Raw genomic sequence first — 72,089 nt, forward strand, 5'->3', positions numbered from 1 at the left:
ACTATGAAATTTGGCAAATGGATGTCAAAAATGCTTTCCTTAATGGGTAGTTGGCTGAGGATATTTACATAAATCAGCTAGAGGGTTTTGTGGATGCTAAGTATCCCAACAGAGTGTGTAAGCTTGAGAAATCGATCTATGGATTGAAACAAGCTTCTCGCAGATGGAATCTTTGCTTTGACGAGAAAGTTAAAGAGTTTGGATTTTCTAGAAGTGAAGATAAATATTGTGTATACGTCAAATCTAGTGGGAGTATAGTAACCTTCCTAGTGTTGTATGTTGATGACATAATCCTTATAGGAAACGACATTCCAACTTTGCAAGAAGTTAAGTCTTGGCTTGGAAAGTGTTTTTCTATGAAGGATCTGGGAGAGGCTGCATATATCCTAGGGATAAGGATTTTGAGAGATAGCAGTAAAATACTAATTGGACTTAGTCAGAGTATATATTTGGATAAAGTGTTAATTAGCATGGAGAATTCCAAGTAAAGAAAGTAGCCTATCCAAAGCAATACCAAACTGAGTAAGACTCAGAGTCCGAGTACTAATGCTGAGATAGAAGAAATGAGTTGAGTTCCATATGCTTCCACCGTTGGATCGATCATGTATGCTATGACATGTACTCGCCCTGATGTGGCTTTTGCTTTGAGCATGGTTAGTCGATATCAGGGAAATCCGGGTAAAGCTCATTGGATAGCAGTTAAGAATACTCTTAAGTATCTGCAAAGAAATAAGGGCTGGGTCCTTGTTCTTGGTGGCAGTGATGACTTGAGAGTAACTGGGTATAGTGACGCCAGTTTTCAAACAGACAGAGACAACTTTCATTCTCAGTTTGGCTGGGTATTTACACTTAATGGAGGAGCAGTAACTTTGAAAAGTTCCAAACAGCAAACCATGGTTGATTCTACTTGTGAATCAGAGTATATAGCCACAAGTGAAGCATCAAAGGAGGCTATATGATTGAAGAACTTCATTGGAGATCTTGGAGTTGTTCCAGCTATAAAGGAAACAATGGAGATTTTCTGTGATAATGAAGGAGCGGTTGCCTTAACCAAGGAACCAAGAGATCATGGCAGATCTATACATATCGACAGAAAATACCACTTTATCAGACATAGAGTAGAAGAAGGACATCTCGTCGTGAGGAGGGTATCATCATAAGAGAATCATGTATATCCACTCACAATGGGTCTGAGTAGGGTTAAGCACGTTCAGCATGCAAGGAGCATTTGTATGAAGGGTGATATTAGTTTTAATAGTTAGATAGATATTTAGAAAATTGTAACAAATAAATGTAATTGAAATTTGATGAATAATTTATGGAGATTTATTTATGAGTATTGTTTACTATCTTTTGTCAATTGTTTATTATTGTGTTTCATTTTGCATGTTTTACTTCCCGAATGATTAGATTATTCAAATAATCCACAGTTGTTCATACTTTTAGAAGTTAGTAGTGAATCAAGACTGTCATGAATTGGGTTGTAGATTGTCTAAGGGTCTAGATATTGCAAAGGTTTGATGCAGTATTCATGAGTACTTTTGAAATGGAGAATTTAAGTATTGGATTAACCCACTCTCAAAGAATTGCTTCATAGAGTTTATCATGAGTAATTCTAAGACGAATAAACGAAGATATATGAGTTGTTGTTTACAAGTTGGTTGTGCATTAATGATACGTAAACGCATTGGTAACTTGATGTTATAAAACACACTGCTGTGAATGATTAGATGAGTAAATAGTGCAAGCATATAAGTCACAGTTTATCTGTTCCTTTTACACTAACGGGAAAAGTGGTATTTTGGGCTCCTCGATGCTTTGATGTTGACTTATAGCGTCGGGCCCGGCCAAGACTAAATTGATGTGTTCGATTAGTAGTTATTTGTCATTTCAAATCAGAAATCGGGAAGCAAATTATTGGACAATGAGATTGAATTAGTTCCATGTCGTTTTTCCAAATGATATCTTGCAAAACGGAGGATTATATGATCACTTATCTTAGGACACATTACTAACTAAGTCATAATTCGACATCGGCTTTGAGAGCTACAATTTGCTAATCATTTTTTGAAGTTATACTAGCAACTATAGTTATTAGACATATCCAAGTGAGAGACTGTTGGATTAGGTATCTAAGCTCATAATTATAATTGATATATACTTGAATTGATAGTAGCACAGTCCTTTTGGGTTGCCTTCATACTAGCAACTAGAAAGGATGATTAATTGAGAAAGATGAAGAATTTATTAATTTGATTAATAAATTGAAATGAATGATTTATTAATGTATTATGTAAATAATATGTTAATTAGAAATCGTGTTATTTAATTAATAGTTAATCAGAAATTAATTGCAATTAATTTTGAGATTAATTGAATTGATTAAAAGCACAGGGACTGTTTGGCAATTTATTGATATTTGAGGAAAGAAGCTCTGGAACCCTCCTAAAGAGGCTTGGAAGGAAATCTTCTAGAGAAGCCCTAGAATTTTCGTCCAAGGGCTTGTAGATGCAAGGTTTGAGGCTTGCTTGGTCCTTAAGCAAAGCAATTAGGGTTTCCTACTCTTAACCCTAGCTTTGGCTCTAAGTCACCTCAATATATAAAGACCCATACCCTTGATGATTTCGGCTACTAGAAACCCTAGAGAGTTGTAGCTGAAATTTGAAGCATCTTCCTCCCTCTCACATCTTATCCTCCTGCTAAGTGTGTTTGTGATTCATTAGAGGTATTACACTTGTGATACTTGCTCTCAAGCTTCAAGATCTACAAGGTTTTGGATTGTTATTACTACATAACAATCAAATGTATGTATCTTAATCCTTATTATGTGATTTTCGATTATTATCTATAGATCTAGGGTTTGCATGTTGTTGTTCATATGGTATGTTCAGTTAGAAAAGACATAGATCTTATTAGGGTTGCGTGCATACATAGGATTGTATGTGTATGCCATAACCCATCAAACATATGCTTAAATTATGAGTTGATTAAGTGACAATATAGATTTAAGATAAGACTATAAGAAAATAAAGTAAGGACCACGATAAATAGATTGACACTTAACAAACACTAAAAAATAATTGTTCACGTCCATCAATATGATATCGTAATTAAACGCTACCATAAATTCACAAATCAATTGGTTTTCATAACGTCTTGTACGATCTTGACATGAAGGCATTGATAAGACAAAACAAACTTTGATGAAGTAGTTATCAAAGTACATTATAAATATGTAAGAACAATACTTAATGTAATTAAAAAATAAGTTATCTGTCTAAAAAGAAAATGACCTTGGCTTTTCGCAAATTGGTTTTCTCATGTAGAGGAAACGAATCAAATTGAAAAGCCTTCCAGGTCGCGTATCGAAATGCCCTTAGGGGTCATATAGAAGTTTTTACCAAACGAGAGAAGTTAGGGACAAAGTCTTCTTCAAAAGATCGACCTTGGTAAACAAAAATGGAAAATTCAAGTGTGAATTGTCTTCACTTCAAATATCACTACATTTGCAAAATATGGAGAATCCTTCTTAGGACTCTTTTATTCGATTAGGAAGTGTATCTCCATCAACGCATATATTCTCGACTCAAATATATTCAAAACCTTTGTTTTAACAAAAATCTTTTCCAGCAACAAGATCTTATTTCTTAGGTAAACATGGTCCCTTCTCCCCACTTCCTTCATGATCTTTATGAAGGATTCTGAGCACCCCACTTTCAAGGGAATGCATTAATTCAATCTCTAGCCAATGTAATAAGGCTATTAAACATTAAAGTCCTTCATTGACATAATTGACACTCCATTAGCATATATGGCGTTTGTCTTAGCCTCGGAGGTAAGGAAACCCAGTAACATCCATGTATTTTATCGTAACATATGTAAACTCCAAATTCCATTAAATCACGATGACATTAGACAGAGAATGGAAGGAATTAAAGGACTCGATGAGCGACGGATTAATAATTTGGTTTTACAATTTTGTAGTATATTCAATCTAAGTTGCTGTATGTGGAAGAACATAAGTTGAAAGACAAATTATTTGCCTTTATTTATTAGAAAACACAAAATAAACCAATAAATTATTTTTTATTAAATATGTAAAAATACTATACAATTAAACTGATAATCTTTTATTATTAAATGAAACGTCTAGTGATTTCATAAGTATTCAAATATATTTTAGATGAATTTTACCGGTTTAATTCATACGACTCATTCTTAAATTTTAAATTTGATCTTAAGACATTTTTTTATTAAAAAAAATTAAATTAAATTAGCCGGTCGTTACATTAATAATCGATTTTTTTAATATATATATATATATATATATATATATATATATATATATATATATATATATATATATATATATATATATATATATATATTTTCATATAAATTACAGAATGAAAGAAAGCAACAAAAGAAGGTGGTGGTGTTTCGCAAATTGTGGGATAATAATTAGAGATGGGTCCGATGGCACGTGGTTACTTTCGAGGAGTTTGATGTCAATTTTAAAAGACTCCAAATGCTTTGCTATTAATAAACTAAATGATAGAGACAATGCCAATATCTCCATCCAAATAATTACATTTATCTCATACATTTAAATATAATTTGTTTAATAATCTAATATTTCAGTTTGAACAATATTATTTAATTTTAATATATAATAATATTAAATATAAACCTATAGTATATTCATAATAATGGAAGTAGAGTTGGTAAACAGGGTAAACAATATTAAGAAAGAAAGACAAAACAATTTAATTTGAAAATAAGATTCTTCTTAGTCCAAGAATGTATATAGAGTTTAATACTATTGTTTATTGATGTCAATTTGTTTTTTTTTTAAAGCAAATAGTAAAACCAGCCACCAGGAAATGGATCTAGATTGTGGAATGGACTCAATTACATAGTGGGCCATTCTTTAAACCTAACTAGGCTTTAATTGGTACTCAATGACATAGCATATACATTACTCGTATATATAAGGGATTAATTTTGTTTGTTGAAGTAAACAGATACAAACTCTGTCGAAACTCGAAAGTAATTAAGGATGAGCATAGGCAGGTATCCGTCTCATTTGGCGAGAATCGGAACCGACGGTTCCTAGAAAGTTAGAACCAGAACCGGAACCGCTCTAGGCAATTCTTAAATTCATGGAACCAGTCCCGGAACCGGCGGTTCCGGTTCTGGGAGCAGATAACCCGATTACATTAATTTTGTTAACTTTTGTCGATAAAACCGCAACTTAGTTCGATCCAAATCAAATCAATTCGTACCAAAAAGGGACAAAATTGGACTTATATATTCTTAACGAAAAAAAAAAAAAAAAAACCGTAGAGGTGCACATAAGTTGGATTTATCCAAATTTATGTCTCAATTTTTGGTCCGGCTTTTACGACCATATATTGATAATATATGAAACACATAGGGTATGGAAAAAAAACAAATAGGTTTTATACGTAGAGCAAGTCAGTTGATGACATTAGTATTATTTGAAACAAGTGGGTCGATGACATTAGTATTATTTGAAACCATATCATAAAATTGTTTCTTTTTTCCTTTCTAATTTTAAAAAGACAATAATACTTTATATAGATTCAGGCTGGTATGCGATAACACAACAATTTTAATGAAATGGTTTGTTTCATCATTGTCATGTTTGTGGGTGGAACCAATGTGTCATACCATGAATTGACATTTCTGTAGGGAGCAGTTTAAAATGTCAAATGTCAAATAAACAACATAATTATAATTTTCAAATCCTTAAATTATTTAATTTTTTTTGATACGTTTCAATACTTTATTGCATCATGTTTAAGCATAGCACGATTTACCGAATCGCAATGGGGTTGAATTTTTGTTTAAATTGTTTTCATAAGTTTTTTGTTTGTCGAAGTGGTTGAATGGAAAATTTTCTTGGATGGCAAACTTTAAGAAAGCTATCCTCACCTCGTCATTGTCCTAAATAAACAAACTAACAAACACCATCTGATCCGATATTAGTTAGCATCAGATTGAAATCGCCTTGTTCACCAATTTGCAAGCATTCTTCGTATAGTGTTTCAAGGCGGAGTTTTCGGTATGTTATAAACCTTTCCATATTTTCTGCAACCAATTGTTTTCGATTCATCGCAATAATCTTAATTACAACAAATAGTTGGGTTTCAGGAAGTTGTTCAACTTCAACCACATTGACAATCGTATAGATCTTTGAGGATACATCACTATTATTAACAGAAGCACGGACAGATGCAGAATTTCATAGTAGGGGTTGCACAATAGTAGAAAAATAAAAATTTTAAAAAATTTCGAAAATTTTTCCACTACGGCCGGAAAAGTTAGGGGTTACCGGTGCCACCCCGGAACCCCCCTAAATCCGCCCCTGGGACAAAAGCTTGTGAAGTAGCAATTTCCAGCTGAGGAAAGTGGAGAAAGAGATTGAGATTGCAAAAAAACATTGAAAATATGAAAGTTTTTTATGGTGTATTGAAACTAAATAAGCCAATACGTATTTATGGGAGTTGATTTATACACAACTGTATATGTTTTAAAATATTGTGCGATACAAGCAGTGTTCTAAAAGGCGCGCCATGGCGCGCACCAAGGCGCGCCATGGCGTGAGGCGTGGCTTCGCCGTTACGAAAAGCTTCATAACGTTGCTGTTAGGCGTAACGCGTGACAAGGCGTGATATGGCGCGCCATGGCGCGTTATGGCGTGTTATGGCGCGTGTTTTTTCGTTTGAGACACAGTTTTTTTCTCTTCGTTATGTCTTTTCGAATCGGAGATACAAGTATTGTGGTTTTTGTTAACTTTTTGTTATTAGTTATTGATCTAACACTTCTAATAAGTAGTTATATTTAATATAAATTTATATTTATGTGGTAATATAATTTTAAATTAATACAAAATCGCCGCCTTACATCACGCCTTGAAAAACGCCGTGGCTCGCCATGGCGCGTTAAGCTTGAGGCTTGGCCTTGCCGCCACGCCACGCCTCACGCCATTTAGAACCTTGGATACAAGTCTATAAAACATAATTTGTTTCCCTTATTTATGCTATACAATAATTTTTTACCAAGTCCAACGGATATATCCTAAAATCTAGGTTAAATATATGATTTAATTTTTTTTTTTTTTTTTGTGGATCAGATTCGTATCCGCGGAATGTGATATATCCGATTCACATAGCCGAGAGCCCGAAACTGGTTTTTGAATTTTGAAATATCCGGTTCGAATATTTTTTTGGATATAGAATACATATCCGGTTTGTGCACCTCTGGTTTACCGTATAGATTTATGTATTAAAATGAACCTGTAAGTAAATAACCTTATATATGTTTTCGGAATTAAACCTTCAGAATGATAAATTCCCAACGAGAAAACAGATATATTTACTAGACAAAATAAACCATGCTAGAATTTAGATGGGCATACTCTAATACTCTATTATTCTAGATTTAGACTAGTCCACGTTATAACGAATTCGACAGCAATTCAAAGGCCCATTTAGTATGCCTTGTTTCCTAAATATCTCCCCATCAAATACCACTCTTTTACTATATTACACTTTATAATTATAATATTATTTTATAAGGAACCATGGCTACAAAATAAATTGAATTTTCACTAAAAATTTATAAATTATTTATCAATTACTTTAAATAAATCATTAATTATAAGATATATCAAAATTTTAAAGTTATTATAACTTTAAATTTAACATATAATTAGAAAAAGTAATTTGAATTTTAAAGTGTTGCCTAATATTATATCTCTTTGACATGTGGCATGATATTAATGAAGAGTTGTATTAGAGTTATACATGACAAATGAAGATTAAAACTATTCATTTATTAGAATAGAGAGATTATTAGTTTATAACTCGTGGAACCACGGTTATAAAACTAATTAAATTTTTATAGTAAAAAGGTCAAAATTATTAATTAATTATTTTAATTAAATTGTTAATTAAAAGATATGTTTTTAGTTATATAAAATTATAATCGTTGATTTAAATAAATACGTTTATTTATTTATTTATTTTAAACGACAAACTATCTAAACATACTCTTAAATATCACCTATGTCTCTTAAGAGACTTGAACCCATGACCTCTCATTTGAAGGGATCATTCCTTACCGCTAAGCTAAACGCCTTTTTATATTTAAATAAATATGTAACCTTATAATTTGTATCAATGTTATTTTAATGTTTATTCTAATGTTATTAATTTAATGTAATTAGAATGAAAAATTTGAAATTAGAAATTTGAAATGGATAATCAATAATAAGTGGCATGACATTAGTTAGGAGACCTAAAAGGATGACACATGACAAAAGGAAAATAAACTTATTCTTTTATTAGAATAGGGATTATACGCATTGTGTTATAGTTTGTGGAAACTATGGTTACAAAAAGAAAAAAAAACATCATAAATGGTCCTTGTGGTTACCCAAAATCTGAAGTTTAGTCCTCGTGCTTTAAAAACCTCATAGATGGTCCCTGTGTTTTCAAAAATTTTGACGATTGGTCATTATTGCTACCTCTGTTAAGTTTTGTCTATTAACTGAAGGGTATTTTCGTCATTTCACTACCAGAGGGACCATTTATGATGTTTTCTTTTATTTAAAAAAAATGAAATATTGTGCACAAAGTCCCTCTCTCTCTCTCTCTCTTCCTTTTTTTTCTTGATTGCTGATATGTGTATTTTTATATTTATTTTTATGCATTATATCTTAATATTTTGGCCTTTATTATTCTCTTTTAGAACTAAAAAGTACTTATAATGCTTTGAATTATGATTTGCAGCTATTCGTTGTCGATAAAGCACAAAAGAAAAGACTGAAGCGGAAATCGGGCTTAGAGGCTAAAAGAAAGAAAAAATGTTGGAGGAGCCGTTTACGCCCCACGTAATGGACTTGTACGCCAAGCGTAATAGCCAAATACGAGTTACGCCCAGTGTAAGCTATATGTACGCCCCGCGTAATGGCTGACATCCAGATAACTCCATCGCGCATTAATCTTCAGTACACCCAACGTAATCTGACTTACGCCCACAGTACGTAAGTCGGTTACAAGGGTTATAAAAAGCGATTATCAGCTAACCAGAAGGGGGGATTCGACTTCTAACCTAATTTAGTCGATAAATAACTTTTGTTAAGCCGTTTTGAGGGTCTAGAATGCGGCCGGAAGGCCGTTAAGCTAACGAGAGCGGAAATCGGAAGGATTGGAGAGCGGATACATGTCGGTAATCATATGGGTTGTTAACGTGACCATGTTTAGCATTCCATTGTGTTACTATTATGTATTTAGTTTCTGATTTGGGTGTAAAAACCTTTACTTTGTGTTTATGTTTGAATGAAACCTTGATTATTAGACTAATTGCTATATTGAATTGTTTGTTTATGTTTAATTTATCTTGCCAAGCTTGTTAAAAGATCCTTACGTGTTAATGATAATTATTTGTTGTTAATTATTAAGTAAACTGAGTTGTATGAACATCTGCTTGATTACTTGTCTCTTATGATTTTGATGACCATCAAGATTATAAGTCTAGGAATAACGAATGTGAAACTAGAATTAACTTGGGAATAAGTAAGTTAATATGTGAGCCTTGTCTGATGACCATCAACAAGAGGTTAATTGACCGACCAATTTGATTAACTATATTTACAAGTCTTGCTTGATACGAACTGAATACTAGGAAGCATGTTAGTTTAATCAACTGATCACTGTTTGAATTGACTTGTTTGCTAAAGGATTAGTTATAGTGAATGCGAATCTAATCATTTTAGGATTCGGTGAACATGAATAAATGAATTTGTGTATGCAATTGTTTATGTTTTTAAGGTGTAATTTATCTAAACCAAAGTACCTGAAGAGATTTGCTTTCCTGTTAGTTTATCGAGAGTTGTCAATTAATTGTTCGGTTGAGATTTATTAAACTACTTCTTTATTCTTTTCGTGTGACCTGTAACCTATAATCAAATATTTTATATTAATTCACCACCGTTCCCTGTGATCGACACCTGACTTGCCTAAGCTATACTGTAATCTGACTAGGTACACTGCCTATAAGTGCATAGTTAGTCTAAGTTTGTTAGGTTATAAATATTAAAATTAGTGGGTACTTGTGTGCACATCAATTGCTGTCAAAGAAACCACCGGAGTGGTTGCTGATTCTGGAAATATCAAAAGGGGCAACAACCCTTGTTCTCATCTTCTTCCTCTTGTTAACCAGAGTTGCTAACACACACATTTGATTGTCGAGAAACACCACCCAATCACCTTTGAACCATTTTCTGCTCACGTTCATTTCTTCTTCTCCGATCGACAGAGAATCGAAAAAACCCACTCCTTTCTTTCCCTTCGTGTTGTGTTGTCGAACCATAAAAAGGGAACTACCAAGGAAGCTGTTGGAACAACCCCCTAATTACAATAGTCGATGGTTGCTCCTTTGTTTCAGTTCTTCTTCCTTCTTCAATAGTTAGGGATTTCAAATGCAATAGCTTGTAGCATTAACACATCAACATCAGTTAAAGAGCTTCAATTCTAAATGCCAAACCCTAAATTCTACCCAATTAGAAATTAAAGTTTTGATTCTGAAATATTATATCTTCCTTGGAGTTCACTCCATGCGTTTATAGATGTAACAAATTGAGGGTTTTTACCCAACCCAAAAACAGAAAAAAAGGAAGGAAGAACAGATTCATTTTCTACACTATAGATACTCATATAATTAGAATTGGAAGTGTCTTAAGGTTGAATTATCCTATGGTTTTCAGCTTTGATTTTTGCGAACTGGAGTCGATGAAAACATGGAGAAAGGTGGTGAACAGGGGGTGGATCGATGGTCGGAAGCAGGGAGAGCGATGAAGGGTAGATTGATTTACCATAGATCAGAACCTAGGTCTTGGGTAGGACAATTTGTGACATCCCCATTTTCACGGCCAGAAAAGACCGATTTTGTTTATGCTTTATAAAAATCAGAGTACCTCTTTTAATAAAAATGTTTCGGAATTTGTTCCCATTAAAACATGATAAATACATTATCAAAGAACTTCCGAAGAAAAGTATTTTTATTCATTTTTAAACATTTGGGATGTCATCGTCAATACAGATCGTGGCGAACACCACAACCCCCAACTCTAGATCGTGGGTGGGATACCTTGCCTCATAGGACTTCAGCTGCCTCAATGCGTGCGCGATCACATGCCCCCTCTGCATCAACACCGCGCCCAAACCAGATATCGATGCGTCACAATACACCACGAAGTCCTCCATTTCCTCTGGAAGAGCCAACACCGGGGCTTCACACAATCTCTGGCGAAGAGTCTCAAATGAGGCCTGCTGCTCTGGGCCCCAGCTGAACACCACACCCTTCCGGGTCAACTTGGTGAGAGGAACAACAATCTTGGAGAAATCCCTAATGAACCTCCGATAATAGCCGGCCAACCCTAGAAAACTCCTGATCTCGGAAGGAGATTTTGGCACCTCCCAACTCATCACCGCCTCGATCTTGGCCGGATCGACCAAAATACCATTTTGGTTAACGAGGTGACCAAGGAACTGCACCTCTCGTAACCAAAAATCGAACTTGGAGAATTTGGCATAAAGCCTCTCCGATCTCAGCACACTGAGGATTTCTCGCAAATGCTCCTCATGCTGCTCCCTGGATCTCGAATATACCAAAATGTCATCAATGAACACAATCACTGATCGATCCAGCATCGGTCTGCATACCCTGTTCATGAGATCCATGAACGCTGCAGGTGCATTGGTGAGCCCGAATGGCATCGCCACGAACTCGTAATGCCCATAACGAGTCCTGAACGCGGTCTTCTGGATATCCTCCTCGCGCACCCTCATCTGATGATATCCAGATCTCAGATCAATCTTGGAAAACCAAGATGCTCCCTGCAGCTGATCGAACAAATCATCGATCCTCGGCAAAGGATAACGGTTCTTGATCGTTAACTTGTTCAGCTCTCGATAATCTATGCACATTCGGTGCGAACCATCCTTTTTCTTCACAAAAAGGATCGGTGCTCCCCACGGCGAGCTGCTCGGCCGTATAAACCCCTTCCCCCAGCAGCTCCTGAAGCTGCGAGGATAACTCCTACATCTCTGGAGGTGCAAGGCGATAGGGCGCCTTGGTAATAGGTGCTGCCCCTAGAATTAAATCAATGCGAAACTCAACCTGCCTCTCGGGAGGCACACCTGGTAACTCCTCGGGAAAGACATCCGAGAATTCACGCACTATCGGAACCTCCTCAAACATACTCGGTCTCTCTGCACCAACTCTCGCATCCATCACATACGCTACAAAACCACTACAGCCCTGCTGTAGACTCTGTCTCGCTCTAGCAGCCAAACAAAACGTTGAATCGGGACGGGTACCCTCGCCGTACACCGTAAGAACTCCCCCACTTGGGTCTCGTATAGTCACCAGCTGCCGCTCGCAATCGATAACGGCTCCAAATCTGCTCAACCAATCCATGCCTACGATGACAAAGACGTCCCCTATCGAAATCGGGACCAAATCAATAGGAAACTCAACACCAAAGATCTCGAGTACACATCCTCGAATCACCTCCGTGGCATACATTGCTCTCTCGTCGGCGATGGAGACTCTTAGAGGTCAACTCAACGCCTCTCGACTAATACTGATGTGCTGACTAAAAGCCAACGATATAAAAGATCGACTCGCACCCGAGTCAAATAACACCAAAGCAGGTACAAAACTCACAAGAAAAGTACCTACGCATATCATAATATAAGCACACAATCTCAAACATTAAAATAAATACATGAAAGAGTACATACCAGCCACGACATCGGGCGCTGCACGGACCTCTTCCGCGGTCAACTGGAAGGCTCTCCCCCGAGCCTTCGGCGTCTCGGTCTTCACCGGCCGACTATCAGAAGCCCTAATAGCAGCATGGGCAGACCCCTGAGAAACTCCTTGTGCTGACCCTCGCAGCAGCGGACACTCGGCCTTCCGGTGTCCGGTCTGGTTGCAGTGGAAACACACTGCAAACCCCTTGGGGCAGTCCTTGGCCATACACCCCTCCTTGCCACACTTGTAGCAAGATCCAGCTCTACAAACTCCATCATGACCCTTTCCGCACTTTCCACAAGTGCGGCCCTTCTGGCTCCCTGCTCTGGGATCAGCGGGCTTGGCCCGCTTGGCTGCCGGCTGAGACTGTGCCGGTCGCCGATCCCTCCCCTAAGACTCCGCCTCCTCCCTAGCCTGAGTCTCTAGCTCGATCTCCCTCTTCCGGGCATTTGCCTGAAGCTCGACAAATGTCTGGTACGAGGAGTTCGCCACGAACTCCCGAATATCTCTCCTCAAAATACTCAAATAACGGCTCATACGTGCCTGCTCAGTAGACACGTGCTCAGGACAGAACATCGCCCTCTCTTGAAACATCCTGGTAATAACCGTAACAGACTCCGTACCCTGCTTGAGGGTCAAAAACTCCTGTGCCAACCGATCCCGTTCCACCGGGGGAACGTACTTATCACGAAACATGGCGGTGAACCTCTCCCAGGTCACCGCAGCAAGCTCTACTGGAGAATAGTGTGCTGTCATGAACTTCCACCAGTCCTTCGCCCCCAGGCGAAGCTGGTTCAGCGCAAACCGAACCCTCAAGTGCTTCGGGCACGAGCATGTATAGAAACACCCCTCAATGTCAGATACCCATCTCATCGCTGCAATCGGATCCTGCGTCCCATCAAACTCTGGTGGCTTTGTGTTGCTGAACTCCCTGAACAACAACGAGTCACCCCCTTACGGCCTAGCGGCAGTGACGGCTGCGGTGGCCGCTGCAACAACAGCCTCAGAAAGAGCGGCATAACGCTTGTCAAAAGTCTCAATCAGCATGGTCTTGATAGACCCAAACATCTCTAGTATCTCTGCCCTGATGGCCATAGCCACTTCCTCATGGATGATCCAGCGGATCTCCTCATCACTAGTCTCGCTGCTCTCTGGCGCATGACGTGTCCTCACCATGATCTACCTCTGAAATACAACATACGATATATTAGAAACTCACTCGAGCATACTCGCACTCGATAACTCATCCCTCCTTGATCCTTGGCATCCCGAAGATTCTTACTTGATCTGTACACCGTCCCGGTGTTTTCAGTAGTACGGGCCCAATACTACCGTCCATACCGCGTCAGTATACACCCCAAGTCCTCCTCCTAGGATCCCAAGTCCCAAGTACTCTATTATGCATAATCCACTCTCTAAAAAATCTCTAATAAGCTCCTCACTGCTACATACTCACTCTCAAGCATCTCATAGCAGCTCACCTCCCCCCTAGGCTAAGGCATCACAAATCAGGCCACTCTAGTCCTAATAGGAATACCTATCCCACTCTAGCACGAGAATACATCATATCAATCTCATAAGCATATAACATAAGGGTATTTTGGGAAATCACCGTTCGGGCGCTAACTGATCGTACACACGACTTTGCTCTGCGTTATCCAAAATTCTTTTACTCTTTTTATAAAACTTGGTTCTCTTTTGAAAATATTTCTCAAATCCTCAGTTTGAGTTCAAATACGCTCGAAGGTGTACTCGAATCCCTCAAACCAAGGCACTGATACCAACTTGTAACACCGTAAATTTCAAAACAATTTTTCACATTTTATAAAAACATAATTCATTTATTACTCATAAAAACATCATTGTTTAAAACTCAATTCATAACATATATAAATCCCAAGATCTAATAGCATAAAAATCCCATGTGTGTACTGATCAGGCCGGCGCCTTCCCGCGATCCTCACTAGTACCTGAAACACATAACACATAACACTGTAAGCACGAAGCTTAGTGAGTTCCCCAAAATACCATATATAACATATATTAGCCACTCGAGGCTATAACTCTGTGGGTCCGTGCACCCAAACTCTATGAACCCTCAAGTTCTATCTCTGTGAAACTTCCGGTTCTAACTCTGTAACATGCACAGCATAAATCACATAGAATAATGCAGTGCAACACATAACACATATATAGCATACAACACTGTATCACATAACTCTAATTACCTACTCAAGGTAAAGTATAGTGAGAAGACTCACCTCGGATATCTCAATAAATCTCTGACTCGGTAAACTCTGGTCTAGCCCCTTCCTAATCACATGAAATAAATACTCTAATTAATACAACCCTCAGGGCTAGGCTAATCTCTCTCTCTCTCTCTCTCTCTCTATATATATATATATATATATATATATATATATATATATATATATACATCCTCTAGGAAGGGTAAAAGACTATCCTACCCTTCCGATGACTCTAAGGTCCAAACATTGACTAACCCTAAAAGTCAACGAAGTGAACGGTCAACCTTGACCAAACTCGCCGAGTGCACAACTGTGACTCGGCGAGTCCACACGTGTTCTTCACTCTCCTAGTCCTCATTCGACTCACTGAGTCAACCTCAACTCTACAAATCATCACCGATCACAATCTGTGAAATGACCGACCCAACTCGCCGAGTCCGGCTCCTGACTCGGCGAGTACCATCGTGCACTCTGACCTCTAGATTCCCTCTGACTCACCGAGTCACTTCCCCAACTCAGTGAGTCACCAACTGTGTGATTATTGGGAAAATCCTCGTCCTACTCGCCGAGTCGGCTATTGGACTCGGCGAGTTCAGGCCATGCTCAAGCTGAACTGACCTCCTGACGTCAGATCCGCTCCTCTAAACTATAGATCTAGCTTCCCAAAGCATTATAATAATGTAAAGCTAACATCTTGGTGCTAATGCAAAGGCTCAAAGGCCTTATTTGAAGATATGACCTCTAAAATGACATCCAAAGCTCATAACCCCCATTAACACTCATAAAGCTCAAGGGAAAAGGGTCTCTGGACCTCTTTGGGTCCAGATCTACAGCACCAACACGAGAGGGGACCAATTACTCCATATAACCATCCTCTAAAGAGGCTAAAAAGCCCTAACTCTAGGAATTACACCATAAACTGAAGAAGGGTCGAATGAATACCTCAAAATGAAGTCTCTGGGCCCTGGAATCACTGGATTAGCACCCTCTTTAGCCTCCTCTTGTCTTGGTCCTCTTCTATTTGCAAAAACACTAACAAATGATCAAGAAATGGCTCCTTTCCTCTCACAATCGCTCTAGCTCACTTAGGGTTTCTCTATGGGGTCTGGTAGCCGCAAATGACGGCCATAAGGCCCCTTAAATAGGCCCCAAACCCGAGGAATTAGGGTTTCATTAAACAGCGTGGACTCGCCGAGTCCTTGGGGCGACTCGCCGAGTCCAGCCATCCACCCGGATAATGATTCGCATCTCTACTCGGCGAGTCTACGCACCAACTCGCCGAGTTCTTCCACAAAACTTGGAATACAATGAATAAATATAATACCTGAAATTCCGTATGTTACAGTAATGCTTTTTACTAATTGTACTTTTTACAAATCTCATAATATCTTATAATTTTTATCTTAATTTATAATTTTTCATAACTATGTTGTTTTCAAGATTGACTATCTTAATAGTTTTTTTTCTTCAGTCTATTCAATTTTATATTTCATTGTACAACATCATCATTTGTATGTATTCTGAAATTTCACTTTAAAAATGTTTAATGTTTACACCTTGATGTTAATTTCTTTTAATAAACTCGTGTAGTAATTATGGAATATATCTCGTTTTAATTAACATTTACTTCCTTCATTAAATTAAATTCCTTATTAAACAAATATATTTTTGGAAAGTAATAATTATAATGAGACAACATTATCTAAAACGTAAATGCTTGATATACTTTTGGAGGAGAAAAATCAAGATCATTAAAAAAATTTATAAAAAGAAAATACAAATTTAAATTTGGTGAAATTATGGATGAAACTACTGGCGAAAATTATTTTGTAGAGAGTTGTATTTTGTAAGGTATAATAATATTACAAAATTTAAAATATGTATATTTGTTGTGTAAATTTATAAATTTTATTTTTACTATATAAGTATAAAAAAGTAGGTTGGTATGATATACAAAATCATAATAATTTCAGTGATATTTTAAAATCATGCCAAAATTAACCGGATTCTTATGACATAAAAATTAAAAAAAAAATCATAATCATCTCTAATATATAAAAGTAACATTTTCGTAATTAATGTCAGTTCCCAAGATAGTTAATTTATGTTTTGTAAAGGTACGTAATATCTTTTCCTGTTTATTTGAATAGTTTCGGAAAAGTAGTTAACTGATTTCATGTAATTTGTGACAAAGAAAATCGAAATATATGAATACATATATTTGATATAGGAACAAAAAAATAATCGAAAAAAATATAAAAAGCGAAAGAAGGTACTGACCTTCTGGTGCACAAGAGCGAATGTTTGAAACAGAGAATGATGATGAAATTTATAAGCAATAAGAATGATGTTGTAGGAGAAGGTTTGAACAAAAAAAACGATTGAAAATAAGTGTGAGCCGTGGATTCAAGGATGAATCGTATATGTATGTGATAATTTGAATATGATTTTTTGGTATTAATGATTTCCTAATAAAAATAGATTTTTTTATTAATGGTTTACTAATATAAACAGAGTTTATATTAATGGTTGATATTAATGTCTTGATTGAAATGGTTTTGTTAGGAATATGCTTTTAAAATTGACCATATTAAAATCTGCATAACCGAAAATTCAAGATTTAAAAAATATGAAAAGCTTTTATTGGAATCAAATACATTCAATTTCAACGAATGTAAGTTATTGTTTAATGATTGGAAATCATTTATTGAAATTAAATACATTCCATATGGGGAAGATGATGTCAGCAATTTGATCTAATGGTGAAAAAAATAAGACTAAATTGCAATCAATGGTCAAGATTATTTAAGATGATGTCATAAGGTTTTTCTTTTAATAATATTTAGAAATTAAACAATGTTCATTAGTAATATGTATTTGTATTTGATACTTTTTAAAGTTTATTAGTTTTATTATAATATTATTTGTTTTGTGGTTGAATTTGAATATTATTATAAGTTTAATGTATTGGTTATTTTTTTATTATTTTTTTTTGATAGAAAAGACTGGATTTTTCTTTTATAATTTTTTGTTGTTTTTTTTTTTTAAATAAAAAGTAATTACCTACTTCCGTAGGTAATGTGAGCCGTAGGAAATCCGTAGGTAATAAAGTCAATGTTAGTCAAAGTGGGCTTGCTATGTATTTCCGTAACTACTCTGCAGGAAACTAGTTAACTATAGTCAAACTTGCTTCCCGTCAGTAATCCGTAGGCATTCCATAGCAATCCGTGTCTGTAGCTAATCTGTAGATATTATACCTACGGAATAAGCCGTAGCAAATCTATAGGTATAAATTTCCCACAGACATTTATGCTGCATGTCATTTTCCGTAGCAAATCCGTAGGTATTGCCTTATACCTACTGAATACCTACGGTTTGTACCGTAGCTATTGCCCTATATATATATATATATATATATATATATATATATATAATATGCCTTGCATGTTATCTTGTAATTATACACATATTTTTGTGGTACAGTTTATTTTAGGTTTTATGACTTGATTTTCAAGTTATAGCCTTGTAGGATATAAGAAAGCGGATTTGGAAGCCAAGATTGGGATAGACAATTTGTTGACTTGATTTTTGTGGTACACCCAATCTTTTCACCACTTCTTCATAATTCTTACCTTCACCGACATCCATTTTACATTCAATATCAGAAATATGTTTATCTACGTTTATAAAACAAAATATTTGATTAAGAGAGGGATAGACAATTTGTTGGTGTTTTTGTACTATCGACGACAATAGTGCTAGGGCGCAAACGTAACTCGTATACGGTTATAGATAAAAAAAAAAAAAAAAAAAAAAAAAGTCGTGAGTAAGTTGTTTACCTTTATTAATGTTATACATTTAATCGTGAATAATTTGTTTAGCTTGTTATTACTGTGAAAATATACTTATATAGTTATATATAATTATGAAAAAGAATATATTTGCTATATGATATCATGGTGTTTGATATGTAGTAACCATATTTAAACATCTACACGACAAAATTTAACTAAGATATTTACCTAATTATAAAATTTATAAAATATGTATTTCGAAAAAAAAAAAGAAAAAAAAATGTTGATATATATTAGATTGTCACTCTACCATACTAAAATATTATGGTGTGACCTTTGAAACGTTAAATTACAAGTCAAGATTGTCACCGCATCCTGTTAACCAGATAACGGTTAAATAAACATGTTCTTTCAATTACATTAAAATTAAAATATATCAATATATTTCTCCTACTTAAAAATTTCCAATTTAAAATTGATAAATGATAAGTTTCTTGAATACCTTATAATATTCCAAGAAACAACACAACAGAAACGTTGCTATAAGAACTAATTAAACAACAAGGCGGCAACATAGACTTCCTTATTTTTCAGTCAACGTTATTTGGGTTTATGCACCTTCTCGTCTTCTTCCTCGATCCTACTCCTTTCACTTATAACCATCAACCATCCATGGCTGATTTTCTAAATTTCTTCACAAACACAACAACATGGACATTGCAGCAGCAATGGATTTCGGTTTCAATTCTTCATCAGACGGATGCGGTTACTACACTAGTGCTCCCTCGAGCCCCACTAATCGACTGACGGATGTGTATTGTGAGTTTGACGAGCTGTTGATTGCTGCCGGTGCTAACCGCAGTAGTTGTCTTGCCGCCGTTCCATTTGCATGGGAGGAGAAACCGGGGGTTCCCAAGACATCCAGCAACTTGTTTGAAGATGATTTTTCATTTGATGTAAGTTGCCATTTCGGTAGGGATTCAGTTCCGGCTGAAGATTTGTTCCACGGCGGCGTAATCAAGACAGTCGATCCTCAGACTCGCATGCAAGAGAAGAAAGAAGAGAGAGAAAGAGGAAGAGAGAGGGGCTCTTCTTATTCTCGTTTACCTTCTTCAAGAAGTAGAAGAACGAGATCATTGTCACCACTTGGGAGCTCAGATCAACGGCGGGAACAACAACTTAGGGCTACGTACATGATGCCTCCCATCAGCTCGAGTTCTTCCACTCCTTTAGGCCTTTCATCGGAAAATGGTTCAAGAAAATGGAGCTTCATGGACCTGTTCTTATTCAGAAGTGCTTCAGAAGGGAGAGCAATGGACAGAGACCCATTGAAGAAATACTCAGCTATCTTCAGGAAACATGATCAAGATATCAGGAACACTGGATCAGTGTCGAAGAGAAAAGGACGAGTATCGGCTCATGAACTCCATTACACGGTGAACCGGGCAGTTTCTAATGACATGAAGAAAAAAACATATTTGCCATACAAGCAAGGAATTCTGGGAAGATTCTCGTTCAATCCATAAGAAGATTCTCAAAACAAACGACTTCGTTGAAATAGACATGGTGGATAATGTGGATCAAAGATGCTATCATACCTTTAAACTATGTCAACGAATTTAGTCAACTTACATGTAATTATAGTTATTCAAGATTCGAACCCATGATATCTAAGGTATTATGTGGTGGTATGGTTAGCTTTTCTATTAGCATGAGTCATTCTTTTTGTAATATGAATTCAATCGATCTATATATTTTTTATCATTCGTATTATGTGGTCGTATGGTTAGCTTTTCTATTAGCATGACTAATTCTTTTTGTAATATGAATTCAATCGATCTATATAGTTCTTGTGCGCTAAGATCATATTTCAATTTCCAAAAATAGAATTAAAGGGAATAATTATAGATCATCCACAATCATTGAACTCATAAGAGTTTAATAGATTTACTTATTATCATTTTGTTTTTTATACAACTTTACCAAATTTTTTTAGATATATATATAAGTTTCAACGAAACATATTTGTAAAATCTAATTTATGACATATTTAATTATTGAAAAGTTTCATTTTCCATTAACTGGAGAGGTCGGTGACCACTAAATTTCATATCCATTGAACGTCAACATAATATCTTACAATAATATAGTTTAATTCATTATGGTGGGTACTTTTAAGCTCATTGATAAGTATAGATACACAACATGATCGAATATCCGATTAGAATGGATTCGATCGGATCCGATCAAAATTCGGATTTTAACCAAACTAGAATGGATGAAACCTATCCACCAAATTATAACTACATCCAAATCCTATGAATGAAATCGAATTTGATGCCGGATTTTCCATAATACGTATCCAAATGCAACCTAAATTTTGTTAAAAACTCATTCATATCGAATGAGACTTGTTAACACGCTGTCGTGGGCGTATTAAACAAATAAAATTTCACTGCTGGTGGCACTAATAATATAGCACAGGGAAGCAGGACGAATCCTCAGGGATACAATCTAACGGTCAATGCATTTTTGCATTAGGCACATTCTAGTCAAAACAAAAATTATTAAAAGGGGGGAGGGGGTTGATTAAACTAAAAACTAAAACTGCAGTGAATATAAATTAAACGAAAATCAATAATAAAGACGATTTCAGTTCTGTTGTGACTTTCCTAATCATGCAATCAGTTCAGATATGGTTATTCGAGATGCGTTCTATTTAAGTTGGTACTGAGAAAAACTAACAAACTATAGTATAATCTCTTTGACTGTGCCATGGTCTGGCTGGCAGATCGAAACCCTTATTAAGCTTTTTATCCGGTAAGATGAATCTTAATACTTTCAAGAAAGCTTCATGGCATGCTAATGGTCTATAAAAATCGTAACTTTATGGACATGCACGTCCAATGCATGTCATACACCAAATTAGATCAAAATGAAGAGAAAATAAGGTCAAAATCCCATGGATAACACCAAATGAAGTTGTAAGTCCATATCTAAAACACAAAACACTCTTGGGGCCTCAAAGAGTAATAAAGTTGAAAACTTTATTCCCAGCTCTCATCATAAAGTGACCTAACATGCTTAGAACTCCAAGCACTAAATGAAATGAATGAGGGCGATCTGGCTTAGTATACTTATAAGAGTCTAGAGAATTCACAAAAGTTTTTTATAAACTTCTTTTGATGCTTCCTTGCTTCCTTAAGCTCTCTTCTTCCTTCAAGATGTTAAAAAACTCCACAATAACCCAAAATGTAAGGATGATGGATTAGGTTTTAGCTGGAGGCTTTCTGGGGTGATGGAGGCTGAGGGCCGACGAAACCCTAGCCCTCACATTCTTTAAATATTGCCCAAAGCCCGAAATCTATGGTCTTGTGCACATTGTGACGTTGTGTCGCAACCGTTAAACGACCACCACGACGTGGTGACGTGGAAACAAGACGTCATGGTGCCACAACCACCGTGCCGCGGAAGGGAAAATTTCTAAATTCCCAAATTAACATAAACCATGCGCAAAGTTAATGCTTACCTTACATGAGTGTTACAATTCTCCCCCACTTGAACCATATTTCGTCTTTGAAATCCGCTACAACAAAAAGCTCTCGATAGTGCTTGCACATTGCCTCCTTGGACTCCCAAGATGTAGCCATTACACCTTCACTAGATTCACCACCTTATTGTGCAATTTTCTACCTTATCCAAAATCGCAATCAGACTCTCTACATAATTCAGGTTCTATTCTACCTGAATGTCGTCCAACGGTACCACAACTAAATCATCTACTAAACACTTCCAAAACTAGGAAACATGGAAATTGTTGTGGATCTGACTAAGCTCCTCGAGTAGATCCAAACGGTAAGCAACTTTGCATACCCAAACAATCACTCGGATTGGTCCAATAAAACGGGGGCCTAACTTTCCCCTCTTCTTAAAACGAATAAAGCCTTTCCTAGGCGACACCTCCAACAAAACCATGTCCTCAACCTGGAACTCCAATTCAGATCGACGTATGTCAACATAAATCTTATGTCGGCTCTATGTTGTTTGCAGTCTCTATTTAACTTTTTGAATGAGCTATGTCATCTTTCATACTACCTCAATTCTCCCTATGACTCTCTGTCCTACCTCGCCCCAATAGATTGGAGTCCTACAATTTCTCCCATAGAGCAACTCAAAAGGAGGCATACTGATACTAGCATGGAAACTATGGTTGTAGGAGAACTCTGCCAGTGGTAAATATGTATCCCAACTCCCACCGAAATCCAAAACACAAGCCCTCAACGTGTCTTCCAAGGTATGAATCATCCTCTTACTGTGTCTGTTAGTCTGGGGAGGATATATTGATATGCATTACTAAAATGTAATTGTATGCCCAAATCCTTGTGAAATCTCTTCCAAAACCTAGAAGTAAAATGAACATCCCGATCGAAAACCACTAATACCGGTATACCATGTCGAGAAACTACATCTCTGAAAAAAATGTATGCAAGCTTCTATGCAGATGAACTCTCCTAAATAGGCACAAATGGCTGCTCTTGGTCAACTTGTCAACTAAAACCCATATAATGACAATGCCATGGGAAGTCTTTGGAAGCTTGGTGATAAAATCTATCGAATATGTTCCCACTTCCACATGGGATCTCTAAGGATTTCAGCTTTCCATGAGGCCTCTGATGCTCGACCTTGATCATCTGACAAGTCATACATCGCTCCACAATCCAAGCTATATCCCTCTTCATGAAGGGCCACTAATACTTAAGTATCAAATCCTTGTACATATTCGTTGTAACATCCCAAAATTCAAGGCCAAAAATTTCGTTTTTAATTAGGTTATTACATAAAACCCAAGTGACAATAATCAAAGCATTTTATCATAAAAGCATATCAGAGTGTAATCCCAAAGATCTCATGTGCGGAAAACATAGTGTGATGCGCTGTGATCGAGCCGGCTCCTTTCCTTTGAAAACAAAGTACCTGAAACCAAAAGTGTAAACCGTAAGCATGAAGTTTAGTGAGTTCCCCCATCATACCACATACCACATAATACCATCGGTATCTTTCAACCGGTATCTGCATCGGTATCTTTCTACCGGTAACTGGGTACTATTTCACCCCTACAACCATCACATAATAATATATCATAAACATACTGATCACATACTAACAACATAACATATCGATCACATACCAACATATCATAAACAAACAGATAAGCATTGTCTGGGTTCTGTATACCCCTTCGGTATCTTTCAACCAGTAACTGCCATCGGTATCTTTCAACCGGTAACCAACATTGGTATCTTTCAACTGGTAACTGTCATCGGTATCTTTCAACCGATATCCACCATCGGTATCTTTCAACCGGTAATCGGGGACTATTTCACCCCATATCAACAAGTCATAAGCATATTGGTTCCATGATAACATAACATAAACATAGAGAATCACATAATGGCATATCATAACCATACTAGTCACTTAATAACATATCATACATGGGTTCTGTCTACCTCTTCGGTATCTTTCAACCGGTAACTGCCTTCGGTATCTTTCAACCGGTAATCGGGGACTATTTCACCCCTACCACTATCACATAATAACATATCGTGATCATACTGCTAGGCATGCATGGGTACTATCTACCCTTTCAGTATCTTTCAACCGGTAACTATGGGCTATATCACCCCTACCACTACTAACACATATGTCATAGCATCCTAGCACATAAAGCATATCAGATAACAACACACCAGATAATTATCACAAAGACAATTATCTAACAATTAACTCCTACTAGTGGGTCGGCATTATGGCCGTAGAACCACTCCTACTGGAAGGCAACTCACCTCATACTGCTGAAATCCCGAAGACACAATCCACACTGCTGAAGTCCCGCAGACTCAACCCCAGCTGCTGGCTGATAGATTCCCGAATTGTCAACACTAAAATAACACCCAATTAATAATTGGGTTCCACTACATAACCATGAGTACATACTTTGGATAATTACTACATTACCCCAAGCTTGGCTTTATGCAAGCCCAAAGCCCAATCCAAGGCCCAAAAGTTCAACTATGGCTCAAAGCCCAACATATGGCCCAATTTTCCAAATTGGGCCCAAGCCTTTACATGTCTTATTCAAAGGCCCAACCAAAAGTCCAGTCCAACATTTAGTATTCTAATGGCCCAATATCTCATAATCATTAAGGCCCAAACTATGGCCCATCTATGGCCCAATTTTCCAAATTGGGCCCAAACCCCTTACATGGGCCTGACCCTAGGCCCATTAAATACTCTAGTCTATTTGCTTGGCTTTGGATGACCCATTAATAACACAATCATCAAGGCCTAACAGAAGGCCCAACAATACACCCATGTGAATTTAGGGTTTCACATAAAATGACGATTAGGGTTAAGTATTTCTTACTTAACCCATTAAGGACTTAATCCATTAAGTCCATCATTCTTCTAAATAAGTCATATGGTGTGATTGGGCTTAATCACACAATTCCATCATTCCAATGGCCCACAAGTGGGTCTCAATAAGTCCAAGCTCATAAATCCAATATTAGGGTTTTCTAAACCCTAATTAGGGTTTCCAACCCATCTTAGCTCAATAGTCCCATTAGGGTTCACTAAGCCCATTATACACATGCTTGGGCTTTAATGTCAATTAGGGCTTTATTGGGCCCATTAGGGCTTACAAGGCCCATTAGGCCTCCTTGGGTCCATTAGGGTTTCTTAGTCCCTTTTTCCAAACATTCCAAACGAGTCACGATCCAACAAGGCACACCGCCACCCGACACGGCGGCCGGTGGCGGCAGCCACCACCCTATGGTGGTGGTTTTGAGATTTTTATTATTATTCCGACATGATTACAGTTTACATTGCATAAATTCAGAAATAACGCACACACTAATTAACATAAACGCACATAGGCGGCACATGGCGGCAGCCACCACCTCACGGTGGTGGCAGTGGCGGTCCTCGGCTTTCCGGCTTGAAGAACACATACACATAAACTTTAGACTGCATACAACACTCCAGCCACCCACCTGACGGCTCAAGGCGGCGACAGCAACACAAAAACGGCAGTAGCAGCAACAGTTACAACGATAGCCACCACCTCACGGTGGTGACAGTGGTTTTTTTTGTTCCCAGCCGAGCAAACATACACACGCACTCGTAAACACGAGCTGGACCCTGAATTTCTCCCAATCCATCCACTACGGTGGCAGGTGCTAATCGGAAACACCAAAACCGGTGATCTAAAACCACCGGCAGCCCCTGTCGACATAAACCACTCCAAATCACAGAAAGAATGAAGAGAAAGGAGTAGATGGGTGGTTACAATCATTACCGAGATCTTCGCATCCACACATGCGACCTGCACAGTGTCGAACATAGCTCGTTTCACCGGGGGAGGGTAGCGACAGCCCGCTGCTGGCATCCTTTTGCTGCTCTTCGTTGCTGGCAGCAGCTTCGCCGATGATCTTGGGTGCGGTGGACTCCATCTTCAACGTCAAGGAGGCAGCGGTCGGACCCGACACCGACGATGGCGGCTAAGGGTAGTTTCTTGTAGTGGCGGCTGAAGGGAGGTATAAGGGGGGTGAGACGGGGGCTGCAACATGGGGTGATGCTTTTAGGGTTAGGGTTCTCTTACCTTTATATACCGGCTCTTACACGATTTTCCCATAATGGCGAAAACAACCCCTCACTTCCCTTTTTGTTTCAAAAACAATCCAATATTTACCCTTTCCACCCCAGCATTATAAATCCATTACAACTCAGGTCCAATAAAAAAATCGACCAAACAGCCCCTTAGCCCCAAAATCTCTTTCAAAAGAAGTCCCAACAATTACCCAATAGCCCCTGCCTTCATAATTATTTACAAATGGGGTCCAGAACTTACACTTTTAACCCCCAACTTTTAACATTATGACAATTAGCCCTTCGAAACCATCCTTTGATATATAATTATTTATTTTAGGGCTACTATACGTTCATTAATTAATTAATTTATTTAATAAATAAACAAAGTGTTACAACTCTCCCCCACTTAAATTAGATTTCGTCCTCGAAATCATTCCTTACCATTCCTTACTCGCCCAACCACTCTAGAGACATGGTCACCATCCTGGGCACACCCTAACGTTCCTAGTGTAGCCATGACCAATCCTCGCAAAGCCCTAAAATCTGCAGGTGAACGAATTCCTTGCAACAAGATCTCATCTACTTTGTCCAAAATCTGCTGTCTCGAGATGGTCTGAATCCTTGACAGACCACTCATACTGAATCATTTTCGTTGGACCCAGTCCAGTTATCCCTCAACGGACCACTCAACTTCTAATAAATCATGGTTCCCACTATAAAACAGGATCACAGACCCAATTATCCCAACAAATCACTTATACTTATCCAAGGCTCAGCTAATCTCGCTACGAGTGACTTGGCATAACCCAAAAAAAAATCTATTATTCCGTCCGAACTTGCAATCCCCAAACACAAATACTAATACTGCCCAGACGCTGAAACTGTCTGAACACTGAACTGCCTGAAGCAGTTTGCTACTACATAGATGCTTCCTAACATCCACCGAGACCTCTCTGGTCTCAATTCATCTGTTAGTCGTCTAAGACATCAGGTTTCAACCCGACTACGGAGCCGAAAGACTCTTACACAATCGCTCTACACGACTTCTGAACGAAATCCATCTCTGAAACTAGTTGCCACTAGTTATCATGCCACTGTGGCTCTAACAACCTGCTGATCTAACCGATCGGGTCCATGCGTCGCATCTTGTCATCATCCAATTCGGTACTAAAAGTGATTGCTACCTAACCAATAATAGCCTTGCATCACAAACGCCCTTAAGCAGTCCATTAATTCCCTGATCTCATAACTGTAGTGATGTTCCTACAGTCTTATCACTGGCTCAACCATAGCTAATCCATCTGGGTAAATCCAAAATCCAATCAGTGGATTTCCATGTCCTCACTGTTGCACTTGAACTGGTGGTTACTACTGTTCCTCCCGCGTTCTAACAACACTCTCATGCCAACTACCAACCTAGTTAATGTTGCGACTACACCCACAGTCTCACGATATTCTATCACTATCTGACCACTAGTGAATGCTACAGCTACCCCCGTAGTCTTACAACACTTCCCATGCTAACTAACCACTGGTGAATGCTACGGCTACCCCTGCAGTCTTACAACACCTCCCATACTAACTGATCGCTAGTGAATGCTACGGCTACCCCCGTACTCTTACAATACCTTCCATACCACCTAATCGCTAGTGAATGCTACGGCTACCCCTGTAGTCTTACAACACTTTCCAAACTATATGACTGCTAGTGAATGCTATGGCTACCTCCATAGTCTTACAACACTTTCCAAATTATCTGACTGCTAGCGAATGCTACGGCTACCCCCGTAGTCTTACAACACTTTCCAAACTGGGTCGAACACGCACTCGAACTAACACACCACTGAACCTGAGTCCTAACCAAAACTCTACCCTGGTTCCCGAAACCTGCTATCACGTGACCCCACTGAATCAATACCATACCCATGCCCGTGATCAAAGTGTCACGGTAAACCACGAAATCATCTACACCCTCTGGCAGGGTGAGAATCGATGCATCGCACAACCGCTGTCTGAGAGCCTCGAAGGCTGCCTGCTGCTCGGGCCCCCAGTGGAGGACCATCGACTTCTTGGTCAATCGGGTCAAAGAACCGCAATCTTGGAGAAGTCCCGTATAAATCTCCGATAATAACTCGTTAGACCCAGGAAACTCTGAATCTCGGTTGGAGACCTCGGAATCTCCCACTGCATCACTGCCTCTATCTTGGCCGGATCAACGAGAATGCCCTTCTGGTTGACAAGGTGCCCAAGAGATTGCACCTCGCGCAACCAGAACTCACAGTTGGAGAACTTTATAAAAAGTCTCTCCCCCACTTAGATTCGACTAAGTCTTCACATTACATGAGAATTGAAGGACTCCCAATCCTCCTCGCTTTCTAATATCCCACTAATGACAACCAGTGCCTGCCCATGCTAGCGTTTAATCACTGATTAAACCTTGAGATCTCCCATCCTCAGAAATCTCAATGAGTACTCTTGAAATCTGATCCCCTTCTGCTGACATGACCAACCCCGCTACCCTGTAGCAGCCTAAACCCTTGGAGTGACAAACTCCCTCGTGTACCTTCTCATACGCGCTGCACTGACTCAGGCCCTGCTAGCCTTTCACGCGATGATCAGAAGTCACGGGTCTCTTCCCGGGACCCTCTACTATACGCACCTGTCACACAAATCTCTTTCCAGATTGCTCCCAAATCGATCCCGCATCTGCAACTCTTGGAAATCATATCCTTCAGGGTATGACACCTTGTCATGCTCATTAGCTCGCTTGCCAATGGCTAAGCTGCAATAACTAGAACATCCTCTGTCCCCACACTGGGTCACAAACTCTTCCCTGAAGCTTCTTAGATTCTCCAAGACTCTCACTGATTCGAGTATGGATCAAGCGCTTTCAGTAGTACGGGCCCAATACTACCTTCCATACCTATCCATACTTTCCTCAGCAATCCTCCTGAATCCTCCAAGTCACTTCCTCAACTGGTACACCCAAGTGTCATTGAGCCTCAGTACTAACTCACTGAAACATATCCTAGGCTTTCCTAGGTTCCCTTACTCACCCAGTCCTCAACTACTAAAGAACTTCTCACTAATGTGAACCAGCTACCTCATGAATATAGCCATTCGCGACTTAGCATATTCACTTAGTAGCTAGCTCACGTTACTAAGGGTCCCTCAAAGCACCAAGCAAGAAGCATTCAGACAATGGAAAATCTAACCAACATATTCCAATCAGATCAGTCTATCCTCTTGTTAAGGATCTATACTAGCATGCGATTCTGAGGCTCACACAATCAGGCATAACCTAAACATGCTATCCTATCACTAACAGATCAGTACTATCATGTAATTCAGCAAGCACATACAGCAGGCACATAAGGCATCTTCCTAGATCCTTAGCCCTAATCTAGCATGCAGTTCTCATAATCATATCATATCATAACACAACATGTATGGGTATCTTGGGGAAAACTTACTTAAGCTCAGCTGATTGCACGCATCACACACCTTGTTCTTTTCAAAGTTCTTTTCTTCGTCCAAATTCTTTTTATAAAATGATTTTCTTTTGACAATTTTCATACCAAGCCCTCAGTTTAAGTCCAGACACACCCGAGAGTGTGCTCGAATCTCTCAAACCAAGGCTCTGATACCAACTTGTAACATCCCAAAATTCAAGGCCAAAAATTTCGTTTTTAATTACGTTATTACATAAAACCCAAGTGACAATAATCAAAGCATTTTATCATAAAAGCATATCAGAGTGTAATCCCAAAGATCCCATGTGCGGAAAACATAGTGTGATGCGCTGCGATCGAGCCGGTTCGTTTCCTTTGAAAACAAAGCACCTGAAACCAAAAGCGTAAACCGTAAGCACGAAGCTTAGTGAGTTCCCCCATCATACCACATACCACATAATACCATCGGTATCTTTCAACCGGTATCTGCATCGGTATATTTCAACCGGTAACCGAATACTATTTCACCCCTACAACCATCCCATAATAATATATCATAAACATACTGATCACATACTAACAACATAACATATCGATCACATACCAACATATCATAAACAAACAGATAAGCATTGTCTGGGTTCTGTATACCCCTTCGGTATCTTTCAACCAGTAACTGCCATCGGTATCTTTCAACCGGTAACCAACATTGGTATCTTTCAATTGGTAACTGTCATCGGTATCTTTCAACCGATATCCACCATCGGTATCTTTCAACCGGTAATCGGGGACTATTTCACCCCATATCAACAAGTCATAAGCATATTGGTTCCATGATAACATAACATAAACATAGAGAATCACATAATGGCATATCATAACCATACTAGTCACTTAATAACATATCATACATGGGTTCTGTCTACCTCTTCGGTATCTTTCAACTAGTAACTGCCTTCGGTATCTTTCAACCGGTAATTCGGGACTATTTCACCCCTACCACTATCACATAATAACATATCGTGATCATACTGCTAGGCATGCATGGGTACTATCTACCCCTTCGGTATCTTTCAACCGGTAACTATGGGCTATATCACCCCTACCAGTACTAACACATATGTCATAGCATCCTAGCACATAAAGCATATCAGATAACAACACACCATATAATTATCACAAAGACAATTATCTAACAATTAACTCCTACTAGTGGGTCGGCATTGTGGCCGTAGAACCACTCCTACTGGAAGGCAACTCACCTCATACTGCTGAAGTCCCGAAGACACAATCCACACTGCTGAAGTCCCGCAGACTCAACCCCAGCTGCTGGCTGACAGATTCCCGAACTGTCAACACCAGAATAACACCCAATTAATAATTGGGTTCCACGACATAACCATGAGTACATACTTTGGATAATTACTACATTACCCCAAGCTTGGCTTTATGCAAGCCCAAAGCCCAATCCAAGGCCCAAAAGTTCAACTATGGCTCAAAGCCCAACATATGGCCCAATTTTCCAAATTGGGCCCAAGCCTTTACATGTCTTATTCAAAGGCCCAACCAAAAGTCCAGTCCAACATTTAGTATTCTAATGGCCCAATATCTCATAATCATTAAGGCCCAAACTATGGCCCATCTATGGCCCAATTTTCCAAATTGGGCCCAAACCCATTACATGGGCCTGACCCTAGGCCCATTAAATACTCTAGTCTATTTGCTTGGCTTTGGATGGCCCATTAATAACACAATCATCAAGGCCTAACAGAAGGCCCAACAATACACCCATGTGAAATTAGGGTTTCACATAAAATGACGATTAGGGTTAAGTATTTCTTACTTAACCCATTAAGGACTTAATCCATTAAGTCCATCATTCTTCTAAATAAGTCATATGGTGTGATTGGGCTTAATCACACAATTCCATCATTGCAATGGCCCACAAGTGGGTCTCAATAAGTCCAAGCTCATAAATCCAATATTAGGGTTTTCTAAACCCTAATTAGGGTTTCCAACCCATCTTAGCTCAATAGTCCCATTAGGGTTCACTAAGCCCATTATACACATGCTTGGGCTTTAATGTCAATTAGGGCTTTATTGGGCCCATTAGGGCTTACAAGGCCCATTAGGGCTTACAAGGCCCATTAGGCCTCCTTGGGTCCATTAGGGTTTCTTAGTCCCTTTTTCCAAACATTCCAAACGAGTCACGATCCAACAAGGCACACCGCCACCCGACACGGCGGCCGGTGGCGGCAGCCACCACCCTATGGTGGTGGTTTTGAGATTTTTATTATTATTCCGACATGATTACAGTTTACATTGCACAAATCCAGAAATAACGCACACACTAATTAACATAAACGCACACACTAATTAACATAAACGCACATAGGCGGCACATGGCGGCAGCCACCACCACCTCACGGTGGTGGCAGTGGCGGTCCTAGGCTTTCCGTCTGGAAGAACACGCACACATAAACTTTAGACTGCATACAACACTCCAGCCACCCACCTGACGGCTCAAGGCGGCGGCAGCAACACAAAAACGGCAACAACAGTAACAGTTACGACGATAGCCACCACCTCACGGTGGTGGCGGTGGTTTTTCTTTGTCCCCAGCCGAGCAAACATACACACGCACTCGTAAACACGAGCTGGACCCTGAATTACTCCCAATCCATCCACTATGGTGGCAGGTGCCGATCGAAAACACCAAAAACGGTGATCTAAAACCACCGGCAGCCCCTGTCAACATAAACCACTCCAAATCATAGAAAGAATGAAGAGAAATGAGTAGATGGGTGGTTACAATCATTACCGAGAACTTCGCATCCACACATGCGACTTGCACAGTTACAAACATAGCTCGTTTCACCAGGGGAGGGCAGCGACAGCCCGCTACTAGCATCCTTTTGCTGCTCTTCGTCGCTAGCAGCAGCTTCGCCGACGATCTTGGGTGCGGTGGACTCCATCTTCAACGTCAAGGAGGCAGCGGTCGGACCCGACACCGACGATGGCGGCTAAGGGTAGTTTCTTGTGGTGGCGGCTGAAGGGGGTATAAGGGGGGTGAGACGGGGGCTGCAACATGGGGTGATGCTTTTAGGGTTAGGGTTCTCTTACCCTTATATACCGGCTCTCACACGAGTTTCCCATAATGGCAAAAACAACCCTTCACTTCCCTTTTTGTTTCAAAAACAATCCAATATTTACCCTTTCTACCCCAACATTATAAATCCATTACAACTCAGGTCCAATATTTACCAAACAGCCCCTTAGCCCCATAATATCTTTCAAAAGAAGGGGTTGTTTGGTAAGATCTGAATTTTTAAGAACTTAATTTTTAAGAGGTCTGAATTTTTAAGAGGGTTTGAATTTTTAAGATCTGAATTTTAAAATGTTGTTTGGTTGGATCGTCTGAATTGTTATGTTGAATGATAAAAATGACCATTTTACCCTTATATGTTTTTTTTTGCTGCATTCAATGTTTTTATGTATAATATAACTAAAACAATCATGTTGATTATCCCAAACAACTTGAATCCTAACAAGGCTACATGATAGTTCCATCACTACTACTATGCGAGAGCACCAACAAGAAATAGTGCCAACAACATCGCTACTATCAACATATCTTCCCAACCTCACAACCAATTCCAATCTACATCATCCAAGTTGCATGTTATGATCCTCCAACGATCAAAAGTTGTTGATGCCATGGAATACCCTCTTTCTCCTGAATCTTTTCTCTCACATCACCAATTGTCTCCGAGTTTTTCACCTTCATTGGGATTGGTCCTCCCTGCAAGGTCTCAACATCAATATGTTTATAATGACCATTATTTAGCGACCTTATAAGCAGATTTCACCAAATAAACACAAAATCAGCAAAGTTCAGCAACAGAATCCAGCTATAGATAAACATATATTTCAGAAAGCTAGACCAATCTACTCTAAAGCTACGACTTTCTTAATCAAAATACATCTAATGACCTGGTATTCTCAGTAGCTACCATACAACTAATACCCTAAAATTTTATATTTACTCCAAATAAGAATGGATTTCCAAGCATCACACTTTTCATTTGATTCAATTCCTGGAGCTGAAACCGAGTAGCATAACTTGATTTCAGAAAAAAATAGCAAGAGAAGGAGAAAGCAATTGATTTCAGAATTTCAAGGCAATTGATAACTATACACATCTGATTTCAGTTAAAAGAAAAAGAAAAAAAATGAAGCAACACATCTGATTACATAGTAAAAGAGATTACATATCAAGAGAAAGAAAGGAGCTGAAGAATTTACCTGAAGAAGTCATCGGAGGTGCAGGCGATGTCGTTGTGGCGCAGCTATCGGAGAGGACGCCGGAAATAGAGCTGGAGGTGGAGAGGACATCGGAGACTACGATGGCAGGGAGGGAACACAACTTTCGTAGAACGGGGTGGAGGTTTGCTTGTGCGGTGATGAGAAAGAAAATTGGAGATGTGATTTTGAGAAGAAAGAAAAGAGCGAGACCTACGAGGGCAGCGTCCGTCTTTTTATTTTTTCGGATGTGGATTGAACTCTTAATTTTTAAGAGGCATTTATCAAATTCAGAGGGGTTTAATAAGAGGGCACCAAACAAGCCACATCTGAATTTTTAAGAGGTTACCTCTTAATTTTTCAATTAAGAGGTAAACAAACAGGGCCGAAGTCCCAACAATTACCCAATAGCCCCTGCCTTCATAATTATTTACAAATGGGGTCCAGAACTTACACTTTTAACCCCCAACTTCTAACATTATGACAATTAGCCCTTCGAAACCATCCTTTGATATATAATTATTTATTTTAGGGCTACTATACGTTCGTTAATTAATTAATTAATTTAATAAATAAACAGAGTGTTACATTCGTCGCACCAACATGGATCAAAAACCTGGATTTGTGTACCTCCTCCAACAACGTGTGCCGAAACCTACCTGAAACTAGAACCCAAACTCAACCACATTGAGTCAACAATCCACGAGTATCGGTGATAAAGATGAGAATATGGCTCCTGATTTCTTCCTCTTCCAGTTTTCCTCGCGTATCCCCTCGATTTGTGGCTTTTTGATTAAATTTAACTATGGAGATACAACATTCACAACTAAACACATTTCCCAAGAAGATGCCATATTCGCCTTCCGACTCAATGCATCGGCCACCATGTTGGTCTTTCCCGGATGATAGAGAATCTTGAAATCTGTAACAACGTAAATTTCCAAAACAATTTTTCAATTTTAAAACATGCTTTTATTCACAAGATAATATCAAAACATAATGTATCCAATGCCATCATGACAAAACATATCCTAGAATCTCAAAACATAAAACTCCACAAGTGTGTACGAATCATGCCGTCGCCTTCTCTTGATCCTCGCTAGTACCTGAAACACATAACACAACCACTGTAAACATAGATGCTTAGTGAGTTCCCCAAAATACCACATACAACACATACACCACTCAAGGCCATAACTATGTGGGACCTTTCTGTCCAAGTGTCTCAGGGGACTTCCGTCCCGAAATCCTGGTAGACCTTCCGGTCCTACCCGTATAGACCTTCCGGTCTGTAACCTCCTGACCTTCCGGTCCATACCAACTTGACCTTCCGGTCCTTATCATTCATAGTATACATAACACATATATATCATATAACAGCATACAACACATACATCTCATAGCATATAAGACCTTCCGGTCACACATAGGTACCACTCTAGGTACAGTATAGTGAGAAGACTCACCTCGTACGAAATCGGATAAACTCTCGTGCTCGACGTCTCGACCTAGCCTCCTCCTATCAACCGAATAACATTTCTGATCAATACCCTCTCATAGCCTCATCTCTAATGATGGGTAGAAGACCATTCTACCCCTCCCAGAACTCTCTTGGATCAGCTTGACCAAAACCCTAAGGTCAACTGAAGTCAATGGTCAAACTTTGACCCGACTCGTCGAGTGCACATGGGTGACTCGGCAAGTCCATGCAGGTCCTCTGAATCCTTCTAGCCTCACTTGGCATGTCGAGTCATCCCTCCACTCGACGGGTTCCTCCTGTCACGAATCGCGGGGCAACCCCGACTCGACTCGTCGAGTCTACTTATGAACTCGACGAGTTACATCCATGGCAACACTCAAATGACCTTCTGAGGTCAGATCTGCTTCTCTAACCTATAGATCTGACCTTTCCATACCCACTAATCACGTAAAGGTGAAACCTTTACACTCATGCAACACATATATGGCTCCTTTTAAGGAAATAGCGACAAAAATGGCAACCTAAGTTCATTCCTTCCATAACACTCCATAAAGCAAGATGGATAAGGCTCTCTGGACCTCTATGGGTCTAGATCTTAAGTCTAACACATAAACGGGCCATAAACTCAATAATTCAAGCCATAAAAAAGGTATAGAAAACCCTAGATTCATAGATCTTAACCAAAACAGAAGGAGAGTTCGATTTGCTACCTCAATACTGCAGATATAAGCTTGGAAACCACGGATTAGCAACCCTATTGACCTCCTCAAGATGGAAACACCTTCTTCTTTGCAAAATAACACCAAAAAGGATTAAAAAGGCTTGCTCTCACATACAACTCGCCCAAGCTCTCTAGAGTTTCTCTCTCTGGACTGGTAGCCGCAAACGAGGGCTATAAGGTCCTTTAAATAGGGCTCAGGCTCGAAGATTTAGGGTTTCTGACCTCAGCGCGGACTCGTCGAGTCACCTTGTCGACTCGTCGAGTCCATTCATTAATCCAGTCAGCAAGTCACGATCCTACTCGATGAGTCTAGGCGTCGACTCGTCGAGTCCTTCTCTCTAAAAAAATAAATGAATAACATAGAATACCTGGGAATCCGGATGTTACAAAATCATAATCCTTGAGTACACCCAACCAATGACGCTGCCTCATATTCAGGTTTGGATGATCCATCAGATAACACAAACTCTTATGATCTGTAAATATGGTACACCAAACTCCATATACGCAATGAAACCAAATCTTGAGGGTAATATCCACTGCTCCAGCTCCAAATCATGAGTAGGATAATTTGCCTCATGAGGTCAGCTACCTCAAAGCGCACACAATCACATGGTTGATACGTAATATTACTACACCTATTAGTTTTACGAACTATCTAACTAATAATTACGATTTAAGGAAGTGTACCTTCTCGCAAATAATATAGCACTAACAGTAGGGTATCGAACACAGAGAACGGATTTAATTAACAAATTTAACTACTAAAAATTAACCTAAAAACACACAAAAGTTTAAATGGTTCTTATCCAATTTTTCAAGTTCATACAAACTTAATCACTTAACTAACGATTTCAATCAATTACTAAAAACACTTCCTTTTAGTTTGAATCCAGTTCTCCTCTATGGATAGCTACTAATTATGGATTATTAAAGTTGGTTATCAAATATTATGTTATTAGCAATTCAATTCCATATTTACTAATGTTTCACTAATTCATGTAAAACTATGTATGTTCATACACAAGTAAACACATAATCAATTATTGGATATAGATAAGCTATGTAAGATTTATCTCAATAAACGCAATTATGGTCATAATTTATGTTCTCCAGCACAACTAAATTAGTTACTTTTATCACTTATCTAAGATTTGGTCGATCCTAGCTCTAGCAATTTAATAGTTACTAAACTACTAGGTAAAAAGTATTGGATTAGTGTCTAAGTCCATAACTATAATTGGTAAGACTTGACCCGACTCGGCATGGTCCATTTGGGTTGCATGGCATCGGAACATTTGGATAGACCGTTTGTGAGAAAAAGATATTTGTGACATATTAATATATTATAAGTTCTAATATATTAATATGAAATCATGTTATTTAATTAGTATTGATCAAGAATTAATTTGGACTTAATTTAGTGATCAAAAGAGACTAATTAAATATATGGGGATTGATTGTGTAAATCATTAATTCTTATATATGTAGGCTTATGATCCAAGATTCCTTATGTTGGGTTTAACCCATGTGGTGACCCATGGATACTCCATGGAGGTTAAAACCCATGGAGCATAATGAATGGGTAAAGTCATGAGTTACATGGTGTAACCCTAATAGCCACACTATATAAAGACCCCTTTAGCTCAAGAAATTGGCACTAGTGATACATATATGAGGGCTAGCCGATTTGAGCATAAAGTGTCTTCTTCTCATGGTTATTCCAAATGTTGATGATGTTGTGTGAACCATTTGAGGTGTCACACTTGGGGCAGTAGGCTCTCGAACTTCATGGAGTCTTGTCACATCATGAGGTATGTATTCTAACTTGTTATATTACCCAAGTATTAAAAGATTGTATGCTAGATAGGGTAATACCTTGGAATATTCATATTTGCATGTATAATAGAGAAAACATAGATCCAAGGTATTTAGGGTTGCATGTGCACCATAGGATGTTGTAGTATACTAAAACCCAACAGTGGTATCAAAACCATGAGTGGTTTTCTGTTATATTCATGCAAATGTTTGATTTTCAAAGTTGGAAAAAAAAGAAAAAAAAACATGAAGTTTGTCAAATTTTAAGATAATTACTTGTTTTGTGAAAAACCAATTATTTGTAAAATTTGAATCATTTGCTATATGAGTTGAATTAGGTCAAATTTAGTAAAAGATAAAATGATATGATTGTTTTATTAGTTTTAAAAGTTTGATCTAAATGTTTTAAGGAGTTACAAATTTTGTCATAAAATTTTGGAGCTCAAAAGTTTTTTTTTAAGTTGTGATTTTAAGTGTTTTGAAACCTCCATAAGTTATGGATATGAAAAGGTTTTAAAATTAAAAAAAATTGATTCAAAGTTTTTATGGAGTTACAAAATTTGTTGTTAATGTTTTAAAGAATTCCATAACTTATTCTTAAGTTATGGAACATGAAAAGTTTCATCATAAAACATGCATTTAACTCCATAAGTTATGGACTTCCAAAACTTTTATGTTTCCTTGATTTATGAGTTAGTTTAGATTAATGGAAAACAAATTGTGTTTTAGTTGTTTTCAATCCATTTTAATCTAAGAGATGTTTCTAAAATGTGTTTGTGTAACTTGTCTTCAAGTCACATGAAAGGTCACATTTAAGTTTCATAAAACTCATAAAAGTTGGCAATGGTTACAAAAAATTGAAGAGTCTTGTCCTCAAGTTATGGAGGTTCAAGAGTCACTTCATTAAGTAATAAAATGTGTACCCTTAATTAATTCCATAAGTTACAAAATAAAGAAAAGTTACATTCTTTTATTAGTTTAAAAGTCTTCCATAACTTGTCCTCAAGTTATGGAACTTGATGAGTTTTTAATTAAAACTACTTTAAACACATACGTAATGGAATTAGTTAGTTTTGAATAGTTTCAAAACTTGCCCTCAAGTTTTGGAATTTGAAAAGTTTTCACTTATGAATACTTTAATTCCAAGTTAAGCCCTTAGAATTTAAAAGTTAAAATTCAACCCTTATACTTTATAATATTATAAGTTAATAATATTTATATATATATATATATATATATATATATATATATATATATATATATATATATATATATATATATGTATGTATGTATAAGAGCAAGTCGTCTTACCATTAGTAGGCCTCATTCACGAAGTCGGTCTATAAGGGGGGTATAAGGTTACTGCCTATAAAATGGCAGTTTAATGGGTGTCCACTCTCACCCACCGCTTCCTTGACCGGTGGAGGGTCGTTAGCCGAATGGGTAGGACAAGGACTATACTTCTCCTTTCATTAAAAGTATTAATGATATATACTAAGTAACTAAACATTTATAAATTCTCAATCTTAGTTACTTAGGAAAATGTGAATAAGGTGTTAATCCATGAAATTACACTTTGCACTTTGTTTAAGTCAGTTAGTGGAGCGTGTGTGGTTAACCGGCACACTAACTCATATTTAACAAGGTAGGCAAAGGGCAAATTAATGTTTATCATAGTATCGATGGAGCGTGTGTGGTTAACCGACACATCAATTGAGGGGTAAACACTTAAGGGTACCAAGTAATTTGCATGGTTACTTCACACCTTGTTTTGTGATCCTCGGCATCCTGGTCACAAAACCTGAAGGGCACACTCGAGATTGAAACATGCTATTGAATAGTTCAATGAATCTCAAAAGATCTAGGAGTTTCAAATCCAATAAAAAACTAATAATTTATTTCGTTTTTCAAGGTGGAAATTGGTGAATCGTCATTCACCTACCTTCAAATATTATATAGCTTAGATTACGGCATCCCTCTTCCAAGTTATAAAATATTGTGTTGGGTCCTAGCCTTAATATTTCATATTGGGTGTTATATTAAGGACTTTAAATCAACTAAACTTGAATATCTCCCAAAAGATGTCTAGGTCAGACATCTATGATCTTCTCAAATCTCTTCGAACTTCACTTCCTCCACCTCCTCCAATTATTCTCCCTAACCTACAAGTTCAAGGTTTCTCAAGCCCTATTGGCATGGCAAGGTCTAGGTGTGATCACATCTTGGAGATGAAGTCACATATTAACAAGCCGGGAGAGTTGGGTGTCAAAGTCTTGAGAAAGTTGGTGGTTCAATCACTTTCTAAGTCACATAGTGAGTTCCGTTGGGACTCCTATGAAACAGACTATGACAAGACCCTTAATGATCTTATCTATTTGCTTGGTACTGCTGAATCAGCAATGATTTGGAAGGCTAATAAAGCAAATTTGATTAGAAGATCGACTTTCCAAAACTTTATGGACATTGACAATGATGAAACTGGAAATCCAGAAAAAGCATTCTCTTCATAATGGAAAGGGATCAGCCATAGTCAACTCGGTTGACCAAATGGTAAAGAGAAAAGCTAAGTCTATGATAGTCCATGTACCATTACCAAAGGGTCCATTTGTTAAAATTGCCAAAGGAAGGCGCATTGTTTGCGAAGCTACCAAATTTACCTAAGGATGTTAAAGTCAATAAGTTTGACTCTACTTCAGGTAAAGTCCATTGTATAACTCTGTTAAGCTCCTATTTGGAGATTCTTATTACATAATGTGACTGAGTCACATGGTGATGTTATAAGAATCAAAGATAAGCTCCTATTACGACATCCCTTTTCATAGTTCTGAAATTGTTTAGACACACCTGTGAGCTATCTAAGATAAGGTGTATAATTTTGATAAAGCCATATCAAAGCAATCTAGTATCAGAAATCTGAACTTTGGTAAGAATGTCAATAAAGTATTGACTTGTAGAGGTCCAGCTATTTTCTAGATACATGTCAAAGCCAGTGGGAGCATAAGTGTTATGCTAATAATCATCATGTTAGTGGGAGCATGATAATTATGATAAGTATTTCAAGTTAGCAATGTTAATTATAGAAAACAAAAGTTCAACTCGTGAGGTTGCAAGGGTTGAAAAAGTTGTTTTGTTATAATTAAGGGAGAGGAAATTATACTTCATTTCAATTCTAAAAAGCTTAGATTGAGTTTATAATCATTCTAAAGAGCTTATATTGAGATTTTAATCACCTTTAGTCAAGAATATATATATGAATTTCATGTCGGATTGGTTCAACTTAAGGAAATTCTATATATTGCGTTCTCAAAATTCGATTATGATTACGACATCCCTTTTCATAGTCAAATTTTAAGAATATGGCAAACAAAAAAAATATTATGGCAAAAGACTGGTCTAGCACCATGTCTTTATGTGAAACATCATGAACCGTGTCCCATTTACTTTGGGTACAAGATCGATTACATGTGCTATAATATTTATTCTTTCTGAATTTTCCAAAATGCCTTAGGGCATTAAGGAGGAAAATGTCTAGAATTTGATATGACTAAACTGATTAAGCAATTGTCGAGGACAATCTAAGGTTTACTAAAGATTGGTTCTCAAGGACAGTTGAAAGTACAATGTTAATATTGGAAGGACCATATTGACATAGACTGAAAAGAGGCAACTCTTGTTCAGAAGTGGTAGTCAAAATGGGAATATAGAATTGTCTTCGTAGGTGGAAACAATTTGTGTAAGGTTAAAGAAACTTAATGCAAGAAGCATGTTCAAAGCAATGCGCTTTGAATTTGAGACACCGTTTCCATGGAATTGCTCTCCATTGGAATACTCTGTAATGATTGTTGCCAAGTCTTTGTGGCTTTGTGCATAATCAATACAAGAGGAACGGCGCATATAAGTTTAAAATCTAAACATATTTCGATAAATGATAGGAATTTGGAATTCTTACATTTAAGAGAAGGATTTGGGAGTGTGAAAAGAGAATCATTGAAATTATGGTCAATTGATCTAGCTCACAAAGGAAAGGATCATAGAAAAACATAGAGTGCATACTTTATGTATGGCAAAGCTATTGTTTAGAAAAACATAGTGTACATGCTTTGTAACGCCCCGTTCTTGAAATATCTAATTTTGGGTTCCCGAGAGTAAGAGTAAGGGCGTTTCGGTCCTTGATATGGATATAGGGTTTGGCAAGAACGGCTCATGATGGAGGAGAGGTTGTAAATTAAAGATGTGGGCAGCAATGGCCCCTAAAGGGGGAAAATTAGCAAAGGAGTCCCATGCATGCATACTTGTGTTTGGTTGGGTACGCCCAGCGTAACCTGGACGTACGCCCAGCGTAGTGAAGGAAAGAAATGTGGAGGTCTCTCGACGTATGCCCGACATACTGGATGTACGCCCAGCGCACGTCTATCATCCAGAAACCCTAAATTTAGGGTCAGCCACTATATAAGGAACATAATGGTTCTTACCCTAGCCTCCATTAGCACTCTCTTAACCTCAAAAACCCTAGATAGCCGTCCCCCCTCCATTGTTGGGTGTGTTTGGCCTTGAAAAGCTTGTTTTGGCAAAAGAGAGTCTAGAAGAAGAAAGAGGAAGTTGTCAAAGAAGGAGTTGAGTGGCTGGAGCTTGTAGATCTGGAAAGACATCATATTCTGAGACTCTTTTGAGGTAAAAAGTCTCTAGCTTGACAATCATATTGTGTAGATCTATGTGTTGTGAAGTTTTGACATCATTCTTGTCCTAAAAACCCTCATCTTGATGCATGTTTCGAGTTGGTTGAGATTATCTGTCCTTTTAGACCTTAAGAGAGGTCCTGAGTAAGAAAAATGAGGTCCCAAGGGCTTTGGTTGTCTCACATGTGATATAGATAGGTCTTAATGGATTAAGACCTTGGATTAAGAGCTTTATGGACGTCCCAAGTAATAAAGTTTGAGACTTTATGAATCCTAGGCATAATTGGTCTATGGATCTGAAGTTTGGACTTAAGAGCTTAAGCCATTAAGATCGTATGAGAAGTTGTAGTTCAGCGGAATTACGCCCAGCGTAGTGGGTCTGTGTCCCGATTCCGATCCGCGAGCATCGTTGTACGCCTAGCGTACCAAGGAGGGTACGCCCAACGTACTCCCTCTGTAGGGTTTTCATTTTGGGCCTTAAGAGATTGGGTTGTATTTGGGCTATTAGATCTTGGGCCGTGACTGGGCATTATGGATGGAGTATTGTGGACTCACTAATTATTATGGACCTTGGATCTAGGCCCATTTGGTGAGGTGGGCCCAATTTAGTAAATTGGGCCAATATTGGGCTTTGCTTTGGACTTTTGGTCTTTAGGCCATTAGTGGGCTTGAGAGCTTATCTAGTGATGGGCCTTTCATATTTTGATTGTGGGCCTTAGTCATGGACCGAATTGAGTTAAGGGTAAATTGGTCAATTTACCCTTGGAAGGATATTGTGTTTGGTCTAATGGTTATTTTGCTACTTCGAATAGTTCGGGATTTTCGGTGAGGCGGTGATTTGGGAATCTGCTTCTTCAGTTCAGAGTTTCGGCAGTTGCAAGGTGAGTTATCCTCACTATATTAACAGGGTCTAAGGCACCAAGGCCGGCCCTTTATCGGATAGAGATCCGGGTATCGTTGTTGTGTTATTGCTTTGCTATGTTTGCATCCTGGTAGTTAGGATGGTATTATGCTAGTGACCGGTTAGGTCGGTATCCTGGTTAGGATGATGTTATGTTATGTGATCTGCTAGATCGGCTTGATTGTATGTGAATTGATTGAATGTTTATGTGCACATGGTTGTTGGACTGGGGTTGGGTTGAGGCGGGTCCTGCTTTGTGCTGTAGGCCAACATACCCAGGGCAGACCGGTTGTCCCGAAGGCCCAACGAGCGGTCCGGATAGGCTGTAGGCCCCAAGAGGGCGGACCAGACGTGTCGAGGCTCGGAGAGTGGACCAGGCCGACTGAAGGCCCAGTGCGGGCGGACCAGTCATACTGTAGACTCAGAGAGTGGACCAGGAGGATTGAAGGCCCGGTGCGGGCGGACCAATCACACTATAGAATCGATGTATATGGTTAGACTCGGAGGGTAGACCAGGTGGACTAAAGGCCGGTGCGGCGGACCAGTCACACAGTAAACCCGAAGTGCATGGTTGTTCTGTGTTCTGTAATGTTATGGCATGTTGTGCGTGTATGGTATATGTGGTTGGTATTTTGGGGGTATCTCACTAAGCTTTCGGGCTTACAGTTGTGGTTTAATGTTTTTCAGGTTCTTCAGGAGACTGTGGCAAGGCAAAGGCGTGATCGTACCGCTCCTCATGATTTTGTTTTATGATGTGATTCTGGGAAGACTCTGATGATAATTGTATTGAAAACCTTTTTGTAATAACTTAATGAAACAGGGTTGTTTTTGAAAAGTTTAAATTGGTTGGAAATTTTATGGTCATTACAAGTTGGTATCAGAGCCTTGGTTTGAGTGAATTGGAGGAACATTCGTGTGAATCCAGTCTCAAATCAGGGAGAGTTTTTAAAAGAGAATTTAAAATGGTTTTCAAAATGAGTAAAGGAGGACGCGGAGGTACGATCAGCCGGAGCCAGTAAGTAACCCCAAAATACCATACATGATATTTGTTTGTGAGCTTTGATAGAACAACATGCTAGTACTAGGCTAGAGATCTTCAGGATTTCATGATAATGTTGCCTGATTTATGATGCCTGCTAGCTTAGGGTTCCTCTATGGGAGATTTCCGGTGTTCCTCTAGGAGTGAGCGTTGAGCGCTTGTTATGTATGTTTTTCACTAGGGTGTTGTGGTATACTTGATACAAATATGGGTATGTGTGGAAGGTAGTATGGGCCCGTACTACTGAAAGCACAGGACCCATACGCATATCAAGGAAACCATAACCTCTAGGGTTGGGTTGGGAGTTGGTTCCCGGGTTTGTGGGAAGTATCTGAGATCTTGTGGTGTTTTTCAGTATGGTGGTTACGAGGCATGCTGGGAGCGGATCCGGGTCAGGATCGGGTGCAGGAGAGGGAGGTCAGGGCAGTTCAGTAACGCCCGAGGTTATTGGTCAGATGAGAACAGGCGAGTTGGACGCTAGGATTCGTGAGATCCTGCATGATGAGGTTGCTGCGTTGTTCGGGGCCGAGTTGCCGGAACAGTTCGGGTCAATCAAGACTGCCATGATTGAGTATTTTGATGAGTGCTATGCAGCTCTCACAGAGACAGTTGCCGCGGCAGCTACAGCGGCTGTAGCAGCGGCGGGGGGAGGAGCCGGTCGAGGTTTTCAGTATTGGGACTTCGATAATACGAAGTCTCCTACCTTCGATGGGGTGCAGGACCCGATTGTTGCTATGAGATGGTTGTCAGACGTGGAGGGGTGTTTCTTCACGTGTTCATGCCCTGTTGATCAGAGGGTGAGGTGTGCTCTAAACCTGTTGAGGCTCGGGGTGAAGGATTGGTGGAGATTGACCACAGGGTCATTTCAGATGCGCAGAGAGCTGCGGATTCATGGGATCAGTTCCGGGAGATGTTCAGCACTCGTTATGTTCCGCGGGTTGAGAGGGAGAGATTGGCTCAGGAGTTCCTTGAGCTGAAGCAGGATTCGGAGTCGGTGACGGAGATCACCAGGATGTTCACTGAGAGGGCGATGTTTTGCCATGAGTTCGCTTCGGAGCAGGCTCAGATGTCCCGATATTTGAGTATGCTCAAGAGGGATATCAGGCAATTTGTGTCTACGCAGAGGTGCGAGACCTTGTTGGAGTTGCAGGAGGCCGCCAGGCGGCGTGAGTTGGAGATTGAGTTGCAGTTGCGAGAGCAGAGGCAGGCTCCGACGCAGTCGCAGTCGGCACCGAAACGGTCCAAGACTGTTGATTCTAGATTAGGAGATCAGAGCATCCACACTTGTGGGAAGTGTGGGAAGGGTCACACCGGAGTTTGTAGGTCCGGTGGTGCATGCCGCAAGTGCGGAAAGGAGGGGCACTATGCGAGGGATTGTCGGCAGACAGCCCTGGTTCGGGATTTGAGGATTTGTTATCATTGCCATCAGGTTGGACACTTGAGGGCCAACTATCCACAGCTTGCTGCTGGATCGGTGCAGGCTCCAGCACCGGCCACTTTGAGGATTACGGGTGGAGGTCAGGGTGGAGCGGAGCCCCAAGGGCTTAAGGTCGTGCTTTTCAGCTTACAGCGGAGGAGGTCAGGGCAGTGCCGGATGCAGCTGTAGGTATAGTTCTTTCTTGATGTCTTGTTATTTGGTGATTACTGTGGAGTATTATTTATCTGCTAGTCTCGCTGTGTGATTTTTTTTAGTATTGTATTCGTTGTTCCTTGAGGTTTGTGGTATGGTTATGGGTTTGGTGTTGGAAAATTCGTTGGTTGTCATTCATGAGGATTATCTGTGGGAATCTGACTTTTGGTCGGAATGTCGGGTAACATCTGCAGTCTGAGGAGTGGTTAGCTGAAGATCGAGTTTCTTTCGAGCTCGGGATGATCAGTGTTGTTATGTAAATTTTTGAAGATTGCTCGTTCTGGTGGGAATCAGTTCGCGTGTAAGGGTTTGTGTTGTGTAAGGTTGTCGAGGGAGGTCGGTGGTGGCGACCGGCGGTTGATAGTCAGTGATCTAAGTGAGGGAGAGTTGGAGAATTCTCCAGAAGATTGATAAGCATGTGAGGTTGTTTAGCTATTGGAATTCAACAGTGGTTCTATCAGCCGAGTGTAGGTTGGTATGAGCAAGTGATAGGCAGGCGGGGCGGGATGCAGACCAAGGGTGATTTATTGTGGAAGGCCTAGGATCAGGCCGGGTTTGAGTATGAAGGGTGGAGATAGAGTTCGGAACCCCTAGAGGGCTAGAACAGTATGCATGGGAGAGTTTTCTGGAGAGATAGCACGGGATGATGAATGCTAGATGAGCGGTCCAGATAGACTGAAGGCCGGTGGGCATACCAGTCAGGCCGAAGGCTTGGAGAATGGTCCAGACAGACTGAAGGCCCTGGAGGGCGGTCCAGACCTGTTGAAGGTTCTAAGAGTGGTCCAGATGGGCTGAAGGCTTGGTAAGGCGGTCCAGTCATGCTGAAGACTCTACATGTGTTGATAGATCTATATGAGGATATGGAATGAGTATGCCGTGATGTGATATCATCAGAAGGCCTGGCCCCGGATATTGATCAAGATTAGTGTAGGTCGTGCTTGGACTCGAGAAGTCCCTGCGAGCGGATTCAGAGTACGTGTGGTGCATGGGATAGCAGTTATGCTATAAGGAAATGGTGTAGTATTGGGTGAGCGCCGTGGCACTTGTGGTAGTGTCAAGGCAGCCAAGTGGTTTTTCTTGGTAAAGAAAGGGAAAAGAATGTAGCACCGAGAGGGAGTGTAAGTTCACGAAAGTGAAGGCAGTAGTGAGAAGTTATGATTGGGGTGTTCCAATTATGCTCATTGAGTAGCGGGTTGCGGCAGTGGTATGGAATCACATCCGGATTGGATGTCTGCTGAGGTCATGGAAGAAATTCCGAGGGTGTAGAGCCAAGAGGCTCGGAAGGGATACAGGGATGGAGTCTCGGACTCCCAGCTTGATTTTGATCAAGGAATTGAGTATGTAGTAGAAATTCATCCTGAGGGATGTGTCATCCTGTCGACACGGAGTGGATAAAGTTGGACTCAGATCGGGATTCCGATGGTTCAGGATTTTCACTAGCTCGTATGAGCCAAGTGATTGTTCTGATTTGGAGCGAGTGAAGTATCATGGAGTGGTACTCGGTTGATAAGTGTGGTTATCCGAGGATGAGGCCAGTGACCGGCTTGAAGCGGTGGTCAGAACACCGCAAGAAGGGGAAAGTTGGGTTTTGGGTTATGATGGCTGTGTCTTGAGGAACCTGGTCTGGTTATGCCAGGTGGTGCATTACGGGAGTAGTTCTGGAGTTGAGTTGCCGCAGGCTTCGAGGACGAATCCTAATTTAAGTGGGGGAGAATTGTAACGCCCCGTTCTTGAAATATCTAATTTTGGGTTCCTGAGAGTAAGAGTAAGGGCGTTTCGGTCCTTGATGTGGATATAGGGTTTGGCAAGAACGGCTCATCATGGAGGAGAGGTTGTAAATTAAAGATGTGGGCAGCAATGGCCCCTAAAGGGGGAAAATTAGCAAAGGAGTCCCACGCATGCGTACTTGTGTTTGGCTGGGTATGCCCAGCGTAACATGGACGTACGCCCATCGTAGTGAAGGAAAGAAACGCGGAGGTCTCTCGACGTACGCCCGACATACTGGATGTACGCCCAGCGCACGTCTATCATCCAGAAACCCTAAATTTAGGGTCTGCCACTATATAAGGAACATAATGGTTCTTACCCTAGCCTCCATTAGCACTCTCTTAACCTCAAAAACCCTAGATAGTCGTCCCCCCCTCCATTGTTGGGTGTGTTTGGCCTTGAAAAGCTTGTTTTGGCAAAAGAGAGTCTAGAAGAAGAAAGAGGAAGTTGTCAAAGAAGGAGTTGAGTGGCTAGAGCTTGTAGATATGGAAAGACATCATATTCTGAGACTCTTTTGAGGTAAAAAGTCTCTAGCTTGACAATCATATTGTGTAGATCTATGTGTTGTGAAGTTTTGACATCATTCTTGTCCCAAAAACCCTCTTCTTGATGCATGTTTCGAGTTGGTTGAGATTATCTGTCCTTTTAGACCTTAAGAGAGGTCTTGAGTAAGAAAAATGAGGTCCCAAGGGCTTTGGTTGTCTCACATGTGTTATAGATAGGTCTTAATGGATTAAGACCTTGGATTAAGAGCTTTATGGACGTCCCAAGTAATAAAGTTTGAGACTTTATGAATCCTAGGCATAATTGGTCTATGGATTTGAAGTTTGGACTTAAGAGCTTAAGCCATTAAGATCGTATGAGAAGTTGTAGTTCAGCGGAATTACGCCCAGCGTAACTGGGAGTACGCCCAGTGTAGTGGGTCTGTGTCCCGATTCCGATCCGCGAGCATCGTTGTACGCCCAGCATACTCCCTCTGTTGGGTTTTCATTTTGGGCCTTAAGAGATTGGGTTGTATTTGGGCTATTAGATCTTGGGCCGTGACTGGGCATTGTGGATGGAGTATTGTGGACTCACTAATTATTATGGACCTTGGATCTAGGCCCATTTGGTGAGGTGGGCCCAATTTAGTAAATTGGGCCAATATTGGGCTTTGCTTTGGACTTTTGGTCTTTGGGCCATTAGTGGGTTTGAAAGCTTATCTAGTGATGGGCTTTTCATATTTTGATTGTGGGCCTTAGTCATGGACCGGATTGAGTTAGGGGTAAATTGGTCAATTTACCCTTGGAAGGATATTGTGTTTGGTCTAATGGTTATTTTGCTACTTCGAATAGTTCGGGATTTTCAGTGAGGCGGTGATTCGGGAATCTGCTTCTTCAATTCAGAGTTTCGGTAGTTGTGAGGTGAGTTATCCTCACTATATCAACAGGGTCTAAGGCACCAAGGTCGGCCCTTTATCGGATAGAGATCCAGGTATCGTTGTTGTGTTATTGCTTTGCTATGTTTGCATCCTGGTAGTTAGGATGGTATTATGCTAGTGATCGGTTAGGTCGGTATCCTGGTTAGGATGATGTTATGTTATGTGATCTGCTAGATCGGCTTGATTGTATGTGAATTGATTGAATGTTTATGTGCACGTGGTTGTTGGACTGGGGTTGGGTTGAGGCGAGTCCTGCTTTGTGCTGTAGGCTAACATACCCAGGGCAGATCGGTTGTCCCGAAGGCCCAGCGAGCAGTCCGGATAGGCTGTAGGCCCCAAGAGGGCGGACCAGACGTGTCGAGGCTCGGAGAGTGGACTAGGCCGACTGAAGGCCCAGTGCGGGCGGGCTAGTCATACTGTAGACTCAGAGAGTGGACCAGGTGGATTGAAGGCCCGGTGCGGGCAGACCAATCACACTGTAGACTCGATGTATATGGCTAGACTCGGAGGGTGGACCAGGTGGACTGAAGGCCGGTGCGGCGGACCAGTCACACAGTAGACCCGAAGTGCATGGTTGTTCTGTGTTATGTTATGTTATGGCATGTTGTGCGTGCATGGTAAATGTGGTTGGTATTTTGGGGGTATCTCACTAAGCTTTTGGGCTTATAGTTGTGGTTTAATGTTTTTCAGGTTCTTCAGGAGACCGTGGCAAGGCAAAGGCGTGATCGTATCGCTCCTCATGATTTTGTTTTATGATGTGATTCTGGGAAGACTCTGATGATAATTGTATTGAAAACCTTTTTGTAATAACTTAATGAAACGGGGTTGTTTTTGAAAAGTTTAAATTGGTTGGAAATTTTATGGTCGTTACATGCTTGGAGCATGGGACAACTAGTGTTTTTAATTCAGGTATAAAGTTGATAAAACCGAAACAATGAATAATGAGGAATCAGTATGGTGATAAATAAAAGTGGTCTATTTATATTCATAGGGTTTGATACCATATTTGATTCATTTATTCTTGTGTTTCACTTTGCATGTTTTGACTTCCATAATAACTAGGTTATTCTTCCAGAATGAATAAGTTATTTAAACCATCCACAGTCGGTCATATGTTGGAAGTAGATATGAATCAAGACTGTCATGGGTTGGCTTGTAGAGGTCCAAGTTGGTGGACAAAGTTGTGCTACAACACTCATGAGTGTTCATAAGTTCTGAGTATTGGATTCAACCCGCACTCATTTGAATCACTTCATGAATTTTATCACGAGTGATCATGAGACGATAATATCTTATATTCTTCAAACCTAGAGATATGAGTTGTTACTATGAGTTGGTTGTACATTGATTGCACGAAAACGCATTCGGTAACTCGATGTTATAAAGCGTGCCTTTGTGTATGATTCAACAAGTAGTAGAACAAGCCGTATGAGTCGAAGTTTATCCATTCCATTTACCTTCAGGATAAAAGCGATATCTGTGGGCCCCTCGATGATTTAATGATGATACATGTGAGTGCTTGTCCAAGCCAGGACTAATTTGATTTGTTCAATCAGTCAGTCCTCATGAATCAAAAATCGGGAAACAACAAATGGACAGAGAGAATGATTTATAATCCATGTCTCACTCCATATGATATCTAGAATGGAGGAATATATGATCCCTTATCTAATGGAAAAGTCATGACAAAGGTCAGAGTTCATCGACAAGGTCAGAGTTTGACAACAGCTTTTGAGAGTTATGATTGCCAGTTAGGTTTGAAGTCATACGCATTAATAGTTTTAGACTTATCCAAGTGGGAGACTATTGGATTAGTGTTTAAGTCCATAACTATAATTGGTAAGACTTGACTCGACTCGGTATGGTCCATTTAGGTTGCATGGCATCGGAACATTTGGATAGACCGTTTGTGAGAAAAAGACATTTGTGACATATTAATATATTATAAGTTCTAATATATTAATATGAAATCATGTTATTTAATTAGTATTAATCAAGAATTAATTTGGACTTAATTTAGTGATCAAAAGAGACTAATTAAATATATGGGGATTGATTGTGTAAATCATTAATTCTTATATATGTGGGCTTATGATCCAAGATTCCTCATGTTGGGTTTAACCCATGTGGTGACCCATGGATACTCCATGGAGGTTAAAACCCATGGAGCATAAGGAATGGGTAAAGTCATGAGTTACATGGTGTAACCCTAATAGCCACACTATATAAAGACCCCTTTAGCTCAAGAAATTGGCACTAGTGATACATATATGAGGGCTAGCCGATTTGAGCATAAAGTGTATTCTTCTCATGGTTATTCCAAGTGTTGATGATGTTGTGTGAACCATTTGAGGTGTCACACTTGGGGCACTAGGCTCTCGAGCTTCATGGAGTCAAGTCACATCATGAGGTATGTATTCTAACTTGTTATATTACCAAAGTATTAAAAGATTGTATGCTAGATAGGGTAATACCTTGGAATATTCATATTTGCATGTATAATAGAGAAAACATAGATCCAAGGTATTTAGGTTGCATGTGCACCATAGGATGTTGTAGTATACTAAAACCCAACAACAAGTTCATGTAATTTAATGGTCACCAAGCTACAAAAAACCTGAATTCAAGAAATCAAAGTATCAAATATTAACATGCTAGGTAATGATAAACAAACACAAGCTCAAAACCAACTATTAAAATCCATAATTTGATAAACTAAACCATAGAGTTAAAGTTTCATCTAGCTAAACGAAAGCAACTAAATTCAGCCACTCATGGATGAAAACATAGACAAAATCTCCACATAAATTGACAAGATTAAAGTAAACAAACCAATGTAATGAATTTGATCTTCAATCTTTTGATCTATGGACTTCAAATTCGGTTTCTTTGAATAATTTTCCTCTAGAAAATTCTCAAAAAACCTCCCAAGCCTCTTTTAATCGTAAAATTGAATGAGTATTTATAGTTTTGGAAATGTCATGTTGCACGACGTGAACAAGGATTTCACGTCGTGGCTAGGGTATAAATCCTTAGCGGACAAGGATTCTGATTTCCCGCGTACTTATCTTTGAGAATACTCACTCCACTTCGTGATGTTGATGGTCCCTATCTTCAAGAGTGTCCTTTTTAGCTGCAAATACAATTTAATCTAATAAGTATCATAAATCTTTGCAATTAACCAAAATATTAATAAAAACGTATTAAAATATTTCCTAAAAATGTCTATAAATATGGCAATATCAAATAAAAATGTATTAAACATTCATCACCAGCATCACATAATACAATCCATTTTGAACTCAGCCATTATACTAAGACCTCAATGCATATATTTGTGTCTAAAGATCCTAACAACTTCCCAATCCTAAATACTCACAATCCTTATGAACTTCACCCCTTGGTTTATACGACACTCATTTCTGCAACCCTCCGAATCCATCTTCAGAAATCTTTCTTAACCTCACTACTAGAATATATGCCTTTAATGACGCGCAAACCACGACACTCACTGATTTATGTTACGCAAAAGAGAGTGACCTTAAAATAGAGTCATCTCTTCAAAAAAAAAATTAAGGATTTACGTCACACATTTTTGCGTGCCCTTAAATTAGTGTCTAAAGAAAAAAAATTAAAAACACGGAGGGCGTTTTATCTTAAACGTGCGTCCTCTATCCATGTCGCTTTATAATTTTAATGAAACGTGCATTTAGACAGGGGGAAACGAAATCCCCAAAATTTTGAAAACCCGCATTCTACCTTGTAACATCCCAAAATTCAAGACCAAAAATTTCTTTTAATAAAACATTACTTTAAGCAAAGACATCATTCCAAAACATAATCTGAGTATAAGTTTTCAAAACACATGTTCATTATCAGAGTAAACATTCCCAGGCTGACTAATCTATGGTGTGTGCCATGCGATCACCCCGAGCTCCTCCCTCCGCTACCGGAAGTACCTAAAAACAAAACTGAAAACCGTAAGCACGAAGCTTAGTGAGTTCCCCACCTTACCACATACCATGCTAAACCACATACTTCACATACTGGGCCACGCCCGCTATCCTGGGCCTCGCCCTCTACTTCGGGCCTCGCCCGCTACAAGGGCCCCGCCGCTCTAGGCCCCACCTGGCTTCGAGCCCCGCTCGGATACAGATCTGTTTCACTTAGGCCTCGCCTGTCACAGGGCCTCACCCACTAACATATAATATCACATAACATTACATAAACTAAACATATACTGACAACTCTTGCTCTAAGGCCTCGCCTATCTCTGGGCCCCGCCCGTGTCCTGCTACTAATGAGTCATGGAACCTCGTCCATACTCCTGTTGATAGTGAGATACGGGCCCAGCCCACCCTCACTCCTTTCCTAACTTGGGCCTTGCCCCTGCTCTGCTGCTACTGAGATGTGGAACACCATCCACACTCTGCTATTGGTGAGATACGGGACCTCGCCCACACTCACCTCCCTACCAGGCACATACAAGTATCACACAGACAACAAGTATAAACTATCACATAAACCGCTTCTTGGGCACCCGCCCTCTATCATTGGACCTCGTCCGAATATCATACTAGCCTACTGTGCCTAGGGCTAACCCCCGGGTCTTCTACTCATAACTACATGGGCCGGCATTGTGGCCGTAGACCCATTCATACAAAGGGAAACTCACCCGATACTGCTGAACTGCTGCTGCTAAACCCTTTGACCGCTACCTGACCACTGACTCCGAACTGCTGCTCCACTAGCTCCCCGAGCTACCAATATCAACATAACACTTAGCCTAACTGACCTTCAAAGGTCAACCAAGTCAACTCTGGTCAAAGTCAACGTCCTGGTCAAATTCAACCTTCTAGGTCAACCCTACTCGTCGAGTCACCCTACTGACTCGCCGAGTTCATAAGTCCAGAGTCCTTCCACTCGCGACTCTACTCGCCGAGTCTACTGATTCCCGATTCCTGTCCTGTCCAACTCACTGAGTCCTGGCTCGACTCGTTGACTCGAGACTTAACTCGAAGGGTTTGGGACCACGCGACCTTACTCGCCGAGTTTAACAACAGACTCGCCGAGCACACGGCAATCTTCATCCAACTCGCCGAGTTCATGCCTATCTTCATCTGACTCGACGAGCTGTTCATCCTACTCGTCGAGTTCCTCCTCATCTTCAAGCTACTCGCCGAGTCCAATAAGATCCACTTACATGCAGAGGACTTCCGATTCATGCATGAACTCCAAACTGTAGATCTACCCTTCCCAAGCCTATTCCCCACGTAAAGTTGCAAACTTTACGTGTAGAGAGGGAGATCTAGGCAAAATGCACCAATAACTAGGGTTTAAGACCAAGAGGCTCCAAAATCCACCCAATGGCTGATACTTTACGGGATTCTAAACCAACACAAGCATGGATCTGAGGTAGCAACCTCGGATCTGGACCTCAAGCTTGAAATTGATCTTAGGCATGGCTTAAAAGCCCCAAAACTCATAACCAAAGAAGATCTAAAGGAGGGAAACGAATTGATACCTTCCAATGCTCTGAAATGCTCCCCAAACTTCAGATCCAAAGCCACTCCTTGATGCTTCAAAGATTCTCACTTCTTCTTCTTCTTCTAAATCACTCAAAAATGGCCAAAAGCATGAATCATCACAATGGAGGCTTAGGGTGCGGCGTTCTGGGTTTGAGAGGTAGTAAAGGAGCCCTAGGAAGAAGATTGAGACGTTTAAATAGGCTCCAAGCCCCGAATTTAGGGTTTTCCTCGCACAGACCAGACTCGCCGAGTCCACTTGGCCGACTCGCCGAGTTGGTCACTTACTCCTCGACCCGGATCCCGCTCCGACTCGCCGAGTCCTTCCTTGGACTCGCCGATTCCCTCCTAAATTTAGGGTTTCCTTTACTTGCTTGGCTTTCAAAATCTTGGGTGTTACATACCTTTTTTCTATCTTTCATCTTCTCAATCTCCTCTCTGATCCGCTTCTCTGCTACTCCTGACCTCCTTCTTATCGTTCTCATCAAACAGCTCGTTCCTCACCTTTGCCATTGGCCACTAGTCCTTCCCCATCATCCATGCTCGTAGCGAATGATCATCTGTCCAAGCACAATTGGCGGTGTCTATCTACTTTTCTTCTCCTGTTAATTCATGCGACTCAAATCCTAGTTAAATCGACTCCAAATTCTCTTTGCACCCTGAATATGATGACGCCTTTGAAGCTGTTTTCTACACCTTTGTATCATCAATATTACAACCCTCCTGGGACAAAATCACCGATAATTGGATCGATTGTGATTTGTCTTTTTAGGGTTTTTTTCAGAAGAGATTGGAGATTCTATACTATCAGAAAGATCGAAGCTTTTTGATGATGATAAATCGGACCCGTCCACACTCATTTTGCTATCTACTGAAGTTGGTCTTCTTTCATTCTGCTGATATTCTTAGAAAAGAAACAGAGCACGAAACCTTTGTAAGGCCGAGAATCAGCCCATCTGGTAAGCTTCTCTCTCTCTCTCTCTCTGCAATTTCATTTGAGTGGGAGTCCTGGGTACCGATCACCTCCAGAATCATTCATGCTAAAGTCATCAATTGGGAACCTTCTACAGAATGGATCGGTGCTTGAGATTTGCTGAAAGCGCAACAGATGCTTGAGATTTGCTGAAAGCACAACAGATGCTTGAGATTTGCTGAAAGCAGAACAGATGCTTGATTTTTGCAGTTGATTAGTATTTCCTTATGTTCCATATATAGTATTTCTTTTTTATTACTTCCTAAAATTATTATGGTGTCCGATATTATGTTCCAAAAATAAGACAATTGTAGTTTCGTTTATGTAGATCCGTTGGGTTCCAAATACAATGGTCCATGCATCTTCTAATTGGTTGCTGGTTTAATTTTTCGTTGATTTTTATAATCATTTTCATTTTAAATCTACTAGCTTTTAATCTTTCCATCATGACAAGAATTTTGTATTCTTATCTTGTTGATAGGTCCAAAGAAACTTGAATGGGATTGGACCATTGTGCTTCCTGATTTGCTGCTATCAATGGTTGTTGTGTGAATCCTCATTGAAGTCTTCATTTTGGTTTAAGAGAACAAGGTGGAGAGTCTAAAAAGAGACAAGTTAGCAACAGAGAATCTCCTCCAAGAAACAATAATGCTTTTCATGATTTCATCATACAATCATTGTTACTTTCAAGAACTATTACTAAAGTAGAAATTGAATTAAGGATATAATGCTTTTCATGATTTCATCATACAATCATTGTTACTTTCAAGAACTATTACTAAAGTAGAAATTGAATTAAGGATATAATTTTCTTTTATAGTATATTCCTTATTAGAACTGTTTGATGCTAGGGTTTATTCATTGGGAGGTCTAGTGGAATCAAGAGCTCCCAGTGTAGCTTTCCTACACATCAAAGGTGCAACTCACCAGAATCTCGTTTAAAAATATGAGCATGGTTTTTGTTTATTTGTTCTCCGATTTGTGTTAATGTGGTTTTTGGTGTGTGTGTTTTAGGAAACTGTGTCAGCTTCCACAAGCTTGAAGGGTTTACCTCGTGGTATTATTGAATCTAAATCAGACTTGGAATTAAAACCTTTATGGTCAACAATTAGTTCAAAGTCAGAGGTTAGACAATAAGCTAAGTATATTTCTATTTTGGGTTAAAAAAATATGAGTACATTGTGGTTAGGTGTAAAAATAAAGTAAAATTTATGCTTACAAGCTAATATTTCCACTACACATAACTTGCTAGCAATTCTATTGGGTTTGAAACAGAAGCATAATGTGAATACAATTGTTCAAAAGGTACAATGATGAATAAAAAGTTATAGAATACATAAATGTTATATTTAATTTGTGAATAATAGCAGAGCCTGACATTGATAATTTCAGTTTCTTCAAGAAAATTTTACAGTTGTGTTGTTCCATTATGATGGAATGTTGGATGGTTGGCAAGATCTTGAGTGGAGCAATAATGTCATACATGTTGTAGCTCAAAACCAAACAAAGTGGTAAGGAGTTTTCATTTGACTATGTTTCAAATTATTCACTTTCTGTCTCATATGGTCATTAGGGTGTTGTTATGGTATGTAATTATATATTAAATAGCAAAGTTATTTCAGGTGGTTTGCAAAACGATTTCTGCATCCAGCTGCAGTGTCTATTTATGATTATATATTTCTTTGGGATGAAGACTTGGGTGTGCAACATTTTAATCCAAAAAGGTATATTTGTTGTATCTAAGCCATCAGTTTTATCCAACTTTTATTTTTATTTAATAGCCCTTTCCTTGACAAAGAGTTCAAGCCTCTCAAATGTTTTTTTGGATCTCAGATATAACATATTTGCTGATGTGAGCAAGCATGGAATCAAACAACTGAGAACTGGATGGGCAGATGGGCTAGCATATGTCACCATACAAGTTCACAGTTATGAAGATGGAAATATTACAACATACGAGTTGCTATTTTCATTGTTTGGAAATGTGAATGCTCCTTATGAAGATGGAAATAATGAGTCACGAGCAGAAGCTGCTAAAAGAATAAATGTTATAGAGAATGATACGATCAGAAATGACATTCAACACAATTATGTATCCATAAGGAACTTGGTAAGTCAGTCAGTTCCTTTTTGTTTTATTTGAGTTTTAGGGATAGGTGGTTCATTTTACATTTATATCAGCAGATTCGGTTGGGTTGACTTGCAATACTTTTTTGTTCTTATTTCCTCTCCTCTCCATTTTGACTCATTTGTACAAGAATGTTCTATATCTGTTGTTAAGATGTTCCCCAATGATGATTGTGACCATTTTTTCTTGGTGTATGCAATAATGGAGATACATACAACTGAAACTTTAGAGAATTCAACCTCACTTCCTGTTACAAGCACAGAGACAACTGAGACTTTGGAACAATTAACACCACTTGTGATTGCCCACCCACAGACAATTGAAACATCTGAGCTGCCACTGCCACCGCCACCGGTGACAAACATGCCTGAAAGTGAAGCCTCAGATGATACTAATTACAACTAACTTGCTATTTATTATCTTATTAATTTTAAAATGTTACTAATACATCATTAAAACTTTTTATGTGTAGGATTTACCAGCATCAAGTGGTATAATGCAAGTAAGTTCTTAAAGCTTATGAGCTTTTCATGGAACATTAAGCCAATAATTATGGCAATTTCTAATTTTCTTTAATTAATTAATTAGACGATGGGTAGAGAAAAAAGACTGGAGTATGCTGCATCTTTTAAAATATGCTATCAGTTTCGGCTTCTCTATTATTCAGGAACACAATATCCAATTATGGGTGCTTTAAGGTAACTTAAACATTAAACATGTTATTATATTTTGTATAAGATATGCATAACTTTGATAATATATAATTTTAAGTAGAGATTTGTAGTGATATGGATAAAACAAATTGCAGGATGGCTTATCCATATCGATATGAGCTATTCAAAATGCATTTAAGTGGATAATTTTAGTATCCACTTTATGTCTTATTCCTAGTTACCACTAAACAACCTTTAATCTTCTTTCTTATTATGGCACTAAACATCGGATTGAGTAGGCATTTTGGTATTTCAAGTTTAAGATGGTATCATCTTTGTTAGTTTTGCTAATACTTGCATTAGAGATTTTGTTGTGTCATGAAACCATGCATAACTCATTTTGGATCCTCAAAATTTATGTTATGTACCAATTTAACTTCAGGTTGCAGCTTGGGATGCTAATCTTCTTACTCCCCATAAACTTATGGGCAATGGAATTGTCAGCTTGGAGTCCATATGTGATGGTGAGCTTTCTTTTTTTTCTTTTGGATGCTTTGAGTCTTTAGCTTCTTTGCACCTCAAACAAATTTAAAACAAAAACTCAAAATTATGAAGTTAGCACAAGATATTATTCCAATACCCTTGATGTTATACTGTAGCGTTTGAAGGATAGTTGCGGTTTATAAATGTATTAATGTCCAGATGCTATCTTATAAACTATAGAAAACAATCTCCACCATAATGTCTCTAAAGCATAGAACCATGTTTACCAGGAAATTCACATGAGGTGCTAGTTGAATTGGAGGGAATGGGAGGTGGTGGAAAGGTACAACTAGAGGTAAGTTTCTGTGATTAAAAACATTAAATATAATTGGTCATGGAAGCTCCATAAGTCAACAAACCACTTACTTATACCAAAAAAATACTGACCTGACTGATCTAATTGTAAAAATACATCATCGCCCTCACTAACTAGCTCTACTTAAGCCATGCATGAAAGGACTAGACTACTTGAAAGTGTAACAGGGACAATCCAGAAAGAAAGTTGCTTTTATTTGAATTGGGATTTGAACCGGTTTAGTTGAAAGTTGCAGCCTCGTGTACATTTCCAATTTTAGCTGATTCTTCTATTTATTATATTAGCATATTAATTTTTAGACTTTTATTTGATCAGGTCACAAGAATTATCGGAGCAGGGGTTCATTAGTCTTAAAGAATTATGAAAGGCAAGATGTAACTCTACTTAGTTGGAATTTGATGTTTATCATCTTTGTGTAGCATTACTTTGCAGCAATATAGTGTTAGGTTATATAGTTAGGGAAAACCTCTTAGTAACAATGTACAATTAGATCCCATTAATATCAATGTATTACAACTTTTTGACATGATATTGGATGAAATTGATTGTTTTAGTATATATTTGTTTACAAAATTCTGTATTATGTGTAAATGAGTATCGTAAAGACGCATCGTAAATGGTTAATGAAGTTTATGACACGCAAATGTGTGTCATCTTAATTTATGACAGGGGCTTCCTTGATACGCATTGCGTGTCATAAACACGCGTGTCGTAAGGTTACGACATGCAAATGTGTGTCGTCTTCGTTTATGACAGGGCCTTCCTTGATACGCATTGCGTGTCATAATTGTGCGTCGTAAATGCGCGTCGTTTATAGACGACACGCAAAAGCGCTTCGTCTCTCTTTATGACAGGGTTTACCTTGATGCGCATTTGCGCGTCGTCTGAGCGTTTTACGACGCACAATGAGCGTCGTAAAAGGCTGTTTTTCTAGTAGTGTCTCGAGGTATTTTTGGCTAAGCTACCCAAACATACATAATCTAGAAAAATTACAACTTTTGATACCACAATGGAGCTCTTTGGAATTCTTCATTTCTTTGAGCAATTGATCTTTGATTTCTTTGAACTCACCGCCTTAATTGTTTGATTTTTGGTATCTTCAACTTTTTGATTCTTTAGAATTTTGATCTTTTGATCTTCATACTTGACAGCTCCAAAATTCTTACAACTATTGGTAATTTCTCGTTTTTCTCTCAATTCCTACATGCTTAAGCAAGGAAGCTTAACTTTAACCTTTACGCCATATAAACTACCAGATTATCTTTCGTATCTCATGGTTTTTCACCAAAACTTGGGAAGCCACAAATATACTATAAAATATGTTGGCTCAATTAAACATTTGAGTTCGGATTGGCACATCCCACGCAACACTAGACTCTTCCATGCAAGTAATGTTAATTTGACCTCCTTAATGGATTAACATTCTTCTCAAAACTCAATATTTCTAGACTCTATCTCTAATCTCTTTTCTCGCACAATATTGACCCCACACTTATTAAAAATCATGGGCTTCGACTATTAACTCTAAATGACACGACTTTTCTCGTACGCTCTTATCTCTATTATCTCAATTTTCTCTCATGATGTCCTACTAAATCTGCAACAAAGCAAATAAATTGTGGAAAGAAGAAAAAAACACCCATCACATAGTTTGGTTACAAGTTTTAAATGAACCAAATAAAAACTTAAAAACAAAAACAAAATACACTAAAACAAAATAAAAACTAATAAAACGATATAATAAATAATCATTGTCGTCCTTTCGTGCTCCACTCGTCCTGGCTCCATCTCCTTGCGTCATCCACAACACCTCCCATGTCGGAATGTACGGGTAATGAGGTGGCATGGTCGGTGGTCGCTCAACATTAAGGTGTGTAAATAAAACATTGATCACTTGATTGTGATAATTAACACCCACATGGAGATTTTCCAAATAAGTACCAACCTGACTTTGGAATGTGTCGGTTGGTACCCACCCTCAAATGGTTGAGGTGGTTGTTGTTGTTGGCCTCTTTCCCCGCGAGCTCTAACATTTCGCCTTCCCTTTGCCTTGGTTGTCCCCCTTTTTTGACCAAGTGGTTTCTCATCATCTTCCGGGGGTATGACATATCCATCGTCAGTATTCACCACAACTCGCATTAGACTCAAAATTGAGTAATAACTTTTAAGTCTTTAAATCATGTCGGATTCTTAATAAAGTTAGGACTCAAAATCCCGTAAGAGCGAGCTAGGCGAGTGACCTAAGGACACCCTAAAAATTAGGGTTTCCTTCCTAGATGCAAACTCGCCGAGTTGGTTCATTAATTTATGCGGCCAAAACCCTCTCGACACGCCGAGTTGAAGCTTCCAACTCATCAAGTCCCAAAGGAATTATAAAAAATTGGAGAAATAAACTTATACCGGAACCAAGCGTTACAAATCTCCCCCACTTGAATCAGATTTCATTCTCGAAGTCCGCTGTCTCGAACAATCCTGGGTAATGCTCCCTCATCTCCTCCTTGGGCTCCCAAGTCCACTCTGACCACTTGCGGTGCTGCCACTGCACCTTCACTAGCTCCACAACCTTGTTGCTCAAGGTTTTCATCTTTCGATCTAATATTTCCACCGGTCTCTCATCATAATTCAGGCAGTCATCCACCTAAATATCCTCCAAATGAATAACTACAGTATCATCTGATACACACTTTCGGAGCTGGGACACATGGAAGGTGTTATGGATCTGACTGAGCTCAAATAGAAGATCCAACCGATAAGCAACTCTGCCAACTCAGGCGGGGATGCTGAATGGTCCAATGTATCGGGGCCCCAACTTTCCCCTCTTTCGAAATCGAATGACACCTTTCCAAGGTGACACTTTTAGCAACACAAAATCACCCACTTGGAACTCAAGATCTGATCGACGCCGGTCAGCATAGCTCTTCTAACGAATCTTCACAACCCTCAGTCTATCACGCAGCTACTGAATCAAATCAGTAGTCTTAAATACTACTTCGGTGCTTCCCATAACTCTATGATAACTATTGTTGTATGAGAACTCTGATAGTGGAAGGTAAGTATCCCAACTCAATCCAAAGTCTAATACACATGCCCGAAAGATATCCTCAAGTGTTTGAATCGTCCGCTCACTCTGACCATCGTTCTAGGGGCGGAAAGCAGTGTTGAAATGCAATTGAGTACCCAACTCCTCATGGAACTTCCTTTATAACTTAGAGGTGAAACGAACATCACAGTCCGAGACCACCAATATCGGCACTCCATGGCTGACCACTACCTCCCGCACATAAATATCTGCTAATTTCTCAACGTAGATAATCTCGGAATTCAGAATAAAATGCACACTCTTAGTCAACCTGTCAACTATAACCCAGATGGAATCCACACCCTGCACCGTTCTAGGTAACTTCGTGATAAAATCCATGGTGATCTCTTCCCATTTCCACATGGGAATATGTAGCGGCTGGACCATGTCGTGAGGCCTCTGATGTTCGACTTTGACCTTCTTATAGGTCAAACACCACTCCACATACCATGCAACCTCTCGCTTCATGCAAGGCCACCAATAGCTCAATCTCAAGTCTCATCATATCTTCGTGGCCCCCGGATGAATAGAAAACTTGGACTTGTGCACCTCCTCTAAGATCCTTTGCTTCAAACCCCCGAATGTCGGAACCCAAACTCTACCACACTTAGTCAATAACCCCCGAATTTCTAAAAAAACAAAGGAATTTCCCCCCGAATCCGCTCAATTTTCCAGTTCTCCCTTTTTAAACCCTCCGCCTGTGCCTCCTTAATCATATCCAATAAAGGTGAAATTACTGTCATCCTCAAGCAGACATCTCGAATCGGAGCATTCGCCGCTTTACGGCTTAAAGCATCGGCCACCACATTGGAGCATTGGTGAGTCCAAATGGCATCACCACAAACTAGTAATAACCATAACAATTTCTGAACGTCGTCTTCGGTATGTCTTCATCCCTGATCCTCATCTGATGATACCCTAACTGAAGATCAATCTTGGAAAACCAAGATGCACCCAGAAGCGGATCGAACAAATCATCAATCCTCGAAATCGGATAACGGTTCTTCATCGTTAGCTTATTCAACTCCCGATAATCAATACACATCTTGTGCGACCCATCCTTCTTTTCACAAAAAGGATTGGTGCTCCCCATGGGGAACTCCTCAGACGAATGAATCCCCGGTCTAGTAGCTCCTGAAGCTGCGTAGACAACTCCTGCCTCCCCGGTCTACCGATACTAAATCGATACGGAACTCCACTTGCCTCTCGGGAGGTAACCCAGGCACCTCCTCTGGAAATACATCGAGAAAGTCTCACGCAGTCGGTACCCTACTCATATTTGGTGTGGCCTCCACCCTTGTATCCGAAACATAAGCTAAAAACCCAGAACAACCCTGTTGAAGGAGTCTCCTATCCCTCATAGTCGAATAGAGAGCTGGTCCATACGAGGATCTCTCTCCATGAATAACCAGTTCTCCCCCACTTGGGGTTCGAACTCTCACCAACCGATGCTCGCAATCTATCATGGCCCCATTGGGCCCTAACCAATCCATTCTGATGATCACCTTCAAACCACGTAAAGGAATCGGAACCAAATCGTTAGTAACCTCTCCCCGGACATATTCAGAACACTCCTCCGAAATGCCCTCGTAGAACTCATGGTGCGGTCATCCGCAATCTCCACCTCGAGTGGGGAATCCAAAGTCCCCGGAGCATCTCGAAACTTCTTGTTGACTGCAAGAGATACAAATGATCGGGTATCCCCCAAATTAAAAAGAATCTGAGCCAACAAACCATTAACCATAAAGGTCCCTATATGAAATAATAACCAACATAAGCATAACAATAAGATAAACAAGACAGAAATATATCACATATCAGTCACGACGTCTAGCGCTGCACATGCCTCCTCGGTAGTCAATTGAAATACATGGCTCTTCACCGCAGGAGCTTCCTTCTTGATCGGGAGGCCATCAATAGTTCTCATCGTGGAGGGCGCAGGCGCCGCCACCGCTCCTCCTCCTCTATCCAACCTCGGACAACCGACCTTTTAATGACCGGTCTGGTTGCAGTGGAAACAAATCAAGCCCTTCTTGGGGCAATCCGGGCTCATGTGGCTCAATTGACCACATGAATAACAGGTCGATCTTGCAGGTCAACAAGCTCCGTTGTGCGACTTACTACACTTGGCACATCGGTCATGGCCCTGCTGCCCCCTACTGGGAGGATCGGAGGTCTTAGGCTTCTTATCCTGACCCACAGCTTCCTAAACCTACCCCGGCATCTGCTTTGTGCGAAGCTCAAACTCAATTTCCCACTCCTGGGCCTTCTCCACCATGTCATTCAGGGTCTTGCACCCCGAAAAGCTCACAAACTCCCGAATATCATCCCTCAAAATGGAATGATACATTGTCTTCTTCATCTCCTCATTCGCAGCGTACTGAGAGACCAATAATGCCCTCTCCCGAAACTTGGCTGTGATCTCCGCCACCGTCTAGGTAGTCTGCTGTAAATCCTAGAACTCTCTCACCAAACGTTGCACCTCAATGGATGATGCAAACTCCTGATCAAACCTCCTCACAAACTCCTCCCAAGACATATCAGCCACACCTGCTGATCCCACCTCGCGGGTAACCTCCTCCCACCAGTCTCATGCTCGATCCCTCAACATACAAGATACGAACCCCACCTTTGCCGCATCAGGGAAAAATCTCATGTGTCGGGAATTCTCCATGTCTGCCACCCAACGTCGAATAGCGATGGGATCCCTGACCCCAAAGAACTTAGGTGCTCCACAGACCTTAAACTCCCTGAAAGAGGGAGCTAGGGCCCTAATTTGGCTTGCAGCAATCTTGGCTCATAAAGACCTGAGCCGCTTCTCTATGATCTCCATGATGCCCTCCTTGATTGTTCCAAAGATTACTGGGGTAGCGTCAAGGATGCCACGAGTAACCTCGGCTGCGAATATCATAAATAACAATGATCCTCAACTAAAAATATTATAAATAACAACGATGAAATATTCGAAAGGGATTTCTCTTCACTGGACTCCTAAGAGCTATCAGGTATGTCATTGATTTGGGTATAGGTCCTATGCTTTTAGTAGTACGGGCCGAATACTACCTTTCACACTTACCTGTACCTTCCTCAAGGCCATACCTGATATCCCTAAATCACTCAACCACAAATCATGACCCAATAATACAACACTAACTCAAATCCTAAACTATTCTACGATTCTCAAGCCCCATCAAATCATAACTCAAATCAGTCATAGCAGGTTGCCCTATGGATGCAAGTTATACAGAAAGAGAATCACATAGACTGTCAAATAAAGCTTCTACCCTAAACCACAACCAGACAAGGAACAGGAATAAGACATATTCCCTCATTTTAGGGCTATGCAATCCTAAGCATGTACAACTTTAAAAGCAAACACTTAGCAAATAATCCACTCAACATCAATTTCCATATATATATATATATATATATATATATATATATATATATATATATATATATATATATATATATATATATATATATATATATATATATATATATATATAGCATGGCTAAAACATTAGGAACACTTACTTGAGCTTAGCCGATTACACGCATTGCACTCTCCCCTTTTCTTACAAAAATCTTGTTCAAAAAAATTTAACTTTTGGTTTCTTTTTGAAAAACAATTTCTTAGCATTTCCTCAGTTTGAGTTCTGACACACCCAAGAGTGTGCCCGAATCTCTCAAAACAAGGCTCTGATACCAAGTTGTAACAACCCACATTTTACAAAAAAATTTAACTTTTATACTTATAAAAATCAACCACAATTGTTTCCAAAATAATCCCATTACATAACCACAAAGTTTCAAAAGATCAGAGTATCAAAAACTAGATGCAGAAATATTGGAGAATGCATGCAGCGCCATCAAGCCGGGCCCTTGCCCTTTGAACCAGAAGTACTTGAAACATCCACCAAAATTGTAAGCACACGCTTAGTGAGTTTCCCAAAAAACAAAAACATAAAATCACATAATATCATGCACACATACATATAAGTTTGTCATGGACTTCCTCCATGGTCTTCATTGGAATGCCTTAAGGTACCCCCATGGTCTTATATTCTTGAGCCACGGGCTCCTCCCATGGTCTTGCCAAATGCCATGGGCTCCTCCCATGGTCTACACATAAGTCCACATATAGATCAAATAACAAATAATTACATACTCCAATACAAATCATCTCATAACCATTAATGAGCCGACCTTGGTGCCTTCGACCCATGAGTGTAGTGAGAAGACTCACCTTGAATATTGAACGACAGCTGACTAGGTCCCAGCTCCGAATATCAACTCTACTCAACCCCTTAACAAAAACATTCCTTACATGCAACTTAAAATGCCCTAAAACCTCTTATAAGTTAAACTTGGTCAAAGATTAAAGTCAAAGTCAAAGTCAAACAATTCCTTAAATGCAACTTAAAATGCCTCAAAACACGCCGAGTTGTCCTTCAAGTCATCGTGTTTCTCCATTAACTGCACAGATCGGGAAAAATCCTATCAACTCGCCGAGCTAGCCATAAATCCAACAGCTTAATGCATTAATCTGTTTCCATCGAATCTAGGAACTCCAAATCTCAGATCTCCTCTAAAATGATGTCTAGAAGAGTAAAGTTTACAACTTTACCCTTAGGAACCACCACAATGAGCCAAACCCAAACCCTAGACTCATTAGAGTGAGGCTTGACCCATTAAGCCCTTAAACTCCCAAAATGCAGATCTGGCATCCAAAGGCTGGGAAATCACGTAAAGTTTCCAACTTTACGTCCATGCATGCTAGAAAGAAAATCTAGGGTCCAAGATGGGCTATTAAAGGACTTATTGCATGAATGGGTCCTAGAACTTAGAAAAGCTTGCAACTTTAAGCCAAATGAGGCCATAAAAGGGTCATATCTAACATAACAACCCCTGGAACACTCAACTTCTTGGACAACCTAACCATGATCCCAAAATCAAGATAAAACCCCAAAACAAAGAGATCTAGATGATAACAAAGCAAGCTATAAACTTGATACCTCCAAGAGACTGCAACAAGTGGGGAGATTCAAGATCTAAGTCTTCCCTCCAAGATTTACACCTCCAATCTTCCAAGCTTCTTCAAAAGACCACAAAATATCAACACTCAAGGCCCTCCACAAGCTCACATACTTACAAAAGAAGATGATACACGCTATTTAGGGTTTCTAGATAGAGGAGGTTGGTAAGTAGGCCAGCCAAGGGACTTAAGGCCTTTAAATAGGGTGCAACACCCTAAAAATTAGGGTTCCCATCCCATCCACCAACTCGCCGAGTTGGGACACCCCGACTCGCCGGGTTGGTTCATTAATTTCTGCGGCCCAAACCCTCTCGGCACGTCGAGTTGAAGCTTTCACCTCGTCGAGTCCGAAAGGTATTATAAACAATTGGAGAAATAAACTTATACCGGAACCAAGCATTACAAGATAATCATTAAATAAAAAATTTCTCAAAACTTGTCACAATTCATTACTAGCTACCCTCCGCGACTTCTTGTCATTAAACTAATGAAATCTCATAATTTAATCACAATAGACTTAACCCGCAAGCAATCAACTAAACCTCTCATAATGGGTATTTCTCAAATATCAGGGTTTATAACCCTTACAACCTTGACTAAATCTCTAATCGTAAGATTTACTCACTAGTCTTACTAATGAGTTTGTAGCAGCACCATATCATGGATACCATTAATATACTCGGGTTTATCAAATCTTACAAATAATATAATATCGAAATTACTAATTAACGGGGTAAAATATGCCTTAACAGACCTTGTACTTGACCCCGTATCTCCTATATATCAGTATAACTCCTCCTATATAATGCCCCATATACGATTCTCGGCAGGACCTTGATCGAACGCATCTAAAACTCTCCCAAATGACTCAAAACACTCAATTTTATTCTTTGGGGCATCGCCATGTCATGGCCTATGTGTGCCACGTTTTGGCGATCAAATGTAGTCTGGTTTCTCCATGTGCCACACTCTCCCATCACGTGTCTTGGCGACTCGACTTGTGCCACATCATGGGAATCAAATTGCCACGTTTCGCTCTCCGTTTGACACATGTCCTGACGACTCACTCATTGCCACATCGTGGCAAGTATACCACCACGTCCTGGTGGTCAAGAGTTGACCGTTGACTTCCTCAAAATAGCAACGTACTTCCGACTAAACTTCAAACGACCATAACTTTCTTGTACGAACTATGTTTTCGACGATATTTAAATGCACGAAATCCTCTCAACAAGCTCTACAACATTCTCAGTTATCTTATGCTAATTAGAATTTATCAATTTAAAGTAACTGCACACTCTATTTCTCATACTCACCTCATATCATTTTATATCTTCTAAAATGATACTTGGTTACGAAAGACAGGTATTACATGAACAAACCAAAAAGATAATTACACTGATAAGTCAATTTCCCTTTTTTAAATTGAATGTCTATTGTTTAATTTCTTAAATTGATATGCATATCTAAGTTTCTTAATTGGTATGTGTATTTATGCTTAAGTATATTTGTTAAAGTAATGTGTATCGGTAGGTGTATTAAATTGATATGTGTGTTTAGGTTTGTTACATGTGTTCCAGAGTTAACCCAAGATGAAATATTTGAATAATAAATCAATTTAGTGACTACATTGAAAAACAACAATCTCGATCTTCAACAAAATCGTTTGAGAGAAAGGGGTCAGGAACTAGCAAATAACGATCTCATGTGATGGCCAGGTGGCCACCAAGTAGCCCTGAAACATCATGGGAAATATGAAAAAATCTTTGTATTTTGGTTCTACCGACAAAAAATCACTCCTGATTATTATTATTATTATTATTATTATAACCATTGGAACCTGTCATTACTTGCAATTTGACTCAATTTGCAGGTTACCACAAACCATAGCATGTTTCGATAGTTAAATTGTAAACAAATTATCAACGGTGACTTTTTTTGTCAATATGCCAAAATATAAGTAATTTCTTTCAATGCATAATAATTTTTAACCGTAAATATTATTTATTTTAAGATTAAATTATAATCTATTTTTGCTGAAACAATCATTACAATTTGCTTGATTTTTAATATATGATTATAAATAAATACCATTTTTTAATTACAGTTATATTTAATAAATATAATAGTCGATTAAAATGTAAAAATATATTGTTATGAATTATATCATCGATTTTTTATGATGGAACTAAACCAAAATTTGATATGAAATACATCCCCATACCTAGTACTTAATTGAAAATCTTCATTTGGGTTGGTGTATATTAAGTAGTTGTAACATGTATTCTATATAAGTTAAGAATACTTATTGTTGAGTTATTGCATGGATAGAGCTTCTATGTCATACAGACAATATTGTTTTGCATATTCTTTATTGATCTATGGATGAATTAGTACACTATTTTCAACCAAGTACGTATGGATGCATATTTCGTATTAAATTTTGATTTAGTTATATAATCAAAAAGTGACAGATACATTTAATAACAATATATTTTTATATTTTAATCGGTTTTTATATTTTGTTAAATAGAAATATAATGTATTTATTATCATATATTAAAAATTAAACAAATTGTAATGGTTGTTTAAAAACAAATATAATATAATTTAGAAGGTGTTTCAAAAAAATTCAATATGTTATGATTTCTAACTTTTCAAAACTCGTTATAACTTTGTGGGTTGTAAAAGTCAAATACCTTTTAAAACATATATATAAGTTAAGAGACACTTTTTAAATAAGAAATTATTGGCTTATTGACTTTTCCTCACCACAAAAGCTAATCCAAACATTTTAAAAAAAATTCATTTCTCACCATCATAAGCTAGTAAATCATTTTGCCAAATAAATATTTTTGAGTTTCAAAAAGAAATCTCAAACACCCTCTTAATCTTAAAATATATAAGAGTTGAGGTCAAAAATTATTATACATTGAAAAAAAAGTATCTATATTTTGGCATATTGATAGAAAAATCATCTTTAATATTTTGCTTACAATTTAACCATCAAAACCTTTTATTGTTTGTGTTAACCTGAAAATTAAGCTAAATTGCAAGTAATAACGATTCCGGTGGTTAAATTGAAAAACAAAATCATTAGAACCAATATATATATATATATATATATATATATATATATATATATATATATATATATATATATATATATATATATATATATATATATATATATATATTCCTAAACATCATGTGGCCACTTGCGTGCTATCTTAGGCTTGAGGGAGGTGCGGTCTCGCCACTGTGACAAGGGTACACCGCCCTCTATGTGTGGTCTAGAGTGCGGTCTAGCTGCAGTATACCAAAATTTGGTCGCACCTCTCTCTCTCATTTATTTTTATATAGAAATCTAATTTTTTTTATATTAAAACAAAATACTTTAACATCTATTTCCAATATGGGTATTTAATTTTTTTTTCTAAACTTAACTCTTTTCTCTCCGCTTTCTATTTTTTTTACTTTCCTTTTTCTTTTCATTTAATATATACATATCTAAATAATAATGAATTTGTTAATAATAATGAATCTTTTTTATTATATAAAAATAAGAAGTATTGTTTTATGTTAATTTGTTAATATGAGTAATGTTTTTTTTTTTGAAGTAATAATATGTGATGTTTTTTATTAAAATTAAAGTTTTAATTTAAATTAAATTGTTAAAAAAGAAGTATGGCATCATTTTATGGGTGTGGCAAGGAACCACATTTTTGTGGTAAAATGTGATGTGACACCTATATAGCAGAGATGGTGCGATTTTTGTAACATCATTCCTTCCAACCTCAAAATATCTCTAATGGTTGAGCTATGCTATAACTTAAAATTATTGTCACATTTCTATTAATTTTAACCTCTAAATAAATGGTCTCTCCAATGGTTAATTTCTTCCACTAGCTTTTTTTTTTTTTTTTTTTTTTTTATTTAACTAATATATCCATATCTATTTAATGTGTTGTATATAACCACTTCCATTTAGTTAGTCATTTTTAAACACATATTGTATTAAACACATTTTGATAATACCTCTATAAGTTCATAAGATGTCACAAAATATTTGATAGATAAATT

At 39.0% G+C, this 72,089-nt stretch overlaps 1 protein-coding gene across 1 annotated transcript; it reads left to right on the forward strand.

The window, feature by feature from the left end:
* The first annotated feature begins 19,602 nt into the window (after window positions 1-19,602).
* LOC145052633 (uncharacterized) lies at window positions 19,603-20,418 on the forward strand. Its single transcript, XM_079000485.1, has one exon. It carries the CDS (start codon window positions 19,603-19,605, stop codon window positions 20,416-20,418), a length of 816 nt encoding a protein of 271 aa, XP_078856611.1.
* The last annotated feature ends 51,671 nt before the right edge of the window (window positions 20,419-72,089 follow it).

Source organism: Lactuca serriola, chromosome 1, assembly GCF_051521515.1.
Source record: "Lactuca serriola cultivar US96UC23 chromosome 1, Lser_US96UC23_V15, whole genome shotgun sequence".
NCBI classification, from domain to species: domain Eukaryota; kingdom Viridiplantae; phylum Streptophyta; class Magnoliopsida; order Asterales; family Asteraceae; genus Lactuca; species Lactuca serriola.

Coding starts and splice junctions, on each gene's coding strand:
- LOC145052633 (XM_079000485.1), top strand. CDS start 19,603: ATGGACATTGCAGCAGCAATGGATTTCGGTTTCAATTCTTCATCAGAC.